Source organism: Diadema setosum, chromosome 22 (assembly GCF_964275005.1).
Source record: "Diadema setosum chromosome 22, eeDiaSeto1, whole genome shotgun sequence".
Classification (NCBI taxonomy): domain Eukaryota; kingdom Metazoa; phylum Echinodermata; class Echinoidea; order Diadematoida; family Diadematidae; genus Diadema; species Diadema setosum.
Window position 1 is genome coordinate 10,950,583 of NC_092706.1, and position 72,089 is coordinate 11,022,671.

Sequence of the window (72,089 nt, forward strand, 5' to 3'; positions counted from 1 at the left end):
AACATTCCTATCGACCATGAAGAGAAAACATTCAAGGACGTTGCTGCGTGTCGATTACACGCACCGCAGAAGAACGCCGATAAATCAACTCATACAAGGTCGACCACTTCCACTAGTTCCAGCAGCACGACGCGTCAATAATGACTAACTGCACAGTGACTATCAGTTATTACAACTCTCCAAATTGAAACAGAAGCAAAAATAAAGTGTAAAAGCGTTCAGATGTTTGAAGTTCGCCTGTTACAACTACATATGTATCTTTGAAGTTGGAGATGAATGATATACATTGATGAACAATTTTTCAATTATTCGACATGTTGGTGATGATCTACAGGTAGTCAAATGTGGCTTGATCTGTATCATAGTGTATACAGTGCACTGCCGTTATAACGAACACGGTTATAACAAAATTCTGGTTATAACGAAAGAAAACTGCCGGTCCCGAGGATTTCGTTATAACGGGAGTCCACTGTAGTTGTATTCACATATTTTCCTAATTTACCTAGGGGATAGGTAATAAATATGATATTGACTGGCCTTGAGGGAGATACCAGATAAATATTGCCCAAACTGAAAGAATATTGCCCTCGTCTTCGACTCGGGCAATATTCTTTCAGTTTGGGCAATATTTTCTGGTATCTCCCTCGAGGCCAGTCAATATTATATAAATATAAGTTGCAAGTGTTTCAGAACAAATGATGTCTGTTTAGACACCTGTTTTCTAGATATGTATCATATGATGGTCTGAGTCAAGGTATTTTACTGTCTGTTTTTCAAAATATTTTATTTGAAATGTTTATATAATATTGACTGGCCTCGAGGGAGATACCAGAAAATATTGCCCAAACTGAAAGAATATTTATCTGGTATCTCCCTCAAGGCCAGTCACGCATCGGCAGCGCTTGATTACCTCGTTTCTGATTGGTTAGTGGGGGTCGGACTTCGTCTCCGTCGCTTAGCCCCGGATTATTTTTTCGTTCTGTTTACACTCACTTGCTTGGCACCGCAATTGCGGTGCTAACCCTGCTATTTTGCAGGGCCAGTTAGTACGGGATTATCGGTGGGGCTAGCCCACTTTGGCAAAAACAAGTGTAAACAGAAAGTGGGCTAGTGATAGTCCCGTACCAACGGTGGGGCTAAGCCCCCCCCCCCCCCTTAGCCCCATCGTTGGTACGGGACTAAGCAAAAATTTACAAGTGTAAAAAGCCCTTTCGTGGTCGATAGGAATGTTTACATGAGGTGGGAAGAGAAGGAGTGGAATCTCTCTTCCCACCTCCCTGTTTTACAGTGCACTCCCGTTATAACGAACACGGTTATAACAAAATTCTGGTTATAACGAAGTAAAAATTTGGGCTGCAATGTCATCTACTCTATGTATTTCTATCGTTTATTTGTTCGGTTATAACAAAATTCCGATATAACGAAAGAAAACTGCCGGTCCCGAGGATTTCGTTATAACGGGAGTCCACTGTATATGCAAAACCCCGGATGCTCGTGATATGCTCTAATGTCGCCCGCTGAACTCCCGACCCTGCAAAATACCAACTGTAATTGCCTCGCAAAACTAACTCGTATAGGTAATAGTAATTTATATTATGTCAAACTTTGATGAATCCTTTGCCATTTTGATTGAATATAATATATATATTACAATTTTGCATCATTTGGATATGGAAATACCAAACAATGAAAGGACATTTTGTTTCATGCCATATACCTTAAAAACCAGGGGCATAGAACAGAGTGGAAAATAAAATAAAAATATAATCGATCATGAAACTTCTTCTAAACAAAAGCATGTCGTCAGCGCAGAAGCATTAAGTTTCGATTGTGTCTTTAATAATGTGTCTGCGCGGGGGAGATACCCGTTGAGTATATTGTTATAAACATGTTTATCCGAGAGTGAAAGTATAAAAACAAGTAATTTGCTTCTCATCAAAACTTTCTTAGAAGGGAAAATGATAAAGACTAAAAAAAAAAATATCATTCGTGTTGCGACTTTTTTAAAGGGCTTGTCGCGTCGCATGATCAGGTGACACAACCTGAGTGGTATAATCACTGCTGGGAGGTGTGTTGATGAGTGCACGTCACGAGACCGACACCCACGAGTCATACAGTCTGCGAGTTATACAACCCACGAGTCATACAGCTCATGAGTTCGACACTAAGCAAATAAGGCCCACGAGACCGACACTACAAACCCCGTGTTGTATCTGTCGAACTCGTGGGCTGTTTTTGCCTAGTGTTGGTCTCATGGGCTTTATTCGCCTAGTGTCGAACTCGTGGGCTGTAGGATTCGTGGGCTGTATGACTCATGGGTATCGGTCTTGTGGGATGACCCCGTGTCGATTACCTTCCCCAAATATCACTGTGTTTATCTCTGACTTTTTCTGTCTGTGTGTCTGTGTGTCCGTCTGTCTTTGTCTCTGCCTCTGTCTTTGTACCTACGCGTACCATTATGTCTTGTGTCTCCATTTATTTTGATATCGTATATCATTTCACTTTTATAGACATGTGCCCGTAGCACGTTCAAATTTATCTCATTGTTTATTTCTACACATGTATGATAGTATTTGCTGAAAATAGATGTCATTGAAGTGACAATTGGTGGGTTTTTTTTTAGATGTTTGTTTATGATATTGGTTGTTTGTGTTATCTGTCAGCAACTAAAAGTTGACGTTAATTTGTTTGTTTGTTTTGTTTTGTTGCTGCTGTTGTTGTTGTTGTTGTTGTTGTTGTTGTTGGGTTTTTTAAGAGAGATTATAATTGTATAGGTTTTCTTTTATTGCTACAAATGTTACTCTCCGTGAAGAAGATCACGAGCTCCATCTGTGTTATTGTGAACACCGAATGAGAAAGAAGGAACTTGAGCCTGAAATTGTAGCCCGCGTCAGGCACTGCGGCACTTAACCCTTGGCTAAATCCAGTTCATAGCAATGACACGATTATGTTTGAACCAATACTGATCATGTGATACATTATGTTACAAGAATATACCATTATTTTGACGTTTGTGCTATCCCTGTATATTGTTTGGAAACGAAAATAAAAAAAGGAATGACTGAATGAATGAATGAATAAATGAATGAATGAATGCATATGAATGAATGAATGAATGAATGAATGAATGAATGAATAAATGTGTGAATGAAAGAATGGATGAATGGATGAATGAATGAATGGATGGCTGAATGGATGAATGAATGAATGAATGAATGAATGAACGAATGAACGAATAAACGAATGAATGAATGAATGAATGAAAGGATGGATGAATGAATGAATGAATGAATGAATGAATGCCCAGGGCGTCTTACCCTTCTTTCATGCTCTCTTGATCTAATTCATAATTTATTGTGGTCTCCAGAAAGGCAAATTTGCCTATCATTGGAGTGACATAAAAAGGAAAAAAAGAATAACAACAACAAAACAAACAAACGAAAACAAAAAAAGCTCTCCACAGCTAAAAGTTGTCAACGGATTCAGACATTTCATTTTCAGTTATTTTTTTCTTTCTTTCAGGGGATATTGTGACAAATGGACCATATACATTAATATTAATATACCGTATGCATTTTCAAAGAAATCAAATTTAATGAACTCCATACCTCGACACAGATAGATACACGCGACTCACTCTCCCTCTCTCTCTTCCCTTACCTTTTTCTCTTTCTTTTCTATCCTTTTCCTTTCCCCTTCTCTTCCTCTTCAACAATCTGCCATTCCCCTAAATAGTCATACAGAGTACTCATTAAAAAAGAAAAAGAAAAAAGGTGACTGGGTTTTCGATACAACCATAATAATGCAATATCCATTATTCCTGCATAAACGGACGCGTTTGACCTATCGCCTGCTTTAGGTGTTAAGCAAAAACAATACACGGTTTAAATACACACATACACTTCCCGTACTCACACATACCCGCATGCCCGCATTTCCATCCCGGTTACACACTTTCGCGTCTGCGCTACATAAAAATTGGCGGAGCGTATACTGGAATCATCTTTGTATATTGCGTTAACATACTTTACACCTTAACGATCTTTTGTGCTAAAAGACTTTCACTGGAATTTTTTCTTGCACTAGATCTGAGTGCCTAGTTCATCGCAAGGCAAAAAAGGAAAGCTACAAATTCCAGCTTCAACACAATTTCTCTTCCTCTTGGTGTTTAAAAACAAAGAGATGTCATCGACTTTTTAAATAGACCACAACTCTCTGCGCGATTTGCGGCTTTGCGGATGCCGAGTCCGTTGGCCATGATTTGCAACGGAACGCAGAATGCGACCAGCCCGGCGATTGTGGCGGTTGAGGCATCAAGGTAAGTCCCTCTCGGTTTACTTCGAGCGAGGCTGGACCTCGGGATTTGGAGCCTCCCCCCCCCCCCCCCCCCCACCGCATCATCTTGGAATGTAGACATTTTGCTAAACCATAAAGAAAATAACTGTGATCATACTAATCATGTTTTTGAACCTCCTTTTTGTTCCATTCCCCTTTGACAATTAAAAAAATCCTGCTTCATTTCTCGTTTATGTCCGTCCACTCTATGGTTATCATCCTCTCAATTCTCAAAGTAGTGATTGTGAGCCGTTTTTCTTCTTTAATGACACCAATGATGATGATGATGATGATATTGATGACGGTGAAGATTAGGGCAATTGATAGTGACAGCCAACGATGTTGTCGTTTTACTGCTTTTTACCTTGATAATCATAATGACAATACCAGTGACAAGAAAGCCGACCGGGTCACCCGGTTTTTCTTGGCACCTTTACAAAAATCTCCCATTTGGGTAAATTCCCTATTTGAATGAAATGCAGAAATAGACTTTAAATCTGCGATATTCCTTTTTGGGGGCGGTAATATGCTGCTAAGTATAGGATTACACTCTGTATTTATCAAGCCATGCATCAAAATGATTATGGACATGTTGATCATGTTTCAACGAACAGAAATCAAAAGAAGAGGGAAAAATCATGTTAAATCAAAGCGAAGATTTGAAAGGTTGAAAAAAAAAAGGGATTTCTCACGATGTTTGCATGCCTACTGCCTTTCGATTAAATCAAATTCCGGTATGTGCGATCAATGTCATGGATTTATGCAAGATTAACCCATTCTGTGTCAGAAACTTTGGACAGAAAAAGTTTTTTTTTTTTTTTTTTAACCCACTGGTATTCAAAGCACACATGGATTAACCTGATCCCTCATAGTTTAAATTGATATACAAATTTCATACTGATGACCTTCTCTCTGGAACAACTCACCTTTTTTTCAAAGATAATCTATGTAAGGTCAATAAACGAGCTTAATCCGCCATGAGTTTCAATTTCTTCATTGACGAATTTACCAAGCTACGTCGAATTTATCAAGGAGCTGGAAGCTTCTTGTATCGTCCTTTTATCTTCGTCATAGAACACACACATTTTCTTGACCAGTGAATATGTTAATGACATAATGATGATTATGTAGACAATTTGCAGGCAAGTATTGTTTATCAGGAATACACGCCAATAAAAAAAAGAAGAGAAACAAGATATCAACTGATAAGAAATTATGATTTATATTTACTTGCCAAACCTGCAACGTTAATCAGGGGAAGCGGGTAACACCATTATCAAGTTACGCAGTCTGCATATTTACGAGGCTTTGTTGTAAAGAAGCACGGGCAGGGGTCGAGATGTTTCGGAAAAAAAATGTCTACGGTTGACTTACTGATTTGTTTTCAACTGTTTCTTCTTCATCATCATCTTCATCACCCTCATCTTCTTCTTCTTCTTCTTCTTCTTCTTCTTCTTCTTCTTCTTCTTCTTCTTCTTCTTCTTCTTCTTCTACGAGTTGGAGAACATCACACAATGTGCATACACACCAAACAAAAATGCTATCGTACTTTTCAGAGCGTTTGGCAGATTATTAAGCGACCATTATGTGATCATCTATTTAGCGTTTGTCGATCGTAATTATCAACTTTTGTTTAGTTCCACAGATATCAATAATTCGTGTTTCCTAGAGAAGAAGCAAAATGAGAACTTTCTTTATCACATGATAAGACACTTCGTCCATTGATTGTCCGAACAAAATCATTTTCTTTTGTTCATTTTGCTTTGCATTTTGCTGTGCATTGTTGATCTGTTGGGTTTTTTTTTTTCAGGTTGCGCTTTCAGTAATGTCTTCTGGAAGTTATTGTGCACCCATTAAGCTGTTTTGAACATCAAGAATTCCGTTATTATTAAACAATGCAGTAAAGTTACTGAACCGAACGAATGATAATGAGCGATATAGTGTATGTTCTTGTATGCTTGTATTTTTTTGTTGTTTCTTTAAATACTCTTCATGTACACTATATCAAAAATAAATTTAATGAGAACGTTGTTAATTTTTCATGATGATTTCATTCGCACAAGTGGAGAAATCAGACGATTCGAAAGTGAAATTGAAACATTGCCACAAAGTTGTTGAATGTACCGAAAAGTAGTCAGTTTCCTTACAAATTCTTCCTCTTCCGCCTGGAAAATATTATAGTTAGCGCTGGGTACTCTACTGGAAGAGGAAATGAAGTGTATCAAAGAACGCACTGTTTCGTTAAACTATAATACTCACAGGAAGTTGTTAAAAATAACATATTCAAACGTTGTAAAAATGGCGTAAAAATGGATGTATATGTACGCTCGTTCATAATTATCATAATCATAAATGTGACAATGCTACCTGCATCGCCATGATCATTGTGCTTCATACTGGATCTAACCTCGTGTTCCTATTTACGTCTAACTACATTGTAATCAAAAAGATATATATATATATATATATATATATATATATATATATATATATATATAAATACATACCTGTAATGTATACTTCCAACGTATACCTCTGTAATGAACGTCATGGTTTTTCATTTCCACTTTCCATGACATGATGGGACGGTATATGGACTAAACAGCGAGTATGTTTTAAAAAGGAAGTTGTCTTTATAAGAATGCATCCTCCCCCCCCCCCCAACATCCGTTATACAGTTATTATATGGAATAATTATACATTGAATGCAGACTCGCGTTTAACTCACGGGTCATTGTTTTATCTGCCCATAGTGTAGTGTGCAAAATGCATTCTCACAAAACTCTATTCATTTATACCGAGGCTTTCCGTATTGTAAAGACATTTGCAGACTTTACGCCGGAATCCGATACGACTACAGAGGAGAGACAGGTACAAAGGGAAATTTGATTCGATGATGAATGCTATATATTTTGATTGGTTTGGGGACCCAAGCGAGGAAAGTAGGAATTGTTTCAGTAAATCTCATCGGGGCTGGCATACGTAAAGAACCAAAGCATCTTCTTTGTCTTTACTAAAAAACGTCCAAAACACTCCTACAGTTTACATTTTTCGTTCTTCCGCGTTACAGACGTTCCTATGGAAACACTGGCTAGGTACAGATGCAAGTCAATCAACTTTGTCGTCGTATATTTAGAAACAAAATGAACTCTAAATGCAAAGTTGACGGTGAAACCAGTCTATTTCAGATTGCTCCATCGTGATTGTTGCTCTAAAGATCTTCCCTGTGAAATTTATCATAATATAGCGAGAAGCAAAAAGGCCTATTCTCGTGAGAACGAAACTATAAAACTTTGAAACATCTGTATGTACAATATTATTTTAGGGAAAAAAACACCCAAAGATTTCTGAAACAATCACTTAATGCGTTCAACAAACATCTGTATGCTCACAGCAGTTTCAATTGTGTTTGTGGTAAATGCATCATGTCCAACCGAAATGGCTAAATTTGTGCGTCCTTCAGGAGTTGGCTGTCACTCCAAGCAGCAAAGCCAGATATGAAAGCGACTGACACATGTATGTAAACACGAGGAATCTAAATTATAAGATTGTAGTAGAGAACAAAACCATTTCATTGCATTCTATGAACAAAAAAGTCAACAGATTTTCATTGATCTGTCAACATGATCTAGACGGATTTATTGGTTTTATTCTTTTTCGCTCTGCATTCGCCATTCAAGTAAGCATATGCTATTGACTTGCTAACATGTTTGTTTTTTTTTTTTGTGAAGTTCGTCCAGGAAAATGTTTGCAGAAACGAATAAGTCAAAACATCAAAACAAATAAATGAATAAATGAAACGGGCATGAAATCGAGATGTAAGAATAATATTTGCTTGTATTTGATGGATTGTCTTGTTAATGCCTAAATTATGTAGTACTTTATTTCCCGGTTTGTTTTTCGTTTTCTTTTTCTTCTTTTCCATTTTCCTTTTCTTCTTCTATGTCATCTTTTCCGATACAACATGACTTCTTCACCCATGAAACATTGCATCGTTAACTGTTTGTTTGAGCTTGTAAACAAATACATTTGAAAACTGTAAAAGTACTCGCACAGCGCAGACCAACGCTAAGCAGCTCATTTAGACCCATGATGATGATTTCTCTCCTATATTATAGTCCTATATCAATTCCATTCAATTCAATTCATTTATATCATTTTCATTTTTCTTCCAACAAACATAGTACAAAGTAAATTGGGAATTCTATCATAAGCATATATACATTACGAAGTACAAAAAATAAACGATAGTCAACTAACTAATAAAGATATGCATTATACATACCGGAAAATACTCAGTTATGTTACGTCCAGACGGTGATCCGGATCAATTACAAAATTTCATCATCTACTCCTTGTGTTCTTATCACCTTTAGCCGCAAATTTCATCCAAATTCGTTTACATGATTTATTGAGTTATTTTTTCAAACGGATAGACAAAAAACAAACAAACAAACAGACAGACAACTGACAAGCAAACAAAATGAACCAACCAACGCCGGGGAGAAAGAAAAACATAGCCTCTTGGTGGAGGTAAAAAGAACGATATTACAGACCCATTATGGCTATGGGGAAAGGCAGATCAAGGAAGTGGAGTGAGGTTTACAAATTAAAGGGGCATGTCAGACGATTTTTATAATTTCGCATCATGTAATTCGTAAATCGATAGTGCCATGGTTATAGATTTGTGGAACTTATTGTGGTCATTGATCGGATGAAACAAAAACTCTTAAAAAAAAACCAAAACAAATACACCGAACAAGGATGATGATAGAGGAGGCTCACATATATTATTCCAGTTAAATGTAGCAATGTAATAATATTCCATTACCATACCACTTGCTGAACAACTACACCTGTATGTGTAGAATTTGATTATCATGCTTTCTTCTTTTGTTCTGTGAAGCAGCAGTTATGTCACCATCCTCGTTCATTGTGATCTGTTATGAATTTTGAAAACGTTCTTATTCCTCATTGCAATCACTATAAATTCTGAAACTCTGTAATCATGCAGTGGTAACCAATTTATAGGTGTTTAAATGCTGAAGTCTAAAAACCATCTGGAGTTCTCCTTTAAAATGATTATGTTTATTGGTTGTTGTTTTTTTTTTTTCATGATATAATTTTTGAACACTTCTATTCTTTTTTGAAAATGAAATGAAACGAAATAAAAAGTCAGCCCGGCACAAGTTCTGCGAGGAAAACATAATACATTCATTATGTGCTAGGAGAAAAACCAACAATAACAACAACAACAACAACAACAACAACAACAACAACAACTACTACTACTAAAGTATAACAAAGGTTACAATATTAAATGATAGCAGTAGAAATGTAATGTATCCAATGATATATCTCCCCTATAAAAAATGAATAACAAAACTTCCGTGAACATCTGTTTTGTCTGCAGTGTCCTACTGATCTTCCCATGCCGCTAGCCGATAAAGAGAGCTGTTTCATTGTTTCGTTGTTTTAGTGTTTCATTTTTTAGTGTTTCATTTTTAGTTTCTTCTCGCGGACACCTATTGGGAGTTATCTTATATAGGTGAAAGTTCATCCAGTGAACGATTAGCCACGCAGCTGTACAATCCCAATTCAATTCAACCTTCAATTTAAATCAAAAACTATCCAGAGTTTTCTCCATGACACACGTCTCAAATGAAATACAGTGCAATTGTTTTCTTGTCCATTTTCGAATGCAAAAAAAAAAAAAAAAGACGTCCAATCGGTACACTCAAACATAACTGATATCGCATGTACAATAGTGTGATAACAGAATGGAAGGGTAAAGAAAAGTTAAAGTTATTCGGGAAAGAGGAACAAACTGTGATCTGATTGAATTATGTTATAAAATTTGGTGGGATGGGAATACAGAAGGGTGTCGTTGAAATAAGCAGACAGCTTGAAGAGACGACAGCTGGCAAAGAAAAGATAAAGTGTATCTAACTTATATTGAAGGTACAAAGCGGAAGGGGCGCTGTATAGCATACGACTCCCGACTCCCAATCGGAGGACCCGAGTTTGATTCCCGCCAAGTTCTTACGTCCATGGACAAGATGTTTTTACCCACCATGTCCCTCTCGACCCAGGTGTATAAATGGGTACCTGGCAACGCTGGGGTAATAATAATGGCAGGACCCTCTGGTAGAGCAGTGGCAACACCTGAGAGGGTACCCTGGACAAATAAGACCTTATTATTATTATTATTATTATTATTATTATTTTCTTTCCACATTTGTACATCCATGAACAAGATACTAACACTGTTATTTTGGGGTACAGATATTTAGAACTTATTAATATTATTATTTTTATTATGATTATGATCATGATTATGATTATTATTATCATTATTGTTATTGTTATTGTTATAATTATCATTAGCATCATTATTATTATTATTATTATTATTATTATTATTATTATTATTATTATTATCATTATCATTATCATTATCTTTATTATTATTAGAAAGGGAAGCTGGATTTATCCATCGTTCTGGCGTTGCATTGCCTTAGCAACACATTGTTTTGGGTGGTTGTCGTATAGATGTCATTACAGTGTCGTATATGTATTATCATCATTTGATTATTGTCATTGTGATCTTTGCGAATATCTATACACATTGCTATAAGGGACTCATCTGTTTTACCCTTCTTTAGACATTGGACAGATCATATTTTTATTCATTTTACTTCGATCCGAGGAAGGGTTAATAAACGTCGTCCATGATAAATTGCGTTATAATTCCTCGTTTTTATTGTGGTCTTCAGAAAGCTCAAAAGTAAAGCAGCAAGCTGCGAAAGTGAAAGTAGTAGGACACGGCACAAAAACTGGGAGAAAAATAAGCAGTCGCAGTAAGTACGGTGCAATAGTAGATGTTGTAGTTTTCGCTATAAGGGATGAGTAAAATCGCATTAGTGGTATAGGTCTGCTTAGTAGGGCCTACATAGAAGGAGCAGTTTTTGTAGAAGTGATATTCAAACGCAATCACAGGATATTTCCCCATGTTGGTAACTGTTTATGACTCTATGGATAGTATTTATCCACCCCCCCCCCCGCGCATTTCTGATATCTTCAAGGAAAACCAAACCCTAAGAGAAATGTGGATTGAGTGAAAGCAGCAATATTAGTAGAACACATTAGTGAAAGTTTGAGGAAAAAATCGGACAATCGATGCAAAAGCTTGAATCTTTAAAGTTTTGGTGTTGGAATCTCTGGATGAGGAGACTACTAGAGGTTATGGTGTCATTGTGGACAACAATATAAAGAAAATAATGAGGGAATTCCACAAAAATTAATTTTTTCATGAAAATTACACATTCCATCAATACGATACTGACATATGTTAATGGTAGTAATTATTCCCCCTGCTTTCTGAAAGCGGTTAGTCAAACGCTCTATCATTATGCTAGAGGAGTGAAAACATGTTGAATTTTCTTCATTTTTTTATAACTATTGTCCACACACATGTCATAAACTTAAGTAGTCTCCTCATCTAGGGGTTCAAACACCAAAACATAAAAAAATTCATAACTTTCGCATCGATTGTCCGATTTTTCTCAAATTTTCACTATTGTGTTCTACTAATGTTGCCGCTTTAACTCAAGCCACATTTCTCTTTGGGTTTGGGTTTCCCTTAAGTACTGTTTTATGCGCTTAGATGCGCTTACTTAAGTGCACCCAAGATTGAGTGATTAGATTGTCCCGTAATCGGTGGATGCTGCCGAATTAAGATAATAAGGGGAATAACAAAAGCAGTAACGCGGAGAGAAAAACACAAATATTTTATTGTTGTAGATAGTGTTTATAACTGTACAATCTCCTTACATCAAACTATTCAATAAACATATTTAAGTTGTGTTATCTTAAAAGGCACCTAATAGTTCCGCGAGCGCCTGCTGGACCCATTCACTTGCACCAGCACTCACCTCACTCACCTCTTTCTCTGTACATAATAGTGTCTATACAATTTTTGTTGTCGCAATGTGATGCCAGAATGACTCAGGGTTGTTTTCTTTTCTTTTCTTTTCTTTTCGATATGTATACATAATGTGTGTTTTGCCTTTTTTCTTTTTTCCCTCTCTTTTAAGGCTGTTGTATCTTCAAGCTACATGCTTATTTAAATTGAATTTTTTTTTAATTATTTGAATTGAAAATAAAATCATTTGAATTGAATTGAATTGAATTATTTGACGACAGGGCGGTGAGTTGGCTCAGTCGGTAGCGCGTCTGCCTCATGATCCTAAGGGCCCGGGTTCGAACCCGAGTTTGGACTGAGTAATGTTGTGCGTAAGCATACCGTCCCCTCTAGCAAGAGGCAAAACACTCTGTCCCTCGGATAGGACATGAAATGGAGGTCCCGTGTATGAGAGAGTAACAACTCATGCACGTAAAAGATCCCGCTTCATTCATTCATCGCAAAGAGCAGGGCGTTTAACCCGATGAAGTGGTCCCATCCAACTGGACCCCATGGAAGACCAGCTTAACGTAGCTGAATATGGGCTATCCAGCCATCTTCTCAGATGGAAATGAACAAACAAACAAACAAACAAACAACAGTCTTCTGCATTCACACTCCCAATACATGCGCCATAAATCAGTCAGATCATTTGATTCACTATATCCCGAGTGGTTCCCAATTGACGTGCTCTCTTATTCTTTTCTTCAATCTGTACACGTATATCTCAATTATGTTCGGATGTACACACTGTATGTTATGTTTTCTTGAAAATAAACAGAAATGACTGTATTTCACTTGTAATATATATTCAATGCAGAAAATTCCCAATAAATTCATTTGAATTGAATTGAATTGAATTGAATTAAATTGAATTTAATTTGATTTAATTTAATTTAATTTAATTTAATTTAATTTAATTTAATTTAATTTAATTGAACTGAATAATACTGTCTGAAGTAAAACGCTCAGCTGCTTTCGATGCAGCTGCAGCGTTGTAAGAAATGAAAGTAACAAATTCTGAAGTGTCATTAATCATGTTCCCACGCGAAGGAAGAAAAAGCAATCGACATTTCCCAGGACTGTATGTGTGACGTGGCGGTCTCGGGTTTTTGCTTTTGTAGCGTTGAATGTCGGACGCGGATATCCGTGCTGTGCACGATCAAAGAAAATATAGTCCCTGCGGAGGAGCAAGGATCTTCAGTCAAACACAAAGCTGTACACCACAGCGCCTATCAAAATCAAAGGCAATCCAACTTTTGGAGGGCTACTATTTCATAATTGTCGGCTATGGAGAGCTCAATTTTGTTGTAAGGAAAGAGAAACTCTTCTTCTTTCCATTGGTACCTAATTATGTTGACAAATGTCATGCATGAATGAGCACATGAACTTTAAAGACAACAATGACAAATTGCATTTTTTTCCAAATTTGAGTGTCACATGAATGAACAATGAATGTCTCTATGAATGGATGAGATCTGTCAATGAATTTTCAAGGCCAAACACACAAGTCAACCTGTACGAATGCAGGTTTGTGTTTAGGTTTGTGTTTAGGGTTTCTTCTAACATTTTATCGTCCATTTTAAACCTTTAACATGTCCACCTGTCAGAAAACTCGGTGGTTCCCACAAAGGCTAACCCCCACGGTCCATTTTTCTCTGTTCATATTCAACACATAGCTCATAGCGACAAACCAATGTATTGAACCTTTGTGGGAGTGTCCAAGTTATCGACAACATGGCCATGTTGAAGGTTATGGGCCATAAACGGTTAGAGGAAACCCTAAACACAAACCTGCTGTCGTGCAGGCTGACCACTTTCATTGACAGATCTCATCCATTCAGTGAGACTTTCATTGTTCCTTCACGATAACACTCAAACTTGGAAAAAGTGCACTTTTGCATTGTTGTCATTGCATTGTTGTAAAGTTGATGTGCTCAATCATGCATGACATTTGCCAACATAATTAGGTATCAATGGAAAGAGGAAGAGTTCTTATTTCCCTCGTAAACAAGAAACTGCACTCTCCATAGCTGACAATTATGGAATAGCAGCCCTCCAAAGATGGATTACCTTTCTTTTCTCTCTCTCTCTCTCTCTCGATATGTACTGTACACTGATGGGTGCTATTTGCAAGGCAGGCGGCACGCTTCAACATTTGTTACTTCGCCTGCCGAAATCACTATGATGATTATGATAAACACATCATTTGTAATGCGCCATCGATCTAGTGACCTGTATTCTGAGGCGCAAAGGGATGTAATAATAGAGCGAGTTACATACAGTTGTACAAAATTAAATTGAAAAGGAGAAGGGAGAGATAGAAATATATCAAAACAAATCTAACCAGATATTCAACCAAAACAAGATGCGAACATATATGACTTCAGATTCATTCAATGTTTTAATTAATTCTGCTGATTGGATCATCAGTGGAAGAGCAGTCCGAAGAGATGAGGCTGTAGAAGTATATACAAGCCTTTGTCTCCAACGGTTGAGATAGTTCATTGGACTGAGATTTCTGCCCAGAACGTAATTCTGAGGCAAAATTTTGCAAGTATTGTGGTGCCAAGGAATGTACCGCTTTCCATGTGTGGAGCAGGGTTTTCAACTTTATATTCTTCTGGACGCTGATAGCCAGTGAAGACTTTTGAGAACGGAGGTATAATGTTGGAAAAACGTGACGTTATACGGAGGGCCCGATCGAGCGGCGCAATCTCGAGCATACCCAGGTTAAAGTTGGTAGAAGCAAGGAGGTACTAGGCGAGCGGCACCTCCTTGGTATAAGATATGAAGCCTTCATGAACAACTACTACAGAATGGACCAGTTTACTAGGGTGTTCATATCAAGGGATACTTACCCCCTGAGCTAGGCCAAGTAATGGGCTGTCCAATATGTCAGCTGTAATAATGTATGCAACGCCATATGGATGTTACTTCCTTCAGGACCTACAAGAGTTTATCTCTGCGTACAATTCACATGATTTATTCCTCATACGAATCCTCTGTGTACAATTCACATGACTTATTCGATCCTCATACGAATAACCTATCAGCGCTTAACATCCAGTTGCACTCATTGATCGATGTTTTAGCAAGCTGCCTGGTTGTTGATGGTGAAGACTGATTGAAAATTGAAGAAGTGCGGGAACCAGTCGATTTGAAGTACCGCGCATACCAAATACGAAAACCAGTAAAGCGCATTATTTTTCACACGACTTGAATCAATTGCGCGTTGGCGCCGATAAAAGGAGACCATAATATCACACGAACAGCGAGGTGGGAGAAAAACACTTATGGAGTTTCAAAGCTTCCTAGGTTTCCATGGAAACAGTGGTAGTTGTTAAACAACCACAATTCTCTCATTGGCCCATACACGAATCTTCACTTAATTTCCGTAATTGATAAGATATCAAAAACGAAAACATTCTGAATTCGATTTCCATTTTGTCGTGATCAATAACTCACACCTACTGTGAGTTGTTGGGGAAAGAGTTTTGATCCCTGAATCATCAGCTCGAAACATCAACCAAACATTTGTGCACAAACCACAGAACCAAGAGAATAATCATAAAATGGTTACATCGCGAGTCCCCGTAGCTTAGTTCCAATTATGGTGACTACTAATACCACTTTATATTTGGTGAAAACTTGTAAAACCTTGAAATTTTACAACTTGTTCTCGTTCGTGGAAGTTTTGCAATTCCGTTCGTCTCAATCCACTCAGTCTATCAGAGTAACATTGTGTGGAATTATACTTCTTGATTCCGGCTCCAGTGCATACGGAGGTGCCATCTTGCCCATCGGGCTTAAACCGTATCGCAGCCCTGTCTTGTCGGCGTGGAGCGTTGGTGAGCACACCGCTTTTCGTGAGTGGAACGCCGCGGTGCACGGTACACGAGACAATATCCCAGCAGCTTGTGTCTTATAAGTCTTGGAAAGATCCATGACCCTTGATATCACAAAAAAAAAAAAACCCAAAATAGTACAACTCGAAGTTCAAGGGTGTCTTGAGTTGTCGTAATATGATCGCTGCAGGCATACATCACAGTTATTTCAACACGTTATTTTTAACAGTTCAAGGAACATCGCGTGCCACAGAGTTTTGAAACAAGAATTCCTTTAGGGGATTCACCTCCAAGAAAAATTGACAATATTTTTGTTTATAACCCGCTTTGGAACCGGATGTATCGATAATTTCTTTTCATTGTATATATATATATATATATATATATATATATATATATATATACAATACAATATCTGATTACAAAAATGTAAAATGTCTAAAATGTCTATAAATACCTTTTTGTGAAAAGGGAAAATATGTTTATATCACTGAAAGCCATTCGCATTAGAGTTTCAAAATTCATTTGCAGCGGATGATAGAACCTGATAAAGCACAGATCGTGAGGTAAAACATATGATAAACTAAACAGTTATATCATGTATATCATGTATAATCATGTATATAGTGCGAATTAATCGGTCAGCATAATCATTACTTTGAGGGACCTATTCTATTCGCGAAACCCGCTGTAGGCATCGTGAGTTTTTGTGAATTTGTATTTTTAGTTTTGTTCAGATTTTGAATATTTGGGGGTCATTTTTTTTTTTCTTTTCTTTTGGCAGCTCTAAGTGTGTATATGTATGTTTGTGTCGGGGAATGGTGGGAGGGGGGCTGCAGTCCATGATATGGTGTTCTTGGAATTGATTTGATTTGATTTGATTTGATTTGATTTATTTGATTTGATTTGATTTATTTCCGCATTCAATCAGACATAAATTGAATACAAATTAAAAAAACACACAAAGACAAAGAATAGTATGTGCTTTTTTTTATGTGCAGTGAAATGAATCGATAACAGTACACAATTAGATACACACAAGCAATTGCATTGAGCAGTATACATACACAGAAACATAAAATAAAATGTTACTTTTTTTCAGTAAATAACAGAGATAATTGAATGCAGGTGACTGCCATCGTAAGCGATTAAGCTTGAAATGGATGGTGCCTCATAAAAGGACTTGGAGGAGAAGATGATTAATTGTAGTAGGGATTGTAGTAAGAATTATATGGTGTGACTTCTTTTTAGATAGGATAGATCAAGATTTGTTTCGCTTGGGAGGGGTTTGAGAGGACTTTTATGAGAGATTTCATTCTTGAGTTGTATAATGTATTCTTGTACATAATATTCTCTTGTAAGTGAAATATGAGTTATGTTTACGCTTCCACAATCAAGTGGACCGTGGTCTCATGTGTCGAAATACTCAAGTGGAATGTACCGATAATGCAATTTATAATAAGTATTGTTTCGATGGTATTGTTTAGTTAGTTTGACTTCGATTGATTTACTATCAGTGTCGATGTTAAAGTGCGGGATTTAGGTAAATACTGCAATATTGCAGTCAATTTTACAAAATGATGTTGATATTGCTTTGTATCCAGAATGCGTTGTTTCTTTATGTATGATTTGCGAATGAAATCAATAAAGATCGAGGGAAAATGCATTAATAATGTGATCTCAAGTGCACTTTTTTACATTATAGATACGCTGAACGTATACTTCTAGTTTGTTTGTTTTTATAAATAGTACAAGACGGCATGTCATCGGTCATGTTACATGAAATCTTATTTGTTCTTCACTATTCACTTCCTTTCATGTATATTACGGAATTCCCCGTACTTCAGGATCGAGCACTAATAACAAAAACATTGATCTTCAAGCGGCGCAGAGTTTCCGCTCTATAAACACATCAGTCATGACCACTGATGTTCTAATGTGACTGGTTGCTTTGTTTGATTGACGTATTCCTTTTGTTGTTGTTTTTTATTCCTTATACAGTCTTATCATCTTCATGGTCGGCGCGGCTCTGGCCAACTCTGTGGCCATCTGCATCACTCTGCGCACGCCCAGTTTGAGAAGCCACGCCCACAACCTGCTCATCCTCAACCTGAACGTTGCGGACCTCGGGATATCCCTCTTCACCATGCCTTTCTCGCTGGCCTCAGTCTTCGACAGGGGGTGCTTTCTCAGCTCTCAAGGTGCCGCGTGCAAAGTTAGTGGTATACGAAGAACACAAAAACTTTGGTCAGCCCCACCCCTAACCCCGCCCCCTCCCTCCTTGTCTTGCTGCCAAACTTTCGAAAATGCCCCTTCCCACAACGAAATCTCAGTTTGAATGATAAAGAAGTGCTATGATCAACAATCCAAGTAACGGACTATTACCATGATTAACGTCAAAGTTGTCACCCTAGTTTTGCCTTTATAACAAAGTTATTTATATACCTCGAAAGAAATGCAGCGAAGATTTAAAGTAAACAAAACTTTTGTAAGTTTAGATCTCTTCAACTAATTGTCCGATTTTGTCTTTTTTTTGTGTGTGTGTGTGTGTGTGTTTTTTTTCTCAAGCTTTCACCGAATGCAAATGGAATGTGTCATGGACTTTCATGCAAGCCGCTGCACGCATCACCTTTGTCAATGTAATTGGATAACATGATATGTTGGGGAAACTTTCGTTGCAATCATATCTGTATGTGACTGTGCATGATCAGAGACTGCTCGGTGTGAGCCATGGAGCTTGTACCAGCATAAAAGACCGCTGGCGTGAGAGACAAATATCAAAACCATGTATTGTGTGAAATACAAGAGGTGTTGTTATCCAGTGAAAGTGGTGAAATAGGATGATGCGTTACTCTTCTCACTATCATCTGACAACTAATGCGGTGCGCATTGTGTGAAACATTTTTTGTTGTTGCTATCATTTCCAAAAAAACACTTATGTGCTTTCTTGTTTTGTTTTGCTTTGTTTTTCTTCTAGTTTTGCCGTCTTTTATTTCGGTTCGTTTTGTTATGCTTTGCCGAACCGCATCGACGAAAATACGACAAGATAAGTGATAGAGCAAAACATGGTATTATGAGAAATGTACACATCTATATGCCAAGATTCGTCAACTCGGGACAAGAATAACAGAATGCAGAGAACCCATCGAAAGCACTTTGGAATCGTTTTGATGTCTCTGTCGCTTTTGTTCTCGAAATATCTTCAAAAAGGAAGCAAAGAAAATTGAATGCACTAAAGTACTCTGCTCTTTCACTATATAAGTGAACGTACGATTTATTACTCACACAGTCTACTTATTTAAAGTGTTATCGACAGTCAAACCTGTCTATAGCCGCCACCCAAGGGAGACGAAAAAATGGCCGATATAGACAGGTGGCCGTTATTGACAGGGTCATGAACATGGCTTTTCTCTCGGGGGTTTGGAGTTGTTTTTAGCGGTCGTATACGGCAGGTGGCCGCTAAGGCAGGCTGAGTTGACTGTATTTGGAATCAATTCTTCGAGCAAAAATTAAATAATCATTACACAGTAAAGAATGGAACCCTTTCGAGTTTACGTTGGCTTGGCAAATCAACGTAACCTCAAAGAAAACCGAATAGTTGAGGTGTCATGGAAGTTGGACATATAACAGGATAAGAAAGGTGTGGGATTTTCAAAGTGTCACATTGTTTTCACGAAAGAGTGACGTCATGCTGTGACTACCATTTTGCTCAAAGGAAGTCACGTAGTCTAATGTATGCAAAGCGCCTCACAATTATTCACTTTTAAAACTATGCATGAAGTTGCCATAGAAATCTTGTTTGTTGATATTTCATAACCACAAACCCCGTAATTGCCAGATGGTCGATTTGCTCTCTGTATTTTATCAGAAACAGGAATATTCAGTGAATACAAAAAGGTACTTTTCGTATAAATCAGCGGAAGACTTTTGAGGCGATAATAATTATGGTTACCACGTTTAGTTTGCATAATATAGTCGTCCCTATAGTATCGTTTTTCGAGAACAAAGCCTCTTACAATTTGTTCATTGCCAATCTAGATTAATGGTTTCTGGGGGTTTTTTTCACTCTGTTTCTCAAAGTCAGTTTGAACATGGAGTTACAATATATTTTTTATCTAATCCCGTTCAATGCGAGATTTGGAGAGCTCGGTACAACCTTGTAAAAAAAGAACCAGCTGGATTCCTCGTGTGTAATGGGTTAATTTTGATATTGGTATCACCAGTGCAACCACTTACCTTGTCATGCCATCCTTGCTCTTGTAGTTGATGAGGACGATGAGGTACTATTTCTAGATATTTGCTACCACCTCTTGATGGATGGAAATGACTAAACCATAACAATACTTGCACGCATGCCATATCAAGTTTACTTTACCAATGCTATTCATACCCTCAGATTTTGCTGCTAATTTGCGCCTTCTTTTGTTACTTTGATTTGATTGATTGATTGATTGATTGATTGATTGATTTTATTTCTGCCTTTTTCCAAATCACACACAACAAAATAATACACATATTTAGAAATTAACGTTACACGACATTTAAGCAAGCATATACTGTCTTGCAAATCAATTCAAGGTACATATACACACACACTATGAACATGACAGTATTCGATGTATAAGACGTGTAGCATATCATTCACACAAAAAAAAAGTTCGGAGGCGAATCGTTAAATCAACACTTGTAGAGTATGTAAATAATAATTGATTATTCATTCGGAGTATATCACGTCGTTTCATTAAACGAATTTTAGAAAAAAAAGAATATAACAGAGGGGATTTGAATAAATTGATTTTTAAAATTCAATATTTCTTGGTTATTATAATAACAGAAAAGCAGGAGACCGCGATCACTATACCAAGCAGCAGCTTGACATGGATCGAGACTTAAAATCGATTTACATATCTGTATAACGGACGTGTCTACAAAAATAGAATCAATAGTCAAATCCAAAATATTGTAATAATTTATGAAATCAAAAGTAAAGGGGGAATTCAAAATAGTTTTCGTTTATTTGTTATCAATAGGCATTTTTTACCATAATACTGTGCTGAGGTGTGTGCTGTGCTGTGCTGTGCTGTGCTGTGCTGTGCTGAGCTGCGCATGCGATGAAATACAATTTTGTTAATTTAATGTTTGGGTATATATACCTGATTAAATTGATTCTGGTTTATATTCTTTGTGTCACATGTATGTCTTCTACATACTTCTGTATACAATATCAACAATTTTGATGCGCATTTAAGTACTAAAACTAATACTATATCAATATAAACTGTTTGTGAGTGAACGTAAAAAAACCCAAAACTTCTTATCACTCATACATCATTATATTTCGATAAAAGATATTTTATCATAAGTGCCTTAAAAGAATGTAATTTGGTGGTTGTCTTAATTTGCTCGGGGAGATTATTCCAAACGTCAGGTCCATGATGTCTAATTGACTTGTGAGCTATCATTAACTTGGGATTGTGGAGGTGATAATCTTTAGAATGTCGAGTTGGGTAAGCGTGGACGGTGGAGTTCACAGTGAATAGGTCGTGGAACGAGGATGGGAGGGTGTTGGATTTGTATTTGTACATGAATATTGCGCTTTGTAATGCATGAATATCATGGATTTTCAAAGTTTTCAATTTAAAAAATAATGGTTAAGAATTTGCAAGATAATGTGAGTTGGTACAAATGCGGAGTGCTCTTTTTTGGAGAAGATGAACTGACTGAATTTTTGTCTTGTTAGAATTTGCCCATACCATATTGCAGTATGTGATGTATGGTAAAATCAGTGCATCATATAAAATAAAAAGAGACTTTTCTATCAAAAAATCTTTCAGTTTGAACAATATACCTATGTTTCTTGATACAATATTACTTATATTATTTACAGGTTCATTCCAGGTAAGATTAGCGTCAATAATTACTCCAAGAAATTTAGTAGACTTTTTTTCCACAAGGGGTAACCCATCAATATATAAATTACATTCAATATCAGAAGAATGAACGTTTTTGAAATGTATAAAATTAGTTTTATCAATATTTAAAGATAATTTATTGCATTTGAACCAGGAAGAAACTTTACCTAATTCAAAATTAAGTGTGTGGATAAGTATCTGTGGATCTTTATGTGAATAAAATATATTTGTATCATCTGCAAACAAAATGTAAGTTAATATTGGTTTAAACATTAACTATATCATTAACATAAATAAGAAATAACAGAGGGCCTAAGATAGACCCTTGTGGTACTCCACAATTGATTTTTAACCTCCTGGAGGAACATGAATCAAATTCAATATATTGCTCACGGTTAGATAAATAATCGGTGAACCATAGAAGAGGTATTCCTCGAACTCCAAAATGTTTTAATTTGCGGATAAGAATTTTGTGATCAATAGTATCACATGCCTTACTCAGGTCCATAAAAACTCCAACAATATGTTCCTTATTAATAAAAGCTTCAATTATCTTATCACAAAGTTGAGTAATAGCGTAATCTGTGGAATGGTTTTTCCTAAATCCGAATTGATTCGGAATAAGAATTTCATTTTTATTTAAAAAAGTAAATAGTCTTTTATAAACAATTTTCTCTATAATTTTTGATCTGCTTGGGAGAAGGGATATTGGGCGGTAGTTTTGTGTGTGATCGTCTTTTTTATGGATGGGAATCACTTTTGCGATTTTCAGTGAGTTTGGGCAGCGGCCAGAACTGAGAGATATATTGAATATGTGTACTAGTGGGGTGCGATAAAATGAATAATCTGTTTAAGGAGATAAACACTTAAACCATCACAACCCGAAGACTTACTAAATTTAAGGTCTTTAACAATGTTAACTATTTCATGGTATGAAGTTGGTGAGAAAAAAAAGAGAAATATCAAATGATTCAGAAAAATACTGTATAAAATCAATATCGGTTTCATTTATGGAAGATGCTAAATTTGATCCTATATTGATAAAATACTCATTAAAAGAATTAGCAATATCACTTGGGTCCGTAATTTCATATCCATTTTCAATAATTTTAGAACAAATAACTTTTTTATTTCCCAAAAGATCCTTAAGTATCTTCCAAATTGAGTTTGTATTGGATCCTTTAGATTCAATATTTTTTGAATAATAAAATTTACGTGACAATCGTATAATATTTGTTAATATATTTCTGTACTTTTTATATCTATTAAAATCAGCATCTAATCGCGTGTGTAACGCTTTCTTATATAAATCATTGCGTGTTTTTATCGATAACAAAATACCCTTAGTAATCCATGGTCTGCGAGGCTTTCTCTTATTTTTTCTCTTTTGTACAAGGGGTATATTCCTGTTATACAAAAAAAAAGAAACTTATTTATAGATAATTCATATGAGCTGTTAACATCGGATTCACCGAAAACATCATCCCAAAGCTCAACTGCCAAATCAGCAATTAGTCTATCAATATTTTGTTGTGTTTCTCTTCTAATATATTCACGTTTATACTTATTCCTGATACTATCCTGTATCCTTTTATGTTCATCGTCGTAATAGTTAACACGTGCGTCATCAATTGTCCCATCGCCATCATAAAAACAGTGAAAATAAAGTTTGTACTGAATTGAATTGAATCAAAACACCACCACTATTCTCATTACATCTGCACCATCAAATTTAAATTGACAATATTGTATACCTGTATGTATAGTATGTGTACGTATATAGGCCTATTGTTTGTTGGTTTATTGTCTTATTATTTTTTGTGATACTGTTGTAACGTGACACAATATGTACTCTGTTCTATGTATAGCGCCTTGAGTATCTTTTTTAGGTAGAAATGTGCGCTTTATAAGAGTCTCACTATTATTATTATTATTATTATTATTATCACCGTCCGCTACCATGATCGTAGCCGTTTCACCGGCTCCATTTGCGCTGGTCATGCTGGTAGTGAGGTGGGGGGGGGGGGGGAATGGTTGCTCCGTTAGTGACAAGTGTCCTAGTTGGTGTGAGACAAGAAGAGGACATCCTTTTGCCTCTTTATTGTCATTTGAGCTAACCGAAACGTATTATGTCGCAATATAATTTGATTGACTTTACGAGACTATACTGCTGGTCATACATTTTGATATAGTGTATTCTTTGTTGAGTGTATGCCTGAGTACATCCTCACTAGCACGTGCACGCAATTAGCACCACATGCACTTTGCTACACTCTAGTATCACTCTCTATGCCACTGCATATCGAATGAGACTGGTCATTTCTTCAAGCATTGTTTATCATCATGGTGGCCATCTGCATTTTGTAGCTGTTATGTATACCGATATCTACATAATTATTTTACCTCGTAATGCAAGATCATGTAAAAATCTATTCATATACCTTTGTTATGAGCTGTTGTTTGTCATTTCTTTACTTTGCTGCCGTTATTGAACTTTAATTCAATATTTTGTTGTAAAACATCGATTAGGCCAAACATTAGCAAACAGAAAGTGCAGAAATGGCCTCTTGAAATAAGGAATTAAAATCAACAAACCTAACCCAAAAAACGACATCTGTTTCTTTTTCTTTGTACAGGCAAACGGTTTTCTCACCCTCCTCTTTACAATCGTCGTACCAATGTCCATCCTCGCGATTTGCGTCGAGCGGTTCCTGGCTGTCGTTCTGTCCCAGCGGTTCCCGCCCTCGAAGCGACGGGTGTTCGTCTTCATCGCCTTCTCCTGGTCATCGTCGCTGCTGTTGGGGCTGATGCCGTTGACGGGGGCGACGTCGATGTATCACTATCACGCCAGCACCTTTCACTGTTCACCTTCCTGGGACGATCCGCTCTTCAGAGTCTTTGGGATGTTCACCCTGGTCGTGCTGACACCGGGCCTAATATTGTTTTACATCGCCATCGTCTTCTACCTAAGGAAAGTCGGCTTGCGTCTCAAGCGGACGAGGCGGGCGGCCGTGAACGGAGATGATCGTCCGACTGGATTGTCGAACTCGGCGATACAGCGGCAGTCCAACGTCCCTGCCGAGGCCGCCGAGAGCGACGCGAACGATCCGTCGAGCATCAGCAGGGAGCACACGACGGGAGCGTACTCCATGGCGTCGAAGAAGGCGAATGACGACGAAAGTACGACTAAGAGGAAAAAGAGGAAAGTATCTCGACAACACAGCTTCAGCGCCCAAATAAAACAGTGGAAAGTTGAGACAAGGGTTGCAGCTGTCGGTTAGTGTAAAAGATATTCATTTTGATCGTTTTTTTCTGTTGATTTTGATCTCAATTTATTTCCACTTTGTGTTACCAAGAATAGATAACAAACATAATTGAGTTACAATGAATATGCCACAACATTATGTCGTTTTGACGTTAAAAAAAAATCAAACACATATTTTGATACCATATCCATTTGTAACAAAATGATGAATAAATAGTAGACATAAGAACCAAAGTGGGATAGCCTAAATCAAAAGCACAGCTTGTATTATTTAGGCTCCCGAAAAGTAAATCACATCATAATTTTCACTTCCATTCTTTCTCAATATCCTACTGTACAGATGTTTGCAGATAAATCAAAAGATGGAAGGGTAGGGGAGTTAGGGTGATACCCCGTTTCGAGGGGGTCATAGACCGACACCCACGAGTCATACAGCCCACGAGTTCGACATTGAAAACAGGTCCATGAGTCATACAGTTCACGAGTCATACAGCCCATGAGTTCGACACTAGGTAAAAAACAGCCCACGAGTTCGACAGATACAACACGGCGCGTAATGTGTCGGTCTCGTGGGCCTTGTTGGCTTTTAGTGTCGAACTCATGGGCTGTATGACTCGTGAGCTGTATGACTCGTGGGTGTCGGTCTCGTGACGTTCACCCGTTTCGAGCCAGGCGTACAAATGGGTACCTGGCAACGCTGGGGTAATAATAATGGCAGGGCCCTCTGGTAGAGCAGTGGCAACACTGAAGAGGCTACCCTGGATAGATAAGACCTAATCATTATTGTTATCGTTATTTTACTATTATTATTACTATTATTATTATTATTATTATTATTAGTAGTAGTAGTAGTAGTAGTAGTAGTAGTAGTAGTAGTAGTAGTATAAGTATTATCATCATCGTCATGATGATGATGATGATGATGATGATGATGATGATTATTACCAGTCTTATTTCAATTCTAGGATTAACGAACCTTCGGTATAACATGCCTCATGTGAGTTTTCGCACCATGATTTGTTTTTGATTTGCTATGTTTTCCCCCACTCCTCCCTTCTTACCTTCCAGGAGCTGTTCTTGTCATGGCGCTCATATTTTGCTGGATGCCGTACATGCTAGTCCATCTCGGTTTCATCGCAGTAGGGGAGGGCCACTGGTTCGGCGTCACAACGATGTGGCTCGCCTTCGCCAACTCCCTCTTGGATCCCATGATCTACACCTTCATGGATCGGCGCGCGAGGGCGCAATTGAAAAAATACGTGCGGCGCGGTCGGAACTCTTTTCGCGCCAAGACGACGTGGCGTCCGAGCTGAATTTTTGTAGGGTCATAATCATGCGTGTTAGCCCAGATTTTTTGGTGTGTTTCTGTGCGTTTGCGTGAGATTATGTGTCATATTGTGTGTGTATTTATGTGCATGTATGAATGTACAGATCAGAGCACATAAAAAAAGTGCGTGTGTGTGTTTGTGTATATGTGCAAGTTTATGTGTGTGTATGTGGCGTGTGCGTTTTGTTTTGTTTGTGTTTGTTCATTTCCATCTGAGAAGATGGCTGGATAGCCCATATTCAGCTAATAGGTGTGGCGATTATCGCCTCTTTGGGAGAGAATAAAACCGCTAATTTCCACGTAATTTCGCCTGTCATAGTATAGCCCGACCAGACGCCGTGCAAAGCACGCGACTTCGGTACAGCGACGGGGCTGTGTCTCGTTGCCTGTCATACAGCTGTAAGATAGGCCCTACATTCCAGCGAGAAAACTCTGTTACTAACAGAGAATTTGATTTGTGATCGCACGAGACTTCTTCCAGGACAATCGATTTGTATGGGTCTACTTTTTGATGGCCATGGTACAGCCCGGAGCATCAACAACGGACGCATGCAAAGTTTGGAAGAACTTTGAATGAACTTCAGTGGATGAAAGTGACAAACTACGAAAAAAACACAACAGCAAGTTATTATTAGGACCCTACTGACCAACGTTGTAAGACTAACAACAACAAATATCAAGCAATATGTCGGTAGATGAGTTTGAAATGTATTAATGTTTTATCCTGGAGACCTCACAGTGAGTCAAAATAATATAAATGATTATATGAGTTTCATGAGGTATCATAATGATTTTATGCAAGTTTTCATCCTGTCAACCTGGGGGACAAGAATTCTTTCATTGGTTGTATACAATGGAATTTTTTTAATTTTTTTTTTTTTTTTTTTTGGAGGGGGGGGGGGGGAGGGTTCTAACTGATAATAATGTTGCATGGTGCATGTAATCATATACATTGCTGCTAGGTCGGGGCGCGGGTCGGGAAAGTCTTCAACAAGCACTGGTGTTGTTGCCATGGGTTACCGTCGCCAAGGGAATATTCCTAGGATTTTGATGTGAAAGAAATGTGCATAATATAAATGTTAGTAGAGACACTCTGGTATGGTTCCATGACATTTGCTCCTGCGACAATAGTGCTTCCATGAAATATCTGCATGCTATTAAGTCAAACATAAATTCTATCCAAAACATAACACTAACCCTAATCCTAATCCCTCACATGAAACTAAACCTTAAACTCTATCACAACCCCAACCCTAAGTCCTTGGAGAAAATAAGACCGGAACGATTGTCGCAGGAGTCTAGTCCTGTCACCCGAGGCATGCTCACAGAACTACTGCCGATACCCCATCTACGGCGAGTCACCGCCAGTCCAATGAAGCCTGCTGAAATTGTAAATTAATGTGATTAATGTCTAATACAGCTTCAACAATCAGGCGGACCTCTTCAAAAAATTATGGCAAGGTGGAAAAGACTCTTGCCTTTCAATCAGAGGTCCACAATTCGAATATTGTCAAGTGCCTACGTGTTTTCACCCACGATGCCCTTCTCTATAACATACCTAGGTGTGGAAAAGGATACCTGGCAAAACAGGGGCCCCTGCTAGAGCATTGGCAGCAATGAAGAAGATAAACTATTGTTTATCTGTCCGGTTATCAGGTTGGAATCCTGCTCGGGCATGTACGCCCATGATTTTTTATCATGGCTACTACTAAAACACTGATCAATTCAGTGCTTATTTACGTCGATGTAGGGCAATGTGTCACTCAGTTGCAATGAAAAAAAAAATCTCGACGGAAGAATTTCATGAATCTGAAAACTATTGTCATCTTTATTAGTATCATCCTAATAATAATTATGATTATCAATTATTATGATGATGGATGGTGATGATGATGATGATGACGATGATGATGGTGATGATGATAGATATTATGATTATACCTGTGCTATCAGTACGCAGATTATGTTTCTAGAGAAAACCTTTGTCACAGCAAAAAGTGCAATCACATCAGTCGATCGTCAGTGGGTGGTTAGATAAAAATGACCGGTGATGGTGGAGCACTAATTTTCTTTTTAAAATGATGAAAGTATTGTAGAAAATGTTGTTATGTTTTTTCAATATTGGAGAGTATTTTCGTGTTCAGTGATGGCAAACGATCCCAAAAACGATACAGCGAGCGATTTTAGCGAAATAAATTTTCTGACTCTATGCAATGTTGTTAAAGAAAACACGATTTTCTGCAATAATCTGAATGTGATTTAAAATCTGGTTTAGTTTTTCGTTGAGAGAGGGATTCTGGTTTTACTTTATTTTATTTTATTTTATTTTATATTTGCGAGATAATTAGAAACCACTCATAATCAATGAACTATTAAAGAGCATTCTACGGTAAATTCAAAGTTTATTGATGAAAACCGGTTTTGAATTGGCCTAGATATTAAAAAAAAAAGGATATAAAAAAAAAAAACAACCCAAAGAGTTCCTAATAACAGGTGGGACCCATCTTTTATTGGAACCACTTTGTTTTACTTTGTTTGTGGATATCTCAGCCATTCCAAAGCCAATGTTAATCAAATAAGCTTTAAATTCCTCTTAGAATATCATGCTCTTTAATATTTCATGTAAGTAGTTTCTAATTATCTCGCAAAAAGTTAAACCCTGAATTCCCATCTCAACTCAACCAACACGATACAATCCCTGCTATTGAAGGTAGCCAAATCAATTACATATCCTTTAAAGTTTTCGAAGACAGTCTTTACTTCTCGTTCTGCAGGGTTTAGTGACAAATTATAGGTATATGTTCTTGCAGCGCTTTGACTAACATTTATGTGAAACATAAGAAAGGAGAGTTCCATTTTCAGCAGTAAGTACCTATACAAAATGTTTTGACTTCGATTTCAAAAGGCTATGTCGACTCTGTCTCGGAACATAATTATAAACACCTTCAGCAGCTTTTAAAATCCTGGCTATAATGTTTTCTCCTCGGTCTGTTATTATCTATATTATTATGGCATTCATATGGTTAACATTTCACTAATGTTTGTTTGAGAAGAGAGGAATCACTAAACAGAGGGCGCTATTTCCGTATAAGTCTATTAGTATACCATGACTTGCTTCTACATGAGAACTCTAAGTGTCATGAGAATCACGAGTGTGAACGCGCCTTTCCTTTTTAATGCAGGTTCCACGAAGTGTAACAGACAGTGTCTTAGCGACATTTTCTTGATCTATGCACAAATTGTCAGAAAGTGCCTGAAATGCGATTTGCTGCAGTTTCACTGCATGATTTTTTAGTACCAGGGACGATAACTTCTAGTGTAAAAGATTGTATAGAGTTGTATGCTGTAATAAATCCTCGTGCTACACAGACTGGACTCAAAATCGGAAAGTTGGAAGCGAATTACGCTGTGAATAAAATGAAAGATATTCGGATGTAATATACGTTATGTCTCCATGTCACATGGTTGTACCTGTGAATGCATTGTGCCATTACAAACCTAGGTGATCATCATACTCATCTCAATCAGTTGAATATTGATATTATACTATCTTTTTGATGTATTTTAGAATACAATGATGTCTTGTATGCATTTCTCTTTCACCCCATTCTCTCTCTGCCCCCTTCCCGTTTCCCTCTCTCTGTCGCTGTTATTCTTTTTGTTCCTCATCTTTTCTCCTTGTAAAAGAGAACAACGAAAATAAGTTGAAGAGAGAAAGAGAAAGCAACATAAAACAAAACAAAGATGGAGCTTCTCGCAAAGGTAGCAAGTCGTTGTTCGCGAGTTTACACTGGACATGTGCGACCGAGAGATGGCGATATTTCACAATGCTCACCGACACTTCAACGTCTATTGTAAGGTACTAGTACACCTACATCAAATGCTGCTTTTCAAGTATATGTGTAATAGTGTCTAATGGTACTGTCTGTGTCTAATTGTACTGTCTGTGTGTGCGCGCACACACACACAGACCCACACACGCAAACACACATACACACAAACACAAATTAATACACAACAAATGCACAAAGGTTAATATGACAAACGAAGCAAACATCATGTATCAATGATTTATGTGACTGATAACCATGCAACCAGACTGTAACTGAAATTTATGTGTAAATTTGATATTGCATGGCAATGTCTGTATATATTTGCACTTCTGTGTCAAATCTCTGTAAGGAAAAATGAAGGATTCCTTGAGTTTGGGAATAAATTGAACTTGAACTGAATATTTATGGAATGTGTTTATGTGTACTTCATATTCATACAAATGCATTGCGACTCGTGTGTGATAATTTTCCCCGAACCAATGATCTAATCGCAGACAGGAATCAATCATGTTGGACTATACCAATCTTTCTTTCGATAGCCAGTCTTGGAGCTGATCCATTACAGCAGGAGGTACTATGCATTTTTTCTTGATTAGCTGCAAAACAAACAACTCCACAATCCTAAAAATTACTAATTTAAACAATATCGTGTATCTAATCATTTTCTCATTCATTCATTAATTCATTCATTTTTTCCACTCATTCGTCATTTATTCCTCCATTCATTCATTGAATCACTAATTAACTCATTCATACATTCATTTACTCATTCACTTATTCATACATTGATTGATTGATTCATTCATTCATTCTCCCATTAATCTTGCAATTTATTCTCAGTCATTCATTCAAACATTCATTCATTAATTTGTGCCACATGAGGTGACTGTTCAGTATCAGTTTACTGGTTACTTAGGGCCGACTACATGAGGTTGTTATCATTCAACTGGTTCCTCCTCCCCCCGGTGTGTGTGAGAGAGAGTAAGGGGGGGGGGGGGGGAAGAGGCCATCAGGTGTACATGCTATTCCTAACAAAAGTAGATAGAGCCAAGCTAAAGACCTTGGCACCATTTCATAAAAAGTTGATCAGGATAACAACTCTAGCTGGACTGGCAATTGTCATGGTACTGACAAGAATCCAGCTTCCTGATTGGCTGTTGTTATATGGGAAGTTGCCATTCCAGCAGGAGGTGCTATCCTAATGTCTTTTATGAGATGGGAGCCTGGTAGCATGGGGGTACCGTGGTGTGGGAAGGCTGGCCTGGCTCGGATAACTTCGAGAATCTCTGCAACATGTTGTGCACAGCTTTATTACTGATCTCTGTATAAGTACACACACAGCCTAAGTATCTCGACTAGAGTCGACCAGTACTGATGAGCATGCGCTTTGATGCACATATTTGCTGATATACAAATAGTGAATGGTCACGAGTGCGATGGTTCATTTCCAAGATTTCGCACGAGGTGAAAGATAGAGGCGCTCTATTCAGCAAGGCGAGGCTGAGTTGAATAACGCAACTCATCTTTCACCGAGCGCGAAATCTTATTCCATTGTACGTGTACAGATCATGCACTATCTGTTTTATACAACACCTCCAACGTCAACACGTTGTCTACACAGATCTTGAATTTAGCACAGAAACGGCAACCATTTTCCGCGAAAGACGAACGAGTAGTCGCACAGTCACAGTCACCGTGTACGTATGTACATACGCAAAGCCAATCGGTTTAAGTTGTTAACAAAAATGAGTGACAAAAGTATGCGCTTGTATTGTTGAGTGTGCGCGGCAAATGTTTGTTTATTGTGACATCAGAGCCATGCGGTGGAACAAATACTTGGAGTCAATCATGAGTTTAACACAGGAGTCAATGGAAATGGGTGACGTCAGCCATGCGCTATCCATTTTTGCTCAAACAAAATTGCACGGCTGATAGCCACAGCGTGAGATGGAACGTTTAACTAAATATCACGTGATGGGCAATCGACCAATCAAATAGCTACATTCTAATTAGGTGTTGTATAACCGGTGCTATTTGTGGTTTTCAAATATACCCCGGTGAGCAGCAAATAAATCAGGCCAGCCATGAATCCACACGCTCCTGGCACTTTCACAGAACCTCAAATCAAGACACCTGAGACACATGATTTTGATTCAATTATTTGGTCAGTTTTAATCATATGCACAGGAATTTCGATATAATATATATTTATATTTATATATTCATATATATTCCCCTATTTACAAAAGATATACCTCATGTATACAGATATGATATATATATGATACATAAGGCACAATTAAAAACTGTCACATGCATGATTCAACTAGTAGTACTCTATAACACAGAATGGAATGCCACAAGATACATTTCTGTTCTCTTCTGTTGTTTTTTTCTTTCTTTCTTCTGCTATTGATACCAGAAGCAACGCAGTTTTCAAACACTTCACACATATTTACACTGTAGGCATTTTTCTTCTTTTGTCTCCAAAGAGAAACTGGTGATTTTAAAAACTCAGTGACACATATAGGAAAATTCTTGTCACATTATTTTTTATTTTTTTTGGTTGCCCTACTAGCAGTCATTTATCATGAGAGATAAAAAGAGATATATATCACATAATTGTGTTTATGATTATTTTTTATGATTTTTTTTTAATAGTTCACACTCTAAGTGTTTATACACAAAACAAAAATCTTGAATGACTTCCACTGATTGAGAGAGAAATAGAAAAAAAAAAGAGAAAGAGCATTAGAGACTTAATTAATTGAGCTTAAAGATCGGAACTGATTGGTTTTCTTAATTTTCGTCAAATCACAGACTTTCTTTCGTTAAAATACTGACAAGTTTGTATCTCACAAAACACTGGTCTCAATATCTTTTCATGCCCCGATACCTCCCAGGGAGTGATGAGGGAATATACATGAAATGGGACGCAAAACATGAAATAAAAACCGTAAAATTGACTAAAATACAACTGAATAACACATTTACATTATATTTCAGTTCGTGTATGCACTGTGTGAAGGTTGTATTTCACTATTCTGATTTTGTTGTTGTTGCATATTTCATAGCTTCCTACATATTTCCCAAAGATATCTACTGTATATCCCTATCTACACAGACCCTTCTACTAGTTCACTGGAACTACATATAGAACATCATACTGAGGTCAAAATATTTGCACTGAGTTAATGAATGAGAAATGATCTTGTACAATTGTTTCAAAAAAATCAAAATCACATAAAAAAATTATTTGACCTAATTCCATCAGAAGGCTACATAACTAACTTAGTTAAAAATAAAACAATTCTCTGAATGACTCGGTCACCCCAAAAAAGTAAAAGTAAAAAAAAAAAAAGTGCCTGAAAAATAAACATAATATAATGTAAAAACTGTGCTTGGCACATTTTTTTTCCACATTAACATAATCTGAACACATTTTCTAATTTCAGTACTGGGTAATACCTTGGGATACCCAGAATCCTGCAAGTGATAGATTAAAAGCTCCAGATCCTCGTGACTTGGGGATAATTCTACATGTAAAACTGCCGAAATCATGTAAAAACACTCGATGACAGAACACAAGCATCCGTGATCAAAAGAAGCCATGATCAAAACATCAACTGGCGATGACTGGTCTACACAAACATCAATGCCATAGGCAACTAAACAAACCATTTTTACCCATTTTTTTTTTCTCAAAGGGAAAAAAAAATGATATGTACAACCAAATTCCACACATATCGATGGTACATTACATCCATATCCATATGGCTGTATTCATCGACAAGACAGTAGACTCGATATATCCACTGGAAGTTAACATGGTGTATTGAGTTTGGAGAAATGACTACGCATATGAGCACGCGACAGAACTGTGGAAATATGCTCACATCTTACTTCAGCATTCAGACACAAGAGAAAATTTGCTCCTGTTCAGCATATACATTTTACCCCCACACATGGGCTCAACGGAATAACAATTTGCATCTACATAATTACACCAATTTCTCTTTTTCGGTTTTAGACACCCCCCTCAAAAAAAAAAAAAAAAAGAGCTTTCTGAAAGCTTTATTGAAAATCCAATCATGAAAAATTATTTTATCCATTTATATATATATATTTTTTTTTTTTTTTTTTTGGGGGGGGGGGCAATGTAATTCCACTATCCCCAAATGATTGTCTTTCAGAAAGAATAATTTCTAGAAAAACTGGATGAAACAGATTCTCTTCTTTGAAGCGGTAACTGTTCTTTCTAAACATCTTGGATGCCTGCATAGCACAGTCCACATTATTATTTACCCCCCCCCCCAAAAAAAAAAAAACATCTTCTAAAACAACCTTCAAAAACGATAACAACCAAAAACCACTGCCAATGGCATACGGCAAATGAATTATATACAACTGACGTACAACATGGAAGTTCTGATAACACAAAGAAAGAGGAAATACAAACAAACAAACAACAAATTTATACTGGCCTTCAAACGATGGAAATTCAAGTGTCAGCGCAGTGAAACACTGGAAAATGGAGTACAAAGGAAAACAAAAATAGAGTTTGTACTTGTTTTTCATACCTACTTGCATAGAAATGAATTCTATATTACATATTCCGCGTTGAATATCAACATTATTATCTGTCGCAGCACAGTGTATGAACATTACATATCATACAGGTTATCATACACCAAAGTTTCTAAACAGTTTGATCGTAACCTTTTTCAGCTGTCTGTACAAATTCTTTGTTCACCACGCTTTCTGAACCTAAACTGGCATTGCAGATGGTCTCACCGCGTGGGTGTAAAATACTTGACAATATCTACAATTCACAACAGTCTCTTGTGCACAAAGGCATTACACACTGCCCTGTTGATATGCAATTGACACCTTGTGTTGCGATTAATACAAAATAGGAGTTTCCGCCGTGTTTTCTATTGGAGGAGAGGTTTATACTATTAAAGGCAGGTGTAAAGAGTTTACACAAACTAGTATACACCTAAGTTTACACTGAGTTTACACCAATGAGAACTCCCAAATTAATACACGTTGCCACAGGTGGAACAGCAATATACTTGTATACACTAGAGTTCTTGAAGACTCCTATTCTGTTACCTTGTATCACTCTGAACAGCCCAAATCGTTATTTGGTTAAAGTCAATGCACACTCTCTCAGACACGACTTACTAGCCATAAAAAGGGGAGGGGGTAACAATGATGTTATACACTACACAAAAACAGCATTACTTTCCCCCCATGGTTGAGACTGTAAGGGGGTAGCAACATGGCAGTAATCACCAGAAGGAGCAAAGTTACCCAAAAGACAAGTCACAGTATCGACCCTGAACACAAACCTGAATCCCACCATGTTCTCTCTCTAGCAGCTTAATAACCCGACCCTTCTTTTTTGTTTTTGATTTTCTCTACTCAAGACTGTTTGAGGGGAACCGGACAAAAAGCACTGCAGTATTTCAAGGGGTGTAAAAAGGCATATTTGTGATGGAAAAACAGCATTTCATTTTGAACATTCCTGGAATATGACCTCTCGCTCGGTCACTCATCACATCACACTTGGACGTCTTCGTTGTAATATCAAGAAGTGACGAGAATGGCAGGGCAGCCAACATGCACGCATCAACACTAGGCAGACTATGAAAGGAGACGGTCTGGGATATATTCCCGTGTTACATGCAGCTCAATTGGGTACAAACAAAATTGATCCCGACATCAGTGAGATTTCAAATATTCTCTTATCCAGATATAAAGGGATAGCGAAGTTTTTCAGGAAGCATCCTGCAGAATCGGGGTGACTCGGCAGCTTCGGAATTAGAAGGCCTTACTGTTAAGGTGGACATTTTTGTGGTGCAGAAATTTTTGCGCATTTTGCACAACCAGAAGCTAGCACGGAATTAGAAGCACACAAATATTTTTAAGTGCTATATGTACCACTATGTAAAGTCTCCATTTCGCGAAATCAACAACACGCGAAATTCATCTTACTTGGCTGAGCTTGAAAAATTACTCCAAAGAAAATATCCATTTTTGCAGTATCACCTATCATCCCCTTCACTACAAATAACTGAAATATCACCCCCCCCCCTTAACTTGTCACAAGTAAGCTTCCTGTGCAGTCAAAGAACTACATCAATGTCAAGTAGCAACGTTCTACAAACTGCAGCAGCATAAACTATGTTTCAAGGAGTTGTAATACATGACGAACAGCTAAAAAAAAGAGAATGATGAGAAACAGAGGGAGACATAGTCTGTACTGGATTACATGCGCCTGTTTTTGGCACAGAATGGTTTACAGCAATTCAACCCTTTGTGTGCCAGCCAGAACAGTGTGTACAAAACTAAGAGGGTTTTTTTTTGTTTTGTTGTTGTTTTCTGTGCCAATCGCCACTCAAAGCACACAAAAGGTTGAGAACGTCTCTCCCCTGCCTTCCAGAGGATTGACACAATCAGAATCGAAGACACGGATGGTTAGCATGAAGAAAAACACACTGTGCACATTTTCAGAAGATGCACCGTTAGAGACGATACAGCACAACCGCATGATCCCTTCATTGTTACTATGAACAGTCAAAATAATCTCTCATAAAGCACTGATTATTATTATTTTCTTTTTTCTTCCAAATCAGACACAAGAAAAAAAAAATGGAATCAATTTGGCAAAACATGTACTTGTTCCCAGCTGCTACAGATTCCATCAACAACAAATGACAGCAACAACAACATGTTATTATTATTTCTCACGAATGCAGTTCATGAGTATATCTGGGGGAAAAAAATTATGCAGCTTCAAGATGCAGCAATACAATAGTAATGGCACCTATAAGAGTACACGCCCTGTTCCAATTTTGACTGGCAAACCCTGCGGGCAAGACTTACACGTAGCCTCCGATCCATTCCACAGGGGCAAGCTACAGAAAACAAAAAAAATCCTTGCTACAGAACAAGGCTCTTACAAACTTCTCTCACAAGCGGCCTCTTTTTAAAATCATTTTTGGCATACGACTGAGGATAAAATGAATGCAGCAACTGTTCACATATCTGCCACAGTGTGACGAAAAAAAGAACATTTCGTTTTTCTTTTGCCTTGAATCTTGAAAAAAAACCCACACGGTTTATATGAGTTACAATCCCTACAAGGACTAGTCATTCAGATGAATACTACATGTAACTACTGCTTAAAATCACTCTAAACTGGTCTTTTGACTTAATGTTATTACTTTGAAAATCTTGAAGAAAAATGCTCGGAGATTCTTACAATTGTAGAAACAGAGAGGCAAGGGGGGGGGGGCAGAATAGTCTTTGTTGTAAAACAATGATATTGGAATATGAAACTCCACCGCAATTTTTACCAATGTGGTGGCACTTTACACAAAACTGTTGAAATTCCATTCTCTGGCTTGAACGTTATTGTTCCGCTGCTCATACTCCAACAGGAATCTTATTGACTGCGATAAAAACCAGCCGATCAGCTTTTGTGATTTCTGCATAGTCGTCATGGTAACTGACGTCAACTGATGTTGCATGGGTCCTGAAAAGTGCAATCTCTAAAAAAAAAAATTTCACACATGCCTCTAGCTGCGATTACTCCCTTTTTCTTTGTTCTTTGCACTATTTGCAGTTTCCATGGAAACAATGTCGATGACATCACAATGCTTCCAAAAGAGATTACAGATTGAAGGAGGTGGAGCTCCAAGATAACAAGACTGCTCCGCACATTTTTGTTTCGTCATTTACATATACACACGCACAATGTGCATACCAGTACATACCTTACTAATATATATATATATATATCTGTATTTTATAAATCACAACGAAACATGACTTCTATTTTCCTATCACACATATATACAGAGAGAGCCCTGAAACACAAAAAGGACAGAAAAAATAAGTGATAAGGCAATGACAGGCAGCTTTCAAAATCACCAAAAATAATCATCTCTGTATTCATTTTCCTCTTTTCTTTTTTAAAAAAAGTGTACTGTATTCACAATCATTTCGACCTTTTTCTTGTTTCTTCTCAAAATAGCATATTTAGAACAACAACAAAAAAATATGAGCTTTGCAGCATGGAACACACGAGGTATAACAGATGTACACACTCCTTGGCGAAACAGTCAAACCCTTTCTTTACCATCTAGAATGTATACTATACAGCATGTACAATATGTTAAAAGAACATATTGCCACACAATGCTAAACTACTAGTGGACAGAGGATATCATTTCGCATCTTGTAAAACCTAGTGCAGACAGTGGGCATCTTTAAAAAGCCAAAAATGAAGCGTCACTCTTCGAAACACGTGGCAACGCAATGGCAGACATTGCATTACTGGGAGATTGTTTGAACCACCACATAGCGAGAGAACGGAAAATTGGAGCAAATGAAGGTGCACATCTTATCGAGCCTCCAGCCTCTATGACCTAAATTGTAAAAGATATCAAGATATTTGAGATATTAAGATGTTTGTTTTCACAAACAGGAGAGGAGAGGATGGCGCATATCGCTGAGGGATGTCTGCAAAGTTACAACTGTTGGCTGAGAACCGGTTTGTGCACTGTTTTGAAACCAACAGAGACCAAACCAAAAATAGGCAGCCTTCTTCAATGTGAAGTTGCTGTCTTTTTTTTTTTCTTCACCTGTTTGTTGATTTGAAAGGACTGGGTGATCAAAGCTTGATGGAATGAAGAAATCAGAAAGATGGAGCTTTCAGAAAATCTTCTTTAGGAAGCATCTAACAAACACCAAGCTATCTTTATCATTTCCATGAAAACAACAGCACCTTGTCTGCCAGGGAAAATGAAAACAAAACAAAACAAGAAGAAACCCCCAAACAATAGATAACTGTTGGAGAGGGAGCGGAAGATGGAGAAAATGAGACAAAATTGATTTATTGCTGCATTGTCACGATTTTGAAAATACACACATTTTAAAGTGCAAACACATAGATGACTTGCGTGTCCAAATCTTCGGATCATCATCTTAAAATCTGACTACTGAATATAGCGCAAGATGCATTTCACAGGGGTGGATACTGCGAGACTGGGATATCTTCGAACGTGACACTCCGGCAAAATTTACTCTACATCCCACAAGTGTAGAAAGGACATGCTCCGATAGCTGCGCGTGAAATACAGATGTTCTTCCAGGAGGAATGGGTGGCTGCAGTTTAGTGTGTTTCCATAGTTTTCGTCATTCCATAGCCATACACAGTTTTTGTTTAACCTCGATCAGAATGTTTGAATGTGTGCCCCATGGGTTGCATAGTGAATGTAAACATTAATCAGACAAAAGAACAAAACAAAACACCTCAAACCCAACCATTCCACCCCCCCCCCCCAAAAAAAAAAAAAAAAAAACCAAAAAAACTCTCAAAAACCTATGACATCTGGCACACAGAACAATTTTTCTGGTAGTTTGCAATTAAACATTACCTTATGTCCCTTTGCGAAGACAGTAATCAATAAATCCAGTCGAGCATCAAGTGTCAAATCCTACATAAATTATCTATTTATACTGCCCAGCGAGGAGAGTTCTTATGCAAACACCCAATCACAAATTACTGAACACCAGTGGTAACCCCAAAAGATTTTCACAGGAGTGTATGTGCACAACACATACACACACCCACAAACATTATTGGAACTTGAGTCAGAGATTACTGAGTACGTGATTTGACCATATAACTAACAGCTCCAGATCTTAGCATGTTCACACATTTTCAATGTTTCATAATGCTAATGTACACTGTGCTTACAAAAAAGAACAGATGATTTTGATTTAGGTCAGGCAATTGTGAACTATACCTTGTTGCGATATCACTAGTTGCGATATCGCGGTTGGATAAAAAAACCTTCCCTAAACACTGCAGCACATACGATGCACAACACTGCAGCATGACTTAGGATAGCAAGCTTCACGGGTGAACTACCAGGTGCTGATGGCTGGTCCTGCTCTATCCTGGTGCAGCAAAGTGGATGCGATCAGTTTCTCTCTGTACAAGCTAACGTGTCGATGCACAGTGTCATGTCTCCGGTTCAACCTTGATCTGGACTGCGGGTACGGGACTGGAGGATTCACTCTGTGCTTGGGGTGACCCGCTCTCAGCTTCCTTTTCTGGCGATGGGTGCTCCGTCGGTCCTTCTTCCTCTTTGCTCTCCCCATCCTCCTTGGCAGTTTCTGGCGCGCAGGAGTCCGTCGACTTCCTGCCCTGCGCAGAAGCGGACTCCTGTTCCCCCTCGCTTTGGGGTTCCATCTTGACGTGCTGAGCCGCTGGGGTGCTTGACTGACTCGTCGCGGGAGAGCCGGGAGTGGATGGGTGGGGGGAGGAGCGGTAAGGGGGCGGTGTCTGGGCCTTGTGGGGCGTGAACTGCGACTCGAGGGTGACGGTCTTCTGGTGAGCGGGGGACAGGCTGGAGGAGCTAGAGGACTGGATGGTGATGGTACCACCCTGGTAGTTCAGGACCTGTGTGCTGGAACTGGGAACCGAGACAACGGGAGGTGGACGGGCTGTTGGTGGGGGGACCGTCAGCAGCATTGCTGGGCGTGAGGGCTCCTGTGACAGAGGTGTAGGACTTGCACTCTTCGACGTTCGGTACCCTTGCGGTGCAAGCGAGAAGGAACTCCGGCGCTGGGAGCGGGACTCCACGTTTTGCGAGTGGCTTGGACTCGGGGGAGCGGATGCCGAGTGGAACTGCATGGGTGCAAGAAGGGGCATCCCGCCCGATAGGGTGGACAGTGGGTAGAGCCCGGCTACGCTGGAGGGCTGCACTGCAATCATGGTGGGGATTGGGTAAGGATGTTGCTGTCCGCCCGAGGTGGGCGGGGCACCGGTGATCATCATCCCCGGGACGGGCATCGGCGGCATCCCCGACTGGATCTGGGGACTGGGGCGTGTCAGGGCCAGGCCAGGTACGGTTGAAGTTGACACCGGCTTTTCGATTACACTGCCCACAGAGCCCAGCCGCTGGCTGGAGACAAATTGACTTGCCGGAGATTCAATGTGCTTGTAGCCCGAGAGGTCCAACGGACTATTGGGCTCATGACCGCCCCTCCGCTCCTTCCCCATGTGCTGCTTGGAGTGTCCGAGGTGACCCTGGGGAACCTCCGAGGGTCGCTTCCCGCTGAGATCCAGTGGACTGTAGGGCTCCTGCACCTTCAGCTGTGGCCCCAGTCCCAGGCCGGGGGCCAGGTAGCGAGGGATGTTGACATGCGGGACGGTGGAACCCAAGTCGACCACACCGGGGAATGCTCTGGGCCGGCCTGGCTGCTCTCGACGAGGCTCATACTGAGGACCAGGCACAGGACTGTACACTCTTGATAACGGCTGCGAAAATGACCATAGAATGAGTACAGGAAAACAAAGAAAACTTTACAATATCATTCAGAAATTCTACCATAATATTTTAACTACCTCATTCAGGCAAAAGTGCATTTCCAAAAAACAAGCATATAAACTGTTATTTAAAATAACCTTTCTTACATACTGTAAATTAGAAATTTTTGTGAATTTCGTGAGGAGTCACGACTTGCAAAATCGAAATGATCGCGAAAGTTCTCGTCTACACTATATGCATTGGATGCCTGTGGCAATTTGTGAAAATGTCATGCCGTAAAATGGGCCATCGGCTCGAATTCACCAAAAAAAATTTCACGCTGCAAATATTTCTGGCTTCACAGTATATGCACAGGCAGCACCTGATAGTATAACAAATCTGGATGTTTTGAGGTTCCCAAGTTCCAAGTGTCACCGTACTTTCAACACACTACAAACTACCTCCACAATCCTATTTTCCCCTTCTTCAATTTCTTACTCCTTTTTGAGCAGTATAAAACTGCATACTTTGGCTAACACAACAATTAAAAATGAAGATATTTAAAATTCTTTTCCAAAATAATTTTTGGCTGCACTTTTTCTAACGTATTCAACATGATTTATCCAAGAACATGTACACGAGATATTGGTCCAAGAAGAAGAAAAGTACTGCTTTCTGAGTACTGCAATACATTCTACACACACTTTTAGTGTCATGGTTCATGGACTACATTCAAGGTAGTGATGGAATCACATATGATGAACAGTTATTTTAGATGTCTATTGCATTATGTGGGTTACACTGTACAGATGAATGGGCCCACTGTTGACAGTGTGCAATGCCTCCATGCTGCACTTGACCATGCTCACTTGATCGACAGTGGAACAAATTCTGCAGACAGCTATTAGAAATTAACTCATTTTTCCTATAAAATAGAGCAGGCATGGAATGAAAGTCATGCAAGCTCAAACGTGATGCTTTGTAGAGAGTGGAATTGGTGAGGATTGTGACACACAGCTATTTTCCTACAAGGGATGAAGAGCACATGTTTTGAGTATCAAATTCCTATGACCACAGGTGGAATCACAAGCTTTGCATGTTTAGAGCGGTCGAGCTAGAAATGCCTGTAATAATACAGGCATTTACTCACCTCCTGTATATTCCTTTGCGGGGAGCCACCTGTTGACCCTTCGACCTCTGTGTCCGCCGACTGAGTGTCAAATGATGAGTGAGAGCCTTCGCTGTCGGCTATGCTTTCCTTCCCTGAATGCTCCTCGCTTCCCGGGTAGTCAACCTCTCTTGGTGGAGGCACCCGGCTCTCTGCGTGCCTCTGGGCAGCTATGTGGAGTTCCATACCAAAGATGCTGTTGCAGATAAAGTCGCAGTCGGTACACTTGATGAAGAACATCTCGCTCCCCGAGCAGTGGCACTGGAACATCGTGTACTGGCCGCGGTACATCTCTGGCTGCATGCTGCCTTCTCGCTTCGAGTACTTACTGGTCTTGTCGGCCTTGCTTTCTGAAGATGGCTTCGGACCATTGCACTGGAGGCCGATTCGACTCAGCGACTCCAGGCCTGTGCGGTAGCGACTCTGGGCGTCCATGGGAGAGTGGGGGCGCCCGGGATCACGTTCCTGCGGTGCTCGCGTCACCCGGCTAATCTTCAAAGGAGCGTCTTCTGTTGCCGAGGACAGAGCAGTAATGGGCAGGGCACTCCCAACGACCCCTTCCGATCTTAACGTTTGAGAGCTGCTGCCATGGTGGTACACTGGCTTGAGCAGAGTGTTCATGTTACCACTGTGAGGACTACAAGATTTGGATAGGGGAGGGATTCCTGAAGACTGAGGTATTTGATGCTTGCCATGTCTGAGCGCTGTCTCGCCATTCTGTGAACAGTTCTGCGGCGATGCCTGTGAGCACCGGCTAGGGAGACCTGCGTAGGCCAGCTTGTGGCGCAGTTCCAACAGTTGAGCCTGATCGAGCTTCGACATGTCTGCGAGCGACTTTGGGAAACCTACATCGCTGCGATCACCAATCCTATTCTCGGCGCCCTGCAAGGCTGACCTGCGTTCGCTGTCTACTGCCCTCAAGCGGCCCAGCTGTAGTAGGGCACGAATAGTCGCATCGTCTCCCTCGCGTCCAGGAGGCAGCTGGAGACTCTCCATGGAGGCCGGCGAATCTCCTGTGGCAACTGATCGAGGGCTTGCCACCGCGCCAATGCTGCCTGTTGGGGATGCCTTAGATGCAGGTCCACCATAGTTGACGTCAATGTGCGTTCCACTGATACTGTGACGGCGTACACTGCTGGGCTCCATTGGACGGGGTGACGGTGGTTGAGAAACTGATCCACAGCTTAGATGGGGAGACCTTGCTGATACAAGCATTCCCCCAGGATTTCTTGGTTGAGGAGATCCTTGGGGCCTGGACACAGGAGAGCTGGGGGCAGAGTTCCTCGGTGAACTTGGCGCAGAATACCGTGGTGAGCTTGGGGCCGACAAGCGAGGAGAACCAGGAACAGACAGACCAGAGGTAGATGCCGGTGAATTGGGGGCCGATAGTGTATTCGCGGGGGAACCTGGTGAGGATTGCGGCAGGGGAGACCCTGGTGCAGGGGAGCGCGATGTCTGGGACCGCGGAAGCGGTGACCTCGGTAGTGTTAGACTTGCCGCAGGGGACTTGGCCACCGGCGAGCGTGGTATCCTCTGCTGCGGCTGTGAACGGGACTGATTACCCTTGCCCGGGATGTGGATCTTGGGTGGTGGGCCTTTGGCCACTGGACTTCCCGACATGGCCAACTTCCGGCACTTGGTGCAGATGACCAGTCCGCTTGGCGCCACGGGGTAGTCCTTCGGGTTGGGGATGATTGCATTTTGGCAAATGAAGCAGCGGGTGCCCAGTGTCTGCAGGCTGGACTTGTAGTGATTGATGTCCGGCTTCTTGAACAGAGAGTTCTTCTGGGGGTGGCGGGGGTCACTGCGGGCCAGCTGCCTGGGGTCTGCCTGCTGGCGAGGATCGTCATCTCGTCCGCCTCCAGGTGAATGGACCGGTGACAGTGCCTGTACAACAAAAACCACAAACAACGACATTTAAGTAGAGGAAATGAAGGATCTGCAGTTCATAAATCAGAGTGTTCTGTCATTGCTCCATGGATGGTCGGTTGGCTGGGAAAACTTAACAACCAACAAAACCACCAACAAACCAAAACAAATCGGGTCCTTGTAGTGTACATTCCCGGAGTGCAAAGATTGCAATGAACAGGAAACATGCTCTAATTGATTACCAAGGGAAAAACCATCCTTTTGAGCCTGCAAACTGCTCTGAGGGGATTTTTGTGTTTGTATTTACTTCATCTATTCTCTCTCTCTCTCTTTCATTTTTCAATGCAATCATCCACCACATCTACAATACACTCCCACTGAAGTGGTACATGCCGTGAAAGCATTGAATTTTTCACACTCATTTTTTGACACGCAAAAAGTCAACACTAACTGAAACATCACACGTCACAGATTAAACCACACTATATTTCTATAAAAAAAAATCAAATATCAAATTATTCATTAGAGTAATTCAAGATGCGTTAAACGTGAGTTTGAAAAGAAAAAGTAAAATATAGTATGCACAACAGTGAAAATTGGATCAAAATTGGATCAAAAGTAAGGAAGTTATTAAATGTCAATGATTTGCTAATTTTCGTACAATAGTTCTAGAACAGTTGATATGAATACGTATATATAAGTGAGTGAACTGATGATGTCATCACCTCACAATTTTCCACTGATCATGTACAAAAAAGAAATGACAAAAATTGTTTTCTGGTCTAGAAGTATGAAACACGATGTCATTCCTGACTGAATATCTTCAAAAATATGAACAGTCAGATATACTAGGATTTGAGACCAGTGGTATCATGTTTTCGATCAAAAAACTGGAAATTTTCATGCTTTTATGTATAAACTGTATTGCAAATTGTGAGGGGATCACATCATCAATTCACTTTTTGCATATTCACATTGATTGTTCAAGAAGTGTTTACGCAAATAAGCTAAACTTCACAATTGCACAACTTCCTTCATTTTCATCATATTTTGTTCAAACTTTCACAGAAGTGCTTGTAAAATGTAACACTTTCTTTTCAAAAATAAATTTTATTTGTCCCAGATATCCCCTTTACACATTTCTTTGGTAGAACCAGATGTGACATGCCTCAATTCTGTAGACGAACCACCCTGTCTTACGGTAGCAGGTTAAAAGTATGTGTATTCACCCCTTTTTTTTCTACTGGCAAATGCATCAAGGACGCCACATTTTTAATGTCAACAGCTATACTCTCATTTCGCACGGGTCCACACCTGCACTACACGTGTTCCACAGCTTCACTGTCATCTATATGCATGGCACGAGGTCATACTTATGATATTGAATTGGACTGATCTCAAACTGCGAAGGTGACGATTCTATCCCATCACTTAAAAACAAAATATGGACAGCCTCACTACACCACCAAGGCATGGATATGTGGTCACATGAAATATAAATAAACTTCAGCATTTTCCCTGTCGAAATATAAATCATAGTAATTATGATTATACATAGAAACACACTCACGCACACACACAAATACTATGGTATGTGCTCATGTGACCGTACAAAATCTCTTTACTAGCAAAAAAACAAAAACAAAATTCGAACGATAACAACATACACAGAAAAAAAAAAAGGGTCTCTAAATAATTCCTGTCCTGATGCCAATTATTACAGTACTTAGCTGCGCATTTGAATTAAAGATGAGGATATCTGTTGCTACTTTTTCTTTACTTGTGGGAATGCTTTCACAAACACCGCCGCAAGCACCATCCTGAAAAACCTTGCGCCGGGGAAAAAGCAAGTCAAGGAACCAACCAAGGCCGAGGGGGTTGCGTCGTCCAATCTCCGCCGCCGCCGACGGGGGCAAATCAAGGCTGCAGCCTCATCTATTACGGAGCTATATACCAGAAGGACTTTGCTCTTTTACCGGCAAAAACAATATGATAGAAGAAAGATCCGCATCCAACGCAAACAACATGGACTGTGAGAGTTAGCTGAATCCATTGATTTGCTTTAAGTGTTGAGTGCTTTCTTATAAATGCAATTGGAGACTTGGTGTAAATATTGTCTACAAAGCAAACAAACCAAGGTGGAGACTCACATTTGAGCTTCTTTAAGTGTCTCTAATTATCTTGCTGTTGAGGAAAAGAAAATATAATCTGACCAGCAATTGTAGCAATGTTTAAGGGAATTTGATCTTTGCTTGAAAGTGCATTGACCCTTTCACATTTTAGGTCACTGCAACTTGATGGAAGGTTATATATATATATATATATATATATATATATATATATATATATATATAGCAATTTACAATTCAGGACTGCAAGAAAGTATTAACTTTGATGTATGTTTTATGTTATGATGATCAGATGATTTTCAAACTCAGTTTATACTTTTTTCTGAAGGTTACCTAAGCACACACACACACACACACACATGCACATACACAAATGCACACAAACACACAGTACATTATTCAGGTATTGTGTTGACTACCCACATATAGCGCACACACACACACACACACACACCCACACAAAGTTTCCATCCTTTTCATGAGGTACTACAATATGGTTTTCATGATTAGATCATGGTGTCAATGCAAAAAAAAAAAAAAAAAAACAATTTAGTTAATGTACCATTGTTCTCTCAATGAATGATTCTCTCCACCACCACACAACCATCTCCACACACACACACACAAACACACACACACATATCCCCACCCTCCCCTTTACTAATGCCATGCAGATGTAGTACAGTTCCTCTATGTCTATGTATCCCATACAGAATCAGTTACTGTAATTAGTCTACAGCTTCCAGACTCCCTAGGTTACACATTTGTTTCTATCCACAAGTCTTCTCCCCCCATTTTTCTCAACCTTACTGAAAAACAAGTGACCTTTGTTTGAGCTTTGCGAGGATCGTCGGGGATTTAAATAGCAACCAAGGATATTTGGCTGCTTGTGAATGTTTACATTTTAGTAACAACAAGGATAATAATGCTAAAAAATAACAGCAGTAATATCAATGTCAACAACGAACAAAAACACTATCCGGTTCTACTAAATGCATGCCACTGAAATGGTCTCTGTGCACGCAAACCACTACACTCCAGAAACAGTCAGTAACTCCCCCCTATTTGGCTATTTCTCTTCAGTCTTTTTAAACATATTCATGCATTTGTCTACTCATGTACATACTTGATAGTTTGTGTGTTTTACTGTTTCATTTGCAATGTGGAAGACTTTACCAAATGTTACATTGTGAAAATGTATGGAACTGAACTGAATTTGATTATTAAGGGGTAGGTAGTTTTAGACAGACTTCAGTTTTAATCAAGCTGTAATATGTCTCAAATATTCACAAAGATTAGTCCATATTAATGGTGTTTTGTTTTGTTTTGTCTTTTTTTTTTTCTTTTTCTTCAGGACAGCCCCAAAACTAAATGCTTATGTAAAAATGAACATGCCCCTGGTACCATTTGGGACAAACATATAAAAACTGTAGAAAGAAGAGAGGAGATTTTGCATAGCATCTTAAAATCCTATATGGGCCATAATGTGGGCAGGGGCAGTATAATGATAGATATGAGATATTTTTTGGCATGATCCACATGTATGGCATGGGTGACCCAAGTCAAAACTCAACGAGAAAACAAACTGTGCAACAGAGAGGAATTTTCTTTCAGCAGCCGGAAGATCAACAATAATTTCCATCAAATCTTCATTGGCATTGATCAAGATCATGGCTATTCTTCCGCGTAGAAAGGGGGCACCTTTGGTTTTTGTTCAATCCTTTAGTTTATTGTTGTTGTTGTGCTTATCTTCTTGGGGGGGGGGACCATGACTAATGGTTTGTTCATGGTATTCTTCCAAAAAGGAGGTGGCAGTTCAAATCTTTCAGGGGGGGGGGGGACTATGAATAAAAGTTTGTTCATGGTATTCTTCCAAAAAAGGAAATGGCAGTGTCTTTGACCTGTAAAGGTTGTTGGTTGTTTGTTTGTTTGGGGGGGGGGGGGAATTTGTTTCCATGAAAGAGGTTGCCATCAGGAATAACCGAAAGAGCTACGTTGTTGAAAGCCTTTTTCCACCCATGTGTCGCTGTACAGCACCGTGACTGGCAGACTCAACCCTGCCCTTGCTATTACTGTTGTTATTATTGTTATTGTGTTGTGTTGCGTGTGTGTGTGTGTGTGTGCGCAAATGTGTGTGTGTGTTATCTGCTTTTGTGTGCAATGATGCTGAAGATAATTGGTCTGGAACAAAAACAGGACAGTCTAGCAAAAAAATGAAAATAAAAAAATAGTGGGGGAAACACACCATCTGACATGAAAGGGATTGTGAACTTGTCTCTGCCTGATCTTCCAAATTTCCCAAACCAAAAATCATTCCTGCCCGTGAAAAAAAAACTTAAGAAAAAAAAAATGAACAGATAAAAACATTATAGGAAAAAAAATAGTAATACCACCCCACCATTGCAAAAAAAAACAAAACAAAACTAAAATGCAATCGTAGAGCGCAGACCTCCGCCAAGCAGCTCATTTTCACCCATATACACGCATGCTGAAAATCGCTCAATTTTCCTAATCCAATACTCGTATCTTGAGAAGTCTTTTCTTTAAGTCATCAGTTTCCAGCTACACCACGCCTCATCCGAGCAGAGCAAGCGTTCTAGAGCACGTATGCAAACCTCAAATATGCGCAGCCTGAATCCCAAGTCCATTGACCTATCTGCGAAAAGACGAAAAAATCCTTCATAAAATCCATAAAGATTCTCGGATCACTACCAAAATCTAATCACCTGTTCCCTGTGTCATTCTCAACCTTTCCTATAAGTTACATCCAAATCTGTTCACAACTTTTTGAGTTATTTTGCACATTGACAAACAAACGCCAATTAAAACATAACTCCCCCCTTCGCAGTGGTAATAAAAAAGAAAAGAAAAGTAAAAGTAAAAATCTTTGAATTTCAAATCAATCCAGAAAAAGAACACAAGAGCTCCCAGCACTTACTCCTACCGCTGGAACGAACTTGCTGGATCACGCGTGTGTTGTCTCCTATTACTACTCATGTGTATCCCCGGTTTCTTTCGAGATTTCCGAAGTAAAGTAGACTGTGTCATGACTTATCCTTGTCAATACGACTTTAGCCTGGATAAATTCTAGCCTGGTCTTGTTGAAGGTGGGGTTTTCCATTGCATTCTTTCTGTAACTGTGGAGTGCCAAAGGGTCGGATAGTTGGTGATTCCAGTTTTCATTCCCGCGATGGCAAGAAAGCAAGGATGGAGTTATACCTCCTACTGAGAAAGGAAGGGATAGAATTAAATACATGTGCTAATACTGACCTGAGCATGTTGACCGTGATCTGGAGCAAGCCTCCTGTCCCCTCCTTCCGCCCGAGGGGGTGCCCCGAGGTCCAGGCTTGACCTCCTGCTGCTGGGACCGTTCAGCTGGTCAAGGGACGAGATCTTCTCCTGGGTGGGGGAGATGGCTGGAAGGGGCACCTCAAAGTCCAGAATGATAGGCTGGATGGCTGGCGTTTTCTCGTTGATGTGGACGCTGCCGTTGACGCTGCCGTCCACGAAGGAGCTCATCACCAGCTCGGTGGTCCCCCCGGGAGCGGGGCCTGGACCGCCCGCGCTGCTACCGCCAGCGGGTTTGCGGCGCTTGCGGCTTGCCTTGGCCTCCACCGCCGCCATGTCCTGGGGCACCTGCGGGCGCTTGGCGCCGCGCCCCGGGAGACCGATGTCGGTGGCGATCAGGCCCTGGAGGTCGGGCCGCATCATGACCTGCTGCTGGGGGTGGGTGGGGCCGTTGATGGCCTGGGGACGGATGTACATGGGCTCCACGTAGTGGTTGCGGATGGGGTTACCGCCCCGGTGCTCCGGGATCACGATTCCCGGCGGCGGGATGGGGAAGTGCTGCCTGAGTGACGCCTGTGTGAGGATGTTGCCAACGGTAACACGGGGCATCTTCTCTACATGATTCACCATGGACTTCTTGGAGGGGGGCTCTGGAACCTTCTCTTTTGGCTGAAGGGGCACAAGCATTGAGATCGACAAGATCAATAAATTGAAAACTTCATCATTACTCACGACAACCTTCCACTCTTAATTGTTGATTTGAGAACATGAAAGGTTTCTATTCTTTAAGTACCATTCACACACACCTGAAACGAACATTTTTTTTGGAAAATATGTGTTGTGCAATGCAATGTGATGCGAAAAACATTCATTCTTGTGTGGACACACACGTAAAAAGATGGTTAACTCTCATGAATCACATCAAGATGCAAATATCAGTCTATCTTTGAAAACTCTTGCAAAAATTTGTCTCACACAGTGTGCACTTGAAAAAAAAAAGGCATTTTACTTCAACCCCATGATGCCACTGGCTACACTAGGCTGCGTTTATCATCATCACCCAGTTTGAAACGGCTTTCCACACCCACTATCAAAAGTCGTTTCCAAAGCCCTTTACAAACGCCTTCTAAAATAAGTTGCGTCTATTAACTCATCGCTAACATGAAAACTGGCCTTGCCATGGCGCAGCTGCATTGCGCCGTTTGACCTGAGGAGAAGGAGTCATATACGGTGCGCGTTATAATATCTCGCTTCTAGAGACACGTTTCTGGCTGAAACCTGTTTGGGAAAGCACAAATTTGCGATTTTAGAAAGGCTCAGAAAACCTTTCAAAAAACTTTCAGAAAACCCCATATTCAAAGCAGCTTTGCTTTTATCATCTCTGAAAAAACCCTGAAAGCTGTTTGGAAAACCTGTTGGTGCTGGAAAAAAAAGTTGATAAATGCACCCTAGGTCTGCACAGGGCATAGGGTGCCCAAGATCTGCACAGCTTGGATATTGAAAGCACTTTGTTTGTGACCAAATTACAATTAGTTTTTGTTCTTGTCTTTTGCTCACGTGCAAAAGCTGGAACACTAAATCAATTTTTGAAAGGTACTAGGTAATCCAGTAAATGATTAATCTTGTGTGTGAATGGGCCTTTAAGCAGGGAAGGAACACAATGTTTTGATTTCGACAAGAACTATTCCAATCAAAAGTTCCATCCTAAAGAAACTGATCTACAATTGTATACAGCTGACCTTCCAAAAGAATTGGATCATGTAGTCTACTGCCTTCAGACCTTCCACACCATCTGGTACTGTTATCAATGAGATACGCCACTGTAAATTTACATGTAGTCCACATGCTGTTGTAATATACAATGCAGCCAACTTTGCTGGGGTTGAATCAAATTGGAATGGAGAATAAGCTTGAATCCATGCAATATGAAGCTTGCATGATGTAACCAAAGATACAATTTCCACGTCTACTTAATTTGGTCTGAAAAGTTACTCTCACTTTTTAAACAGAAGAAATTTGGACTTCTGGGAGTTTGACTAAAGCAGACATTTTGACTTCAGTGATGGTCACTTGCGGCAGAGTTGACTGGACAACATGGGGTGGGAAGGAGGGGGGGGGGGGGTGAAGGAGAGAGGGGGAACCACTGACCTGCTCTGCCTCAGTAAGCTTCCACTCCTGTATGGCCCTCTTCTTGACCGGCTTGACCATCATGGTAAAAAAGAAGTGAGGCCAGGAACTTCTAGAGAGCTCTCCACGACAGACTTCTTGTCTGGAACTATTTCTGCTGTCCTGTGCAGAAGATGATAAAAATGAATAAAAAAAAATTATAATGAGCAAATAATCAATGAAAAGAGGAGAAAAAGTCACATGGATTCAACACTTTTCCATCAATCAATTTCTTTAAAAAATCAATCTACACCACAGAGATATCAATGACCTCTACAGCAAAAAGTTCACCTCACCATTAGAAGGTTAATGCCTATGAACTAACATGATTTTCAATACAATTGTTGCTCTTGCTGTTCATACCACCAGGGCAGCAGTCTATCAAATGTACACTGAAAATTATTCGGCTTTAATTTTTTTTTTTGAACACAAATTTACAGGGTAATATTGCAAAAGCAGACCTGTCATAAAAACCCACCAATTTGACACGTAGCATCATGTCATCCAAATGTAGTGGTTCAACTGAAACAAAGGGTGGGCATTCACCTGTGACGTCAGACTGAAATTCGAACACATGGCGTCAGCCGGCTTTAATATTTCATGACGGCACTCAATTTCATGCTTGAGGAACCATCGGATGTTGGGCAGACACAGCTTGGGCTCAAATTTGCATTGACAGCGATTAAAAGCCGTATGGAGTTGTCAACCAGAATCTCCCCTCATCGCACTCACATTATTGTGAGTTTGCGCATGTGACAAAATAGTCCTAGATGTGACTGCATGCCCCATCGTCTGCCGTAATTCCGTTGACGACTTCATGCTGGCCACATCTCGCCGAGCCACTGCACGGTTTCCTAGCAACTGGATCCGCTGCCAAGCATGTAGTGCACAGAACGAGACCGTGAACCCCAAATTAACAAGTGCCCAATCATTGGGAGGAAATGCGAAGACAAACGAAATCATCCAGAGACACCACAGGGTAGAGTCAGTTCACACACACTTGTATGATGTGCAGCAGGAAAGCAGGTGACACTTTGCCATCCCATAATAGGCAACTTGCAATTGCATAACTCTATGATTATATAATACATAGTTCTAATGCCATTTTCAAAGAACTCTACCTACTGCCGTGCGTGTGCCTGGGCCAGCATTCTTGTTAATCCAAGAAGTGGCAAGCTTTCTTTCTAATCATTTACAGAATGTCATCTCGGAATTGCGAGGTGCCACAAGAAATGATACGCCATAAAATGCAGTGCTGGCTACTCCAAAGCTTGGGAGTCAATAAATGAAGCAGTTCCAAGATACCCTGACTTTCCATTTTTCAAGCCCACACACAGTTTCATAAAACCCCGTAACTACATGTATCTAAAAAGAAAAAGGTAACTTCATAGAAATTAATAAAATTCTTGTGTTGAGTTGTTTTTATTGCAACTGATTGACAAACTGCCCTATATCAGTGTAAATGACAGCACTCAACTTCATGGTTTACATTGACGTTGGGCAATTTGTCAATCAGTTGCAAGATCAACTTTCCTATACTATGAAACAAACAAACAAACAAACAAAAACAGATATACATTATGTACTATGCAAACCTTGTAGGCTCCTACTTTTTTCATCTCACATACCCTGCAAATAACAAATGCATCAAATAAATACTACAACCCCCTCAGATGGTGGTATCATATACATCGTAACCACAAAGTTTTTGCTAAATTTTTGATGTACACAGTCGAGGATTGGCCCCGTTCCACAAATTCTCAGAAATAGGGAAATATTGACCATCCACTTCTGCACATGCTTGTTTTTCCTTCATTCCCCAATCAATCTATTTTTCTTTTCTTTTTTTCAAAACACACCTTGCACACCCATTATGCAGATGTCTGTCTACATCGCATGAAGCTACAATATGGCTTTGATTTCTGCCTTAACGTTTGGCCTTCGCCAGCTCAGGAATCACTCAGGAGAGCTTTGAGACTTTCCCCTCTTTTCTTCATCCTTCCATCACTCTTCACAGACAAGATGGAAGATATAATAGATGAGAAAGTTGTGGGGGGGGGGGGAGGGAGGGGGCCCTGTGAATTAAATTCTCGAATTCAGGGCGAGGGCGGGGAGATATTCATCCAATGAAACCTGGAATTGTTTAAATTCCGAGAAACAAGGGTGCCACATTAGCCGTGGGCGGAGACCCGAGAGAGAGTCTCTGGTTACTCGGTAACCCAAAATGGGACAGGGTTTATTCTCCCGTCAGCTCTGATTTATGCCATCTTTGGATGACACTTCCAGACCGCTCCCACAGCCCCTGGTTCCAGTGGGATGCTTCTCCTCTCCTCCCCCCCCCCCCCCCCATCATCCCCTTCACACTCGGCAGCAGGGCTGTGATATGGCTCAGTCGGTAGCACGTCTGCCTCCCGAATCAAAATGACCCCAATTCGATTCTCGGAGTCTAGCTGAGCAATGCTGTGTATAATCATACTGTCCCTCATGAAAAGAGGGAAAACACTCTGTCCCTCCCACAGTAAGACATTGATTGGAGGTTCCATGTGTGAATTACTCACGACTCACACACGTAAAGGAACCCACTTCGTTCATTCATCGCAAAGAGCAGGGTGTTTAACCCGGTGAAGTGGTCCAACTACCCACCCACACAAGAAAAATTAGCGAATGATGCTGACCCCCTCATGGTTCATCCCAGGTGACTGGCAGTAGTCAGCAAATGATATCAACAAGGCACATTATGCCTACGAGGAAAAGACAACCACACAGTGAGCAACAGGTTTGTCTTCTGGACAGAAGATATGTTCCAAAGGTCCCATTCAGAAAGTTGTTTGTTCTCAAGTTAGAGGATTGCTTCAAACTCGTGTTTATCAACGGGCTTCATAATTTCAGTTTTTATGTTACTTTCATTCATGGCGCTGTGCAGCTACAAGTTTCATTTTGGCCATTGTTCTCTAAAATATTTACTGCACCACTGGACGCATATAAACATTTTTAATTTCACCTAAATGTGGATGCACGAGACTGAAAAAACAAAACAAAAACCACATGATCCCTTCTGCCGTGGACTTGAACCTTTAATCAATGACCACGCAGGGACATCCTTTAACCTTGTGAGAATTTTAAATTTGTCACAACAGCAAGGTGTAAGTGTTCATCAATTTCAATCGTATCTAATTACTTTGCATTAACAAGCACTTGGCCTCCACTGCACGGTGCAGAGTCCTTACAAAAGTTACATCACTTGAAGGATATGACTGCAAGTACCCTTTTTCATTTCATTAAAAAGTAACTACACCTAAGTGCACAGTTTCATAGGGGTCTGTAAGAAGAATTTACATAAACACTGCATTAAGATTTCATTCTTCTGCTCTTGTCACTACTGCATTATTCTCTGGGCTTTACAGTTCATTCACATACAGAAACATACAGAAACATACAGATAGACAGACAGACAGACAGACAGACAGATAGACAGACACACACGCACACACACACACACACACACACACACACACACACACACACACACACACACACACAGAGTGTCATATGTGTCACCGATCACCACAGAAGGCCATATATATATATATTTTTTTTTTTAAAGTTTGCTATACATCAATTTCACTGATTTTGGTGTCATTGAATTCCCCCAACTCCATGCTTTCCACGATAAGAGCTGTGCGACCGAGCATGACACTGCACATCTGCAGTTTCGAAGGTAGCCGTTTCCATGGTTTCCACAGTTTCCATGGCAGCCAAAGATAACATGTGGATGGTATGTCACCTTCTTCCTATCAAGAACAGATACGAATAAACAACTGTAACAATAAAAATATGCCTTCAGATATAACAGAAAGATGAAATATACAGCTGTTCATATCGATAGTGGAAAATTGTACGATAAAGAAACTTCAACATTATGAAAGCGCTGCTTGGCAACTAGTGTATACACCATATATTTCGTGAGTCTATTTTTTTTTTCTTTTTTTTGCAAATGTGAACTTCCGAATGGTTTCGGAAGAGTTCCATTCACAATCGTGGAGTACAGCACTGAACAGTAAAATGTATCCATGCACATCACATTCATGTCAGGATCAGAGTCAACATTTTTGTGTGTTTTTAAATCTGCGAATGGCATCTGACTCATGAAATTTGCGAAAATAAAAACCTCACAAAACTGCAATACTCGGGTATCTACAGTATGCCAAACACCCCCAACAACATCCTTTATAGATCAGAGACAGTAATGAAATTTGCTGACTTCACTTTTGCTGCGACACTTGGCTACGAGGACACATACTCCCCCCCAAAAAAACTCACGATTTTTAGTCATGCGACTACAATGCAATGCTTGGCCTAGTCTCCATGGCCATATATTTGTATGAAACATGTTGCAAGTCTGCAAAGCTGTTGTTATGGGACCGTGGGTGTTGATACGGCTATGCACTGCCATGGCATAAACTTGCATTTTCACTTATCGTGTGCCGTAACAAGGCAGTTTTCACCGCAGTCTGAATGGAAAGGTCAAGCATTACAACTTTCAACATCACCAATAATTCCCATGGATGAGCACGGGGCCTATTGTGACACAACAATGCTCAACCAGATAAAAACTTCCTACTCTTGGAAGGGAGATTGCCATCTTTGACTGCTTTCCATTCACACTGCTGGTTTTCCCCAGCTCAGCGATACTCATTACGGTTGGCTCCAATTCACAAAAAAATTCATGCCCTCCATACTTCTTGCTTCACAATAATGTATAGGCCTATATATTTTATATTTTTGGGGTGTAGATTTCTTAACAAGGGAGGAGTAGCAAATAGCTCTTCTGTATACAACTACATTGTAATTCTTTGGAACAAGACTACAAAGAAACAAAGCTACCTGCACATTTCCTCACTCTTACTTTACTTCCTCTGCCAGCTCCATAAAAATTATAAAAATATATCCATATAATGAACACATACATATACATAGAATATACTTAAATACAAGTGTATGGCCAGTCTATAGATAACAAGCAGCCTTGTAGTTTTCCATAGAACATGCTGCCAAAGACAACGGTCATTGCCTTTGTAATTCTAAACTGTTGCATCCGATCTTGACACCAACCACTGATGCAGCCATGAGGTCATACGAGCCACACAAAATCACACGAAAAACGAAAATTGAGTATTGATCGTCTGCAACAGAGGAAACTTGACTAGTTTTATCCCAGAAAGAAAATTGAGACTCGCTGACACCGATAAGCATCCCATGGGTATATAGGCCTACATGGTACATGGTACATGTGCGACTAAATCTGGGGCAGGGGAACCTTGGGAGGTGCACCTCTCATACCATGGGGTTCGAGATTCCTCACCTACAAGATTCGGAGAAAGTAGTCTTCAAACTATGTTTGAGATACTGTATACGCTATATATTTCGCGTGGGTTTTATTTTCGTGAATTTTGCGAATCGGGAGCTATTCGCGAAATTAACAACACGCGAAAATATTACCTTCCAAAATGAATCCCTTGCCTTGATGATACGAACATTTTAGTACTAGTATACCATGTCACGGCTTACCGAACAGACCACACTGGCTAAGCTTGTTTACGTACATATAGCACGTCCACGTCTAACTACTAACTAGTATACACAGCCCAGTCGCTGTAAGTAGCATTCGCACAGCACAGCGTATTAACAGCGTCTGGGGTGGTCGGGCTAGTCCACGTCTACTTACGAATACTGTAGAGCCAATCCATTATCGCAACCCCTCGTACCACTCGTCAGAAATCTAGCGCGATGGACTTAACCACTTCAAAAATGCTGAATTCTAACTTACTAGTTCGCAGAGTTTGGTAAGTTTTTTTCATGCAGTGTATAACTAGTATCATTCTAATTTGCTAGTAAGTTGAAAATTCACACTTTCTTTGCCACTTTATATCTTCTCTGGTCCCCCAATCGCGAATTTAAGCACTTGCGAAAATGTGTGACAGTGGCAATTCGCGAAAATTTATGTACGTGAAAATTATAGTGTATACAGTACACTGTATCTCAAGGGCGTTGTGCCAGCAGCCATCCTGACACACTTAGAACAGAGCCTTTGCTTTCATCTTTCTTTCTGTTTTCCACAAACAAATTCAAAAGGAATAATATTTCCAGTCTCCCTTGATTAAGAAAACAGCAAAGGGACCAATGAAAGGCACTTTAACAGCCTGTTATTAAGTAATCAGAAAAAGCTCAAAGCCATTAATTTGTGGATCCAAAATGGGATGAACCTGGTACATTTGACGATTTTGTAGACATTTTACCAGGGTCTTGACATTCTAATGATTAACCAGCCTGTTTCTACTTCAACTTGCCGTAAAAATATTTAACAGTTCATTCTTCCAACAATTTATGAGCTAAACTTCCCCAAAACACACCAAAGAGATGGGGGTGGGGTGGAGGGTGGGGGAGAAACATAGACAGGAGAAAAGACAGAGAAGATTCAAGAAAGAAGCAAACATGTATTGCTCCAATCTACTGTGATTTAGTATTTAGATACTACATTTGTATTCAATGAAAATCAATTTATTGAGTGTTTATTCTTGCTATGAAATGTACACAGCTGCACCCTCCTCCCTCTACGCAACATGAATCTGCAAATTTGTTAATTCATGAAATAAACAACAACAACAACAAACAAATGCACATAAAATATAAATATTGCTGGCCAGCAGTTTCTCCTTGGAAGAAGAAAAAAAAAAAGGTGAGAGAGAAGAAGGCGAGTCAAAGAGCCAATGGTACAAATATGTAAACAAAGTAATGATTCGACAACCCTTGGGATTTTGTTTATTCCCTCTCCATGATGATTCTTTTTTTTCTTTTTTTTTTAAAGATTCAACGGTACCAGCATGAGTCAAGATATTTAATTGGATATAACGGAGGGGAGATATGAATCATGTTCACACAATGTTCTTTAACTTTAGGTTAATCTAACTTCAATGATTAGCCCATTTAAAGTTCTGCGTAGAAACAATAAAAAGTTAGCTAACTTTAGGATCACTCGATAAAAACCACAAGATTTCGTGGGGTTTACACTCTATCCAGGAGATGGGTGGGGGGGGGGGGGGGGGAGTCCCCACTTGTAGTTTAAAGCATTGTATGGACATGATAATCAACAAACATGAAAGTAAGCTTGACCTCCCTATGAACCCCCATTCCTTTTTTTATACAGTATAGCTTCCAGGTCAGCCTGGGGTCATCGCGAGACTTCTGGTTCTGTGGTCTAATCATCCAGTGGGACTTCTGCTCTTACATGTAGTTTAAGGGAGCTAGAGTTTATCAATGATTATTTACCATCGATAATTAGCTTCATCGTGTAGACGCTCATCAAAATTTAGGGGGCAAGAGTTTATCATCGAAGTTAGAGCTCAACTTGAAGTTAAGGAACACTATAATTATGAACATGATACTAGTATGCTCTCACAGTCTAAAATACAGAGACAGAGAAGACTACATATTTCAACACACACAAAAAGCTGGTGATGGGACACTGCAAACTTGGATCGGTAGATCCTCTCCCTTTTCATATCATCCTAGAAAAGCACAGAAAGACCACAAAACCATAAAAACAACAAACACACAAACACACACACACACACACTAACACAAATACACACTCAAACTGGAGATGAAATATTGAATAATTTTAAAAGTTTGATTTCTTTTAGAAGGTCTTTTTTTTTTTTTGAAGCTGTCTCAGAATGTTTATAAACAATTCCATTTATTATAGAATGTGTCTACTAGTCAGCAAAAAAAAAAAATAAATAAAAAAATCAACAGAAAAAAAGGAACATATTACATTAGATACAGGTTAGTGTGATAAGCATTTAAAGGTACTTCAACCATTTAGAGGTGATTAATTTGCGGTACCAGTATATGATGATGAACACTTCACTATTCACGTTGTCTTTTTGGCTGAACTTCACCTACCAAGACATTGTGTTTGGTCAAACCTATCAGAACCTTTGCCTTGTGATGGTCATCAAGAAAAATGCTGCAATCACATAGTATGATCTCGAACCCATAATTACACTGATTTATCATTGAAGAGCTGCTTTATCTTTTATCATGAATGCACTTTAGCATGATATTATCTATCCAATCACATTTTCACCACCCGCAGGTTGTGAGCTCCTCAAATAATGAAGGGAAAAAAATACTAAGATCAGAATTTGTCCTAGTGCACTCAAGTAGAGCATTCTGACATGAGGAAGGTCTGATCTCACCCGGAAAAAAAAAAGAAGCTTCTTTCACAAAATATCTTACCTGCCTCATACTGCTCAACAAAAAGAATGTTTTTTCATAACATATAGCTCACACACTCAAATGAAGACATCGGCTGGCGAAACCTGACTTACCGAACAATGTGAAAAGGTAGAGGGGGGTCAATTAAGTCCACTTTGGAAATGACAACTGGCCGAAATGACCAGACATCACATCTCCGGGCTTTCTGCGCTTCACATTCAAGCTTCCCCGAGTAGGCGCAGATGTACGTACACAGCTGTACCGATGTGGGGGTGTGCATACTTGTTCGTTCCTATTAGGCCATCGAGGAATTTCCAACGCACCATGAAACCACCCACATTCTAACTAGGCACTTCATACGTGGACTTCTTGTAATCCAAACCAAAGCGAGATACAATTTCCTTTGCTTTGTTCTGTTTTATTTCGGGTGAGCCAAACTTCTGAGAAATCAATCAGCAAAAAAAAAAAAAAAAAGCTGATAATATGATGCTCATTTCCAACTGCTGGAATATACCAGTGCAATAGTCTTAAACGTTTCCACAGACAGAAACAATGGATAATTCCGGGAAATTCTGATGTAAGATAAAACACACATACCTCTCAATACTGAGTTTTGGTGACGCAGTACTAGCTATGAGAAACTGTTTGAAGTCTTATTCTGATTGGTTGAGAATGTGAATTTCCACACATCTCACAGAGCGTTGCTGGGAGAATATCGCACAGAAATGCGAAGGTACATGAGTGGGTATGAAACAGCAGCAATAATAATGTTAATGAATACAGTAATAACTAGAAAAGCACTCGGAGAGCACAACCCTCCGCCAAGCAGCTCATTTCCACCTAAACACTCATGCCGAAAATAGCCCTATTTCCCAATATAGCAGCCTTTCGTTTACATCATCAGCTTCCAGCTGTGCAGCGCCTCACCCAAGCAGAGCACAAGTTTTAGTGTGCGTATGCAAACCTGAAATTCATGTAAATGCAGCTTGAACTCCCAAGTTCATTGACCCTATTTGTCAAAATATTTTTTAAAAATCCTTCAAAAAATTCTTGAAAATTCTCTGATCATTACCAAAATTTAATCATCAGTTCCTTGTGGCATTATCTACTTTTCCTGTAAGTTTCATTGAAATCTGTTCACAACTTTTTGAGCAATTCTGCAAGCTGTATTCAAGTGATCATAACACTTAGATGTTTCACAGGGCCTAGTCAACAAAAAAAAAAAAAAAAAAACCTCAAAACAAAACAAAAATATAAATATGAAACCAGTTACTGAAGACCAAGGGTGAAAACACATGTGTCTGTGTGTACATATCTAACACATCTTTTGTAACAATAAAAATATACTGTATACGCTGAATATTTTGAGAGGCTTTTACTTTCACAAATTTCGCCAGTTGAGTGCTATTCACGAACTTAAAAGTGAAAGCACACATAACTGGAAAAGCACTCGGAGAGCACAGACCAGTCATTTCCCCCCACCCCCCAAAAAGCCTTTTGTTTACTTCATTGCACGGTGCCTTGCCCGAGCAGGAGCACACACTTTTAGTGTGCGTATGTAAACCTCCAGTATGCGCAGCTTGAACGCCAATTACGTTCATTGACCTTATATGCCAAAAGATGAAAAATCCTTCAAAAATCCATTAAAATTCCTGGATAACTAACAAAATTGAATGAGGTGTTCCTTGTGTCAATATCAACTTTTTGTGCAAGTTTAATTTGAATCCGTACACAACTTTTTGGGTTATTTTGCAAACAGACAAACCAACGCCGATGATCACTTAACCTCCTTCCTTGGCAAGGGTAATAAATATTTACTCCTATCTCAACATTAATGTGTCATGCACGCATACATTTCTCTGTTCAGCACTGTACTCTAAAATCTCATGAAATTGTTAGGAAGTCCCGATTCGGGGGGAAAAAAATAGATTCCCGAGATACTTTGGCATACCCAGTGCACCTCCCATTTCACCCTTGCCAACTGCCATTATGATGACGATGAAAAAAAAATGGTTATAATCCTATTCAAAAAAATACAGATTACAAAACATACCCTCTGATGACACTTGGGCACGGCGCCACTGTATCTTTTAATGATGAGTTTTTGTCTGTCTGCATTTATTTTTCTTTTTGATCCACAAGACAATGTCTATGACAGTACACATACAATACTGAAACCAAAAGGAACTTGAAGGCACATGTCAAGCCCTGCTTGAATTGCCCGTCTCCAAAAATTGTCGTAATTGAAACTGCCGAACGTTTAACGAGAAGTTGCCCTGGTTCAAACTCTCGCGCTCTCAACAGCGCTGGTGCTTCCATGTCACTCGCACTGGCATTAGTTTAGAGTGATGTTCTCCGCCCCTACAACTGTAGTCCTACCTTTCTGAGTGAGACCACAAGCTTTTCAGAAGCACCCACACGCTGACACGTTCGGGGATCTCAAACAGAAATGGACCCTGTCAGAACATCAAATGCCTCAGACTCCCCGGGACTACACTACGAACCCTGACACAGATCTCTCAACCCTCTGACTGAAAAAACAGAAATGATTCCGCTCAAAAGTAGGAAAGAAGGTACAGCTTCCGCTGGAGTGTGTAGCAAAATTACTAGGAAAAATAGGAAAATCCAACTGAAAGAAGAGCTGGGAATGGTCAAAGTTCAGATTTTTTCCTCCGAATTCAGAATGGTTGGGAGGTTTGCTGATATGTGGTTACTTTGGAGAAATCGTAACATTTTGTGGCATTTGTGGCACGCACACAAAAACATACTAGGCTATGTCCCACAACAAAGATACTGTTACTTCACACTTCAAAAATATACTATATGCAGGCAGAATGGGATAGATGATTGCATTCACACAGATAAAACCTGGTGATTACAGGACTGAATTTCCACTTCTTCAGTGTTTCTCAAAACTGAAACTCAAGCAGAGACAGTCTTTGCCATCAAAACAATACGTGAACTAATTGTGAAATTCTAATCGGATCACCCACGCTGTAGGTGAACAAAACGGGTGCACAAACCTCGGTCCTGGTTCTACGCGTCTCCCGTTCGCCTGCCCGTGGTTTGACGTCCCTCAGAAGCGCTTCGACCTGCTCCTCTCGCGTGCGGTATCGCAAAGAGGCGCCTCCACTGGTGGGACGATGTGCACAAAGCTTGCTGTCGGGCCACTCCTGGAGCAGAAAGAAGGGGTAAGGAAGAGCAGAAACAAATTGCCATCAAATATTATGAAAAGAATCCTACGAATGCATATAACAACTGTCAATGCAGCATACATACACACTGGATAACGACGTACAGCTCTAAACTCAAGTTAGGCAGTATACTTGGTGTTATCTAGACTGAAGTACGCATGCATACATTGCACTTTTGGTATCCGAGCCAAAGCAAAAATCATGTCCTCTGCAACGCTGCCCTGCACAATGGCGCGACGGGCTTGAATGCATTCATGAATAATCAAATACACACGCACATATACACACACTAAACAACAAGAAAAAAAAAGTCAAGTGACAAAAAATGACATGGCTGTATTCACGGAAACAAGGGAAACGATTCAGGCATGCTGCAATGGCCCAATTTTCATCTACAAATTGGCAGAAGGGGTGGAAAATTGGCCAGTGAGAACACAAACGTCTGCCCCGCGACATTATTGAACATTTATGTTTTTTTGGGGGTGGGGGAGGGGGGGGGGCGTGGGGAGGGATAAATTTTGACGAGTCTAATTTCAAACATGGCCGCCCAGAGGTGAATAAATCATTAATGTGGTAATGACCTTGGCAGAGAGTATGGGGATGGCAGCTGAAAGAGACGGAGGGGGAGATGGAGAGAACATGCTGCCGGAGTTTACGGCAGCCGAGTGACGACTGCTCTCTGAAAGGCCCACGCGATGCATGATATATAAACGCTCCCGTCCTCTCGGAGCAAGCCCGCACACGCCAGGAGACCCGCGTGCGCCAAGTACTGCTCAGCGGTGCGGCTCGCTCACGCTGGACAATTAGACAGATTAGCGTCGCGAGCGTGTGGCCTTGCAAACGGGCATTTGCCTATTCTGCCGAGGAAGGGCAGGGGCTGCGAGGTGCACCGTTTGACGCATGGATAGTTTGCGTGGAGTAGGGTGGGGAGGGGGGGGGGGCAGGAGGATGCTTTTGCTTCTCGCCAATTCGCTTTGTTTCACGTTGTTGTTAATAGCTGGAGTTGGTGGGGGGAAAGGGAATTTTTTGAACATCTACAATACCTCTGAGAGGCAATTATGGCAGAAACCCAATCAAAATGTATAACCTATGAATGATTGATAAATGGCTTATGGAAGGTGGCTGGATTTGCTGCAATTGTAAATAGTGAATGTCTGACATATACCGGTGGCGCTCAAGGTACACGTACATATGCTGCAAAAAAAAAAAAAAAATGAACTTGTTGGATTGGCCTGAAAATGTATTTCTATCTGCATTTTGTGTGTGTGTGTTTGTGTGTGTGTGTGTGTTTTTTGTTTTTTTTTCCAATTTATTGATTCATCTCTTAATGATCAGTGCACACTAATTCAATTACCTCACAATTATGGGATAGTACTTTGATGATTGGTTTTTGCAGTGAAAGTATAAAATGCAAAACCACTTTCACAGAAAAAGTTGACATACACCCACAAGCACCTACTTTACTTTAGGCCTATAGAAAATTCTCCAATTCCTTTCATCCCCTGATTATCTCTGCATGCAACTATGCACTAGTTTGGTTTGGGTACTGTTTTTTACGGTAATTTCCATCTGGGGGCTTCAAGTACAAATGTATGTCTAACAAATGATAACTCATGCACTGACATACATGGTAACACATCCGGCTCATTGCATAACCCATTGAAAGTACCTTTGTTCTTCTTTGGAAGCACCCAAGTTATGGCCACCGTGAAGTTCTTCTTCTTCTTCTGATTAAGTCTGCCTCCTTCAATAGGCTGAAGATTCTTGCAGACTGTGCTATTTACATTATAATACAGTTTATTTACAGATATTTACAAGCACATAGAAAATTTGACGAAAAATGACTAGACACTGTGATCAACCGTTAGTCGGTTGCGGAATGCTCCCACAGAAGGCGCTGAAACAATTTCTGACGACAGGGAAGTCCAGTTCCTTACAGTTCTTGGAAAGAACGAATGGGGATGCGATTCAGTTCTCGAGTATGGTACCTGATAGGAGTGTGGTTGCGAGGCTCTTGTCAAGTGAGTAACCTGTTTGATACTATAGTTCTGTGCTGAAAGAGGAGTAAGATTATTGTGTATTTTGTACATCATAATCAGCCTGTCATTTTCTCTGTGTTGTTCCAGAGTGGTCCAATCAAGTTCTTGCAGCATTTTGGTGACACTTACAGTGCTTTGTAGTCAGATTCTTCTATAAAGCCAGCTTGAGCGCAATGTTAGTTTTTCAGTTCTCTATCAAAAAGTGATAGACCTACAGCATAGACAATATGCACCGACACAAACAAAAAGATGAGCCAAATGTGCCAAATGTGCCTTATATTTCGAAGAGTTTTTGTTTTTGCTAATTTCACAAGTCAGGTGCTCTTCGCGAATTTTCTAACGTGCGCAACTATTGACTCAGATAGTGACAGGAATGCTATGTACATACTGTATACGCTATATATTTCGCGTGGTTTTATTTTCGCGAATTTCGTGAGTCGGGAGCTATTCGCAAAATTAACAACACGCGAAAATATTACCTTCCAAAATGAATCCCTTGCCTTGATGATACGAACATTTCAGTACTAGTATACCATGTCACGGCTTACCAAACAGACCATACTGGCTAAGCTTGTTTACGTATAGCACGTCCACGTCTAACTACTAACTACCAATGTAGTATACACAGCCCAGTCGCTGTAAGTAGCATTCGCACAGCACAGCGTATTAACAGCGTCTGGGGTGGTCGGGCTAGTCCACGTCTACTTACGAATACTGTAAATTGTTTGAGCCAATCCATTATTGTAACCCCTCGTACCACTCGTCAGAAATCTAGCGCGATGGACTTAACCAGTTCAAAAATTTTGAATTCTAACTTACTAGTTCGCAGAGTTTGGTAAGTTTTTTTCATGCAGTATATATCTAGTATCATTCTTATTTGCTAGTAAGTTGAAAATTCACACTTTCTTTGCCACTTCATATTTTCTCTGGTCCCCCAATCGCGAATTTAACCACTCGCGAAAATGTGTGACAGCGGCAATTCGCGAAAATTTATGTACGCGAAAATTATAGCGTATACAGTAATATCTTCATCCATTACTGTACTCCACAATAGCAAATTCAACCACTGGAGACATTGTCAAGCAGTCATGATTTGCCACAAAAAAAACCCCCAAAAACATAAGAAATAAGACTCACTAAAGTATGTCATATATATTACAGTGCCTGGTAGTCTCTACCTGAGCTGTTTTGTAATTCTACACGTAAGTACCACCTGTTGCAGGTATTTTGTTAAAGGCATAATTTACCATTTGCAGATGCAACAAAAACCCCAGCATTAGTGCTTTAAAATAGTTCTAAAATGTGAGTTAGGGATAGAAACAACCAGTGTAAAAATTTGACTCCGTATAATCGATGTTAAAGGTCCAGTTTACCTTTGGGAGCAGTGATTTCAAAAATGTTCCAGATATCACATTTGATGCATATGTGTAGGTCTGTTGTATCATAAAACATCCGACCATATGAAATATTTGCAATAAAACCTAAGATATAAGGAGATATCAGGGTTTTTCTCAATAAACCGTAACTGTATATGGTTTAGTCTGGAAACATTTTTATTATAACTATTGTTCACATTTTGTGTATTTAACAACACTTAACATCGATTATACGGATTCAAATTTCGACAGTGGTTGTTTCTATCCCTAACTCACATTTTAGAACTATTTTAAAGCACTAATGCTTTCATCTGCAAGTGGTAAATTATGCCTTTAAGTATTGTTAAACACACAAAATGTGAACAATAGTTATAATAAGAATATTTCCAGACTAAACCGTCTACAGTTATGGTTTATTGAGAAGAATACTGATATCTCCTTATATTTTGGGCTTTATTGCAAAAATTTTATATGGTAGGATGTTTTGTGATACAACAGACCTACACATATATATGCATCAAATGTGATATTTTGAAAATTTTTAAAATTGCTGCTCCCAAAGGTAAACAGGACCTTTAAGAGCTAATTTACAGTTCCCAGCTATTTCTATCGCAACACCAGGCTTTCCTTCAAAATCACCATACTTCCTTCCACTTTTGAAACCAGCGAGTACGCACAATCAGCACTACAGAAATTTATTGATTTACTATCCAGTCGTTTATTTATTACATCTCCTTTAAAAGCAGGGTAGTCCCATTCGGAACCACACAGGCCTACTTAATTTACAGGGGAGCACTGCATCAAACATATAAGTGTGCACAATAAAAAAAGAAGGAACAAAATAAGATACAATTAATAAACAATGAATAAGTAGGAGCATAAAAACATTAGAATGATAAATATTTCATATTGTACTTCTTGGTGTAATATTACATCAAGATAGATTAGTGTTGTCACATACATTTCTTGAATGTCTGCAATGAAGAGTCATTTTTAATACATTGATGCCTACCTGCCAGTAGGGCTCTAGTGTGAAATTTCACCTCCAAATTGGATTTTTGGTCATGACATAATTTGACACAGTTTTGAAAGCCCTTTGATATAGTGCAATTGTTTGTTTTTATTTTTTTTTTCCATGCCCGTATTACAAGCCTTTTGGGTCCTTCTGGTTCATCTACAATAAACTTGGTGGCCTTCCAATGGCCATAGCTTCCCTTAGTAGGTTATCCTATTCCTAAAAATTTTCCTTACTTTGGTAAACATAGGTCATTCCTCTTTGACAATGTAACATTCCAAAAAAGTGGTACAATGTACCTTTCATCTCTGGCGTTCCCCCCCCCCCCCCTCGCGTTCCAATCTTAACAGCGCAACACACTCAGACATAGCTTTGCAAACTTTTATACATAGGGGCTGAAGACACTGGCACTGAGATGCATAGTCCCATACAAAGCCAATGGTGTTATGATTAAAATGGGTGTGTGATGATGCCATTCCTACACACTGACAATAGACCGTCAGGACAGCTACGCAGTTTCACATAGAGATCATGTGGACACGTCTGCCATAATATGAACAAAGTGCAGTTTAAGAGTTTAACCCACTGCCTGCAGAAGCCTTGTGGGTCCGCTACAAAATCTATGGGGTTTTAAAATTTGACATGAATGGGTTTTAACTGCACAGCACGCAAGGTGTAATTGAATACTACCTTCAGAGAGGGCATAAAGTGATCATGAATGTATTGTGTTACAGCTGCTCTAAATACAAAGACACAATGTTTTTTTTTTTTTTTTCTGCGACTTCTTCAAATGATGTGGCCATCTGGCACACTTGCAGGCATCACAGTCAGTCACATTTGAACTCTAGGGACAAAACTTTTGCTATTCATGGGAGCTGAACCCTGTATGTCGAGGGTTCCACGTCGTTACCCCTTCCCCATTTTCATTCACATCCCGCCACCATATTCAGGACCATTCATGCGCACAGGTGAAGGGGCGAGACACAATTGTGGGTGAATTTACAAGGTCGCTTGTCATCAATTAATGTACCGATGGAAAGAAAAACCAAAAAATTGAAGTCTGTTGCTTGCTGTCCGTGCACGCATCACATCATGCCACACAAATGAATGAACGAACCCAACAGATCCACTGCAGCCACGTTCCAGGCGGCTTGCTATCATGGACTGCACAAATTTGATTTCAAAAGAAAGACACATCTGTGAACTCTGACATTGCGCTGTGCACTAACAACTAGATTCCCCTCCCCTACCCCTTTATTGAGACAAATTTCTGGACAATAGATAGAATTTGTTTAGTGAGAAAAAAAGGGGGATTCACATTTTTGAAATAGATAGAATTTGTATAGTGAGAAAAAAAAGGGGGATTCACATTTTTGAAATAGATAGAATTTGTTTAGTGAGAAAAAATGGGGGATTCACATTTTTTAAACTTATAAATGCATAAACTCGGCAGGATGACAACATGACACGCTGGCAATCACATGCAATGCATACAGTACAGTCACCACTTCGCACTTGGGACAACTCCAGAGCTAGACCTTTGTCCCAATAAAAGGAGAGGTCAGAAGTTGGAATCTTCAAACAATGTTTGATCCACGCGACTTCACACCATGACTGTACAGCATCACTACAAGGCTCAGATATTTCAATACAGGCATCGTTTTATATACATGTATGTACACCTTGTACATTCATTGTTTCAAAGAGGCCTTATTGAGCGAAGACTATCGACCTGCAATATATTCAGGAATCCTGCAACGCTTTGGAAATGCTTACACAACAGGCTTTTGCGAGCAGCCCCACTCGGAATGGAGGACAGTATTCATACCACAAGCAATTTTATATGTAAAACAATGAAATACAATGTGGCACAAATGATCCAAAGGCACATTCTTTGCGACAAAAACAATAAAATCCTGCTAATTTACTTCACGATTTGTTTCACCTCCATGCCACACGGGACAGATTAGCAGCGGCAGGATTGTGAAAGAAAAAGTGAAAGTTAGTTCTGATTTAAACAAATTACATTTGAGCAGAGGCACATGACTATCGAAAGGAAGATCATCTTTCACAGTTTTGTAACGATCAATAGAGGAAATCCTGTTAGAAGTACGCGTAAAAGGATGAAAACTGGTTTTGCACTTGGCATTCTAAAACTTGGTCACATGATCTGCGGTATCGCATATTTCTGATTTGCTCATGGATTTTGTATCACGTCACATGAAATCGCAACCAGAAACGGTGAGAATTTCAAACTAACATAATGACTTGTTTGCAAAAACAAGAGTTTTGTAAAAAACAAGTGAGAGTTTCAAACTAACATAATGACTTGTTTGTAAAAACACGTTAAGTCTTAAAGTCTGATATCGAACTCAATCGCATTCCTCCAAAAGACACTTCTACAGTCAGTTACGTCAAACAGCGGTCATGAGCTAATTTCAAAGCAAGACAATACTCATTCTGGGTGTGCTTTTTTTCAGGCTGAAGCGCAATTCACACACAACCTAAATTCAAGACATTTTTGTGACACCAGAAGAAAAAATAATAACAATGACTCTTGTGTAAAATCATATGGAAGAATCAGTCCATTTCATTTTTTTTTCAACATACAGTATAATGCATGTGTTTATGTGTATGTGTGTGTGCGGATGGGTGTGTGTAAATGCAAATTTGACAGTGCAATGAAGTCATCACCACATTATTATAACGCAATAAATGATATGTACCCAAGGAGTCATAAATTCATTCTTTTTGTCTACGATTCAGCAACTATGAGATGTATACCCATCCTCTTGGCATCATCATTACAAAATTATTAAAATACCTTCAAAACAATTCATTACACCACATTTATTTTTGCTTCTTCTTGAATCTTGAGCGCAAATAATAATCTGCTGTAATGAAGATTTGTGTGCGAGCCACCGGGAGACTTAAGAGCTTATGATATCATCATTTCATCTAATGATCTGCATATGACAGATACACTGTTCTTGGAAAGCATGTGAAACTGACGACATTCCATAACATCTTAAACTCTTCTCGTCACACATTAATGAAACTTATCCTGTTGTTTGTTTGTTTTCCATGCATCCATTGTCCCTCACTTAAAAATGTTTTTAAAAAAGGCTATTTTTAGCACAGCGGTGATGGGGGGGGGGCGGAGGGAACAGCAAACAGTATAAATATGTCATTATGAGGTTCAGTGCGAAGCAATTTGAGTTGGAAGAGCTCATAGCAGTCGATCACACCTGTGGTCCATGTCAGAGAGGCTTCCGATGACGACAAGTCACAATCATTGCCCCCGTTGTCACGGCAGCGGGGGAGTACTTAATCACTCGTTACCGTGGTAACTGCGATCACCGCAATCATTCGAACTGCACTCACCGCAATCATTCAAACTGCACGTCCTTTCAATTCATGAGGGCTCCTCTCGTCTGCATGATACCCGTCCATTGACACCCGTCCAATGACGCCCGTCTTTTGACACCCGTCCATTTCACGGGCGTGTCCCTCGCAAGTGGCACAAAGTTCAGTGGGATGCCTACCAAGAAGTATGGCATCGCCGACCACACCCCTTGGGTGTGGCTACAAAATCCTGCCCCCATCCATCTCAATGATACTCAAGATGACCCTCTACCAATCTGATTGGGCACCACGAATTCTAAAGAGGTCTCTCTTGATCTGTATAACCAACCCCTCTATCAAATCTCACGTCAACTAGTCTTAAAAAAAGAAGAAAAAAAAAAAAGAAGAAG

The 72,089-nt window shown here is 39.6% G+C and overlaps 2 protein-coding genes across 2 annotated transcripts; one reads left to right on the forward strand and one right to left on the reverse strand.

The window, feature by feature from the left end:
- The first annotated feature begins 4,238 nt into the window (after positions 1-4,238).
- On the forward strand, positions 4,239-26,636 carry LOC140245107 (uncharacterized). The gene is made up of 4 exons (XM_072324703.1): positions 4,239-4,318; positions 18,148-18,361; positions 24,695-25,334; positions 26,392-26,636. Exons 1-4 carry the CDS (start codon positions 4,239-4,241, stop codon positions 26,634-26,636), a joined length of 1,179 nt encoding a protein of 392 aa, XP_072180804.1.
- Positions 26,637-40,451: 13,815 nt separating this feature from the next.
- On the reverse strand, positions 40,452-52,478 carry LOC140245128 (uncharacterized). Its single transcript, XM_072324727.1, has 4 exons — positions 52,416-52,478; positions 50,250-50,936; positions 42,964-44,868; positions 40,452-41,824 (listed from the first exon to the last, which is right to left on the reverse strand). Exons 1-4 carry the CDS (start codon positions 52,476-52,478, stop codon positions 40,523-40,525), a joined length of 3,957 nt encoding a protein of 1,318 aa, XP_072180828.1. The 3' UTR covers positions 40,452-40,522.
- Positions 52,479-72,089: the final 19,611 nt, after the last annotated feature.

Excerpts from the sequence above, each read along its gene's own strand:
- LOC140245107 (XM_072324703.1), top strand. The coding sequence starts at position 4,239 with ATGCCGAGTCCGTTGGCCATGATTTGCAACGGAACGCAGAATGCGACC. Across the intron at positions 18,362-24,694 it reads CTCAAGGTGCCGCGTGCAAA|GCAAACGGTTTTCTCACCCT; the intron begins GTTAGTGGTATA and ends TTCTTTGTACAG. Across the intron at positions 25,335-26,391 it reads GACAAGGGTTGCAGCTGTCG|GAGCTGTTCTTGTCATGGCG; the intron begins GTTAGTGTAAAA and ends CTTACCTTCCAG.
- LOC140245128 (XM_072324727.1), bottom strand. The coding sequence starts at position 52,478 with ATGATGGTCAAGCCGGTCAAGAAGAGGGCCATACAGGAGTGGAAGCTT. Across the intron at positions 50,937-52,415 it reads AGCTTACTGAGGCAGAGCAG|CCAAAAGAGAAGGTTCCAGA; the intron begins GTCAGTGGTTCC and ends GTGCCCCTTCAG. Across the intron at positions 41,825-42,963 it reads CGCAAAGGAATATACAGGAG|CCGTTATCAAGAGTGTACAG; the intron begins GTGAGTAAATGC and ends TCATTTTCGCAG.